At 39.8% G+C, this 72,089-nt stretch overlaps 1 long non-coding RNA gene across 3 annotated transcripts; it reads right to left on the minus strand.

The window, feature by feature from the left end:
* Positions 1-8,324: 8,324 nt before the first annotated feature.
* LOC144282855 (uncharacterized) lies at positions 8,325-32,891 on the minus strand. Of its 3 annotated transcripts, none has more exons than XR_013351265.1 (6): positions 32,691-32,891; positions 23,636-23,886; positions 22,782-22,967; positions 21,500-21,594; positions 10,237-10,430; positions 8,325-8,769 (listed from the first exon to the last, which is right to left on the minus strand). It is a non-coding gene; the product is annotated as an uncharacterized LOC144282855 (long non-coding RNA). The 3 variants fall into 3 exon arrangements; XR_013351266.1 differs by having other exon boundaries at positions 8,326-8,769; positions 23,728-23,881; XR_013351264.1 differs by having other exon boundaries at positions 8,327-8,769; positions 23,728-23,886.
* Between the last annotated feature and the right edge of the window lie 39,198 nt (positions 32,892-72,089).

The raw sequence follows: 72,089 nt of genomic DNA on the forward strand, positions 1-72,089 counted from the left end.
TTTTGTTTTTGCTTTTGTTTTGTTTTGCTTTTTGATTTGTTTCCTTCCCCCACCCCCTTTTTTTCTCCTTTCTTTTTCTTTCTCTTTTTCTTTTTTTTTTTTTGTTTTTTTTTTTTTCTTTTTCTTCCCTTTTTTTTTCTCTTTCTCTTTTCTTTCCTTATTTCTCTCCTCTCTTTTTCTCTTTTTCCCAATACAACTTGCTTTTGGCCACTCTGCACTGAGCAAAATGACTAGAAGGAAAACCTCACCTCAAAAGAAAGAATCAGAAACAGTCCTCTCTCCCACAGAGTTACAAAATCTGGATTACAATTCAATGTCAGAAAGCCAATTCAGAAGCACTATTATACACCTACTGGTGGCTCTAGAAAAAAGTATAAAGGACTCAAGAGACTTCATGACTGCAGAATTTAGAGCTAATCAGGCAGAAATTAAAAATCAATTGAATGAGATGCAATCCAAACTAGAAGTCCTAACGACGAGGGTTAACGAGGTGGAAGAACGAGTGAGTGACCTAGAAGACAAGTTGATAGCAAAGAGGGAAACTGAGGAAAAAAGAGACAAACAATTAAAAGACCATGAAGATAGATTAAGGGAAATAAACGACAGCCTGAGGAAGAAAAACCTACGTTTAATTGGGGTTCCCGAGGGCGCCGAAAGGGACAGAGGGCCAGAATATGTATTTGAACAAATTCTAGCTGAAAACTTTCCTAATCTGGGAAGGGAAACAGGCATTCAGATCCAGGAAATAGAGAGATCCCCCCCTAAAATCAATAAAAACCGTTCAACACCTCGACATTTAATTGTGAAGCTTGCAAATTCCAAAGATAAAGAGAAGATCCTTAAAGCAGCAAGAGACAAGAAATCCCTGACTTTTATGGGGAGGAGTATTAGGGTAACAGCAGACCTCTCCACAGAGACCTGGCAGGCCAGAAAGGGCTGGCAGGATATATTCAGGGTCCTAAATGAGAAGAACATGCAACCAAGAATACTTTATCCAGCAAGGCTCTCATTCAAAATGGAAGGAGAGATAAAGAGCTTCCAAGACAGGCAGCAACTAAAAGAATATGTGACCTCCAAACCAGCTCTGCAAGAAATTTTAAGGGGGACTCTTAAAATTCCCCTTTAAGAAGAAGTTCAGTGGAACAGTCCACAAAAACAAAGACTGAATAGATATCATGATGACACTAAACTCATATCTCTCAATAGTAACTCTGAATGTGAACGGGCTTAATGACCCCATCAAAAGGCGCCGGGTTTCAGACTGGATAAAAAAGCAGGTCCCATCTATTTGCTGTCTACAAGAGACTCATTTTAGACAGAAGGACACCTACAGCCTGAAAATAAAAGGTTGGAGAACCATTTACCATTCGAATGGTCCTCAAAAGAAAGCAGGGGTAGCCATCCTTATATCAGATAAACTAAAATTTACCCCAAAGACTGTAGTGAGAGATGAAGAGGGACACTATATCATACTTAAAGGATCTATTCAACAAGAGGACTTAACAATCCTCAATATATATGCTCCGAATGTGGGAGCTGCCAAATATATAAATCAATTATTAACCAAAGTGAAGAAATACTTAGATAATAATACACTTATACTTGGTGACTTCAATCTAGCTCTTTCTATACTCGATAGGTCTTCTAAGCAAAACATCTCCAAAGAAACGAGAGCTTTAAATGATACACTGGACCAGATGGATTTCACAGATATCTACAGAACTTTACATCCAAACTCAACTGAATACACATTCTTCTCAAGCGCACATGGAACTTTCTCCAGAATAGACCACATATTGGGTCACAAATCGGGTCTGAACCGATACCAAAAGATTGGGATTGTCCCCTGCATATTCTCAGACCATAATGCCTTGAAATTAGAACTAAATCACAACAAGAAGTTTGGAAGGACCTCAAACACATGGAGGTTAAGGACCATCCTGCTAAAAGATAAAAGGGTCAACCAGGAAATTAAGGAAGAATTAAAAAGATTCATGGAAACTAATGAGAATGAAGATACAACCGTTCAAAATCTTTGGGATGCAGCAAAAGCAGTCCTAAGGGGGAAATACATCGCAATACAAGCATCCATTCAAAAACTGGAAAGAACTCAAATACAAAAGCTAACCTTACACATAAAGGAGCTAGAGAAAAAACAGCAAATAGATCCTACACCCAAGAGAAGAAGGGAGCTACTAAAGATTCGAGCAGAACTCAACGAAATCGAGACCAGAAGAACTGTGGAACAGATCAACAGAACCAGGAGTTGGTTCTTTGAAAGAATTAATAAGATAGATAAACCATTAGCCAGCCTTATTAAAAAGAAGAGAGAGAAGACTCAAATTAATAAAATCATGAATGAGAAAGGAGAGATCACTACCAACACCAAGGAAATACAAACGATTTTAAAAACATATTATGAACAGCTATACGCCAATAAATTAGGCAATCTAGAAGAAATGGACGCATTCCTGGAAAGCCACAAACTACCAAAACTGGAACAGGAAGAAATAGAAAACCTGAACAGGCCAATAACCAGGGAGGAAATTGAAGCAGTCATCAAAAACCTCCCAAGACACAAGAGTCCAGGGCCAGATGGCTTCCCAGGAGAATTTTATCAAACGTTTAAAGAAGAAATCATACCTATTCTCCTAAAGCTGTTTGGAAAGATAGAAAGAGATGGAGTACTTCCAAATTCGTTCTATGAAGCCAGCATCACCTTAATTCCAAAGCCAGACAAAGACCCCGCCAAAAAGGAGAATTACAGACCAATATCCCTGATGAACATGGATGCAAAAATTCTCAACAAGATACTGGCCAATAGGATCCAACAGTACATTAAGAAAATTATTCACCATGACCAAGTAGGATTTATCCCTGGGACACAAGGCTGGTTCAACACCCGTAAAACAATCAATGTGATTCATCATATCAGCAAGAGAAAAACCAAGAACCATATGATCCTCTCATTGGATGCAGAGAAAGCATTTGACAAAATACAGCATCCATTCCTGATCAAAACTCTTCAGAGTGTAGGGATAGAGGGAACATTCCTCGACATCTTAAAAGCCATCTATGAAAAGCCCACAGCAAATATCATTCTCAATGGGGAAGCACTGGGAGCCTTTCCCCTAAGATCAGGAACAAGACAGGGATGTCCACTCTCACCACTGCTGTTCAACATAGTACTGGAAGTCCTAGCCTCAGCAATCAGACAACAAAAAGACATTAAAGGCATTCAAATTGGCAAAGAAGAAGTCAAACTCTCCCTCTTCGCCGATGACATGATACTCTACATAGAAAACCCAAAAGTCTCCACCCCAAGATTGCTAGAACTCATACAGCAATTCGGTAGCGTGGCAGGATACAAAATCAATGCCCAGAAGTCAGTGGCATTTCTATACACTAACAATGAGACTGAAGAAAGAGAAATTAAGGAGTCAATCCCATTTACAATTGCACCCAAAAGCATAAGATACCTAGGAATAAACCTCACCAAAGATGTAAAGGATCTATACCCTCAAAACTATAGAACACTTCTGAAAGAAATTGAGGAAGACACAAAGAGATGGAAAAATATTCCATGCTCATGGATTGGCAGAATTAATATTGTGAAAATGTCAATGTTACCCAGGGCAATATACACGTTTAATGCAATCCCTATCAAAATACCATGGACTTTCTTCAGAGAGTTAGAACAAATTATTTTAAGATTTGTGTGGAATCAGAAAAGACCCCGAATAGCCAGGGGAATTTTAAAAAAGAAAACCATATCTGGGGGCATCACAATGCCAGATTTCAGGTTGTACTACAAAGCTGTGGTCATCAAGACAGTGTGGTACTGGCACAAAAACAGACACATAGATCAGTGGAACAGAATAGAGAATCCAGAAGTGGACCCTGAACTTTATGGGCAACTAATATTCGATAAAGGAGGAAAGACTATCCATTGGAAGAAAGACAGTCTCTTCAATAAATGGTGCTGGGAAAATTGGACATCCACATGCAGAAGAATGAAACTAGACCACTCTCTTTCACCATACACAAAGATAAACTCAAAATGGATGAAAGATCTAAATGTGAGACAAGATTCCATCAAAATCCTAGAGGAGAACACAGGCAACACCCTTTTTGAACTCGGCCATAGTAACTTCTTGCAAGATACATCCACGAAGGCAAAAGAAACAAAAGCAAAAATGAACTATTGGGACTTCATCAAGATAAGAAGCTTTTGCACAGCAAAGGATACAGTCAACAAAACTCAAAGACAACCTACAGAATGGGAGAAGATATTTGCAAATGACATATCAGATAAAGGGCTAGTTTCCAAGATCTATAAAGAACTTCTTAAACTCAACACCAAAGAAACAAACAATCCAATCATGAAATGGGCAAAAGACATGAACAGAAATCTCACAGAGGAAGACATAGACATGGCCAACATGCATATGAGAAAATGCTCTGCATCACTTACCATCAGGGAAATACAAATCAAAACTACAATGAGATACCACCTCACACCAGTGAGAATGGGGAAAATTAACAAGGCAGGAAACAACAAATGTTGGAGAGGATGCGGAGAAAAGGGAACCCTCTTACACTGTTGGTGGGAATGTGAACTGGTGCAGCCACTCTGGAAAACTGTGTGGAGGTTCCTCAAAGAGTTAAAAATAGACCTGCCCTACGACCCAGCAATTGCACTGTTGGGGATTTACCCCAAAGATACAAATGCAATGAAACGCCGGGACACCTGCACCCCGATGTTTCTAGCAGCAATGGCCACGATAGCCAAACTGTGGAAGGAGCCTCGGTGTCCAACGAAAGATGAATGGATAAAGAAGATGTGGTTTATGTATACAATGGAATATTACTCCGCTATTAGAAATGACAAATACCCACCATTTGCTTTAACGTGGATGGAACTGGAGGGTATTATGCTGAGTGAAGTAAGTCAGTCGGAGAAGGACAAACATTATATGTTCTCATTCATTTGGGGAATATAAATAATAGTGAAAGGGAAAATAAGGGAAGGGAGAAGAAATGTGTGGGAAATATCAGAAAGGGAGACAGAACGTAAAGACTGCTAACTCTGGGAAACGAACTAGGGGTGGTAGAAGGGGAGGAGGGCGGGGGGTGGGAGTGAATTGGTGACGGGCACTGGGTGTTATTCTGTATGTTAGTAAATTGAACACCAATAAAAAAAAAAAATAAATAAAAAATAAAAAATGTTTTTACCTACCTTAATTCAAAAATACTTTGTGGCTAAAAAATGCTGAACCATCATCTGAACTTTCTGCGAGTCATAATCACTGATCACAGACAACCATAAACGAACACAGTCATAATGAAAAAATTTGAAATGTTGTGAGAATTGCCAAAATGTGACACAGAGGACACAAAGTGAGCAAACACTGTTGGAAAAAAACCGGAGCCAGTAGACTTGTCCACACCCGGTTGCTGTTAAGTCTCTGATTGGTGAAGAACACAGTACCTGCAAAGTGTAATAAAACAAGGTATGCCCGTACAATAATAAAAGTTGTGTAAACGTGATCTCTCTCTCTCTCGAAGTACCTTTTTATACTGTACTCCCCCCTTCTTGTGACTCAACGAGGTGATAAAATGTTGGGGTGATGAGATGAAGTGAGGGAACGACGCAGGCCCTGTGACTAGAGTTAGCCTACAATTGCCCTCCTGAGGATTCGACAGAAGGAGGCTCATCTGCCTCCTGGCCTGAGTGATGGTGGGCAGTTGAGACTGCGGAAATCGAAATCACAGGTAAGTGGGGCCACACTGCAGTCGGGATTGGCATCTGAAGCAGAGAGTCAGTTTTGTGTGACTGAGCCCTTAGCCTGTGGGGTCTGTGCTAACTCCAGTTAGCGTCGGGATTGAACAGATTTGCAGGGCACCAAGCTGGTATCACAGAGAATTGCCCGGTGTGGGAGAAAACCCTACACATCTGGCGTCAGAAGGGACTTCTCGCTCTTCTTCACCATGTTATCTTTTTGTGTCATACTGAAATTTTTTTCCAAATTGGACCAAACATAGAGAGAGAATATCCTCTGTGGAACATTCTCAAGTCACATATTTTGTTATAAATTAGGACATCCTCCTATATGCTTTCCTGCCTAACCATAACACCTGCATTGCCTCATTGGCCCCAAATCTAATCCTACTTTAACAAAGCAATATTTCGATTCCTGGATCTGGTGGTCCTCTACCAAAATACAATAGGGCATCCTCATCTAAATGGCCTCCTTCACTATACAGAGACCAAGTAATTTAATTAGTAACTACACAAACTAATATTTAGAGAATATCCACTAGATGCATTATTATACTTGAGAAAGGACAGTAGTAGAGAAACCACAGTAATCAAAAAGCTTTCACTGTATCACCAGGAAATAGTGTCACTACCAGATAAGGGCCTACCATGAACTTAGGTCTCAGATAAACCTGGATGAAAAGCCAATTTCTACCACTTGCTGGCTGTGTTATCTTCAGCCTCTCAGAATTTCAGTCTTCACACTGAAGATTAATAATACCCATCTCTGAGATAATACAGATAAAGCCTTTTTTCGTACCAAAGACTGGTATAAAAAAAAAAAAAAGATCTGTTGTTTGGTATTATTATTAATGTGCTCTTTCTATGTAATCTCTTAAATATTCTTTCAAAAAATAGTTCATAAAAAGAGATTAGATTAAGTAGTCCTAATGAATTGCTAGAAGTATCTTTACCATAACAACGTTTTCATATTGTATGAGAAGAGTCTGAAGGAAAATACTCTTCAAAGAGATTATTTCCCTTCTTAAAAAACATGAATAATTTGGGATGTCTGGATGGCTCAGTGGTTGAATCTCTGCCTTTGGCCCAGGGCATGTTCCCAGGGTTCTGGGATCCAGTCCTGTACTGGGCTGCTCGCAGGGAGCCTGCTTCTCCCTCTGCCTATGTCTTGGCCTCTCTCTGTGTGTCTCTAATGAATAAATAAAATATTTTTTAAAAAGCCACAAATAATTTAAACTGTTCTCCTACCTTCCACCTTCCCCTACATAAATCTACCCGGGCACAAGTAAGCACCATTATGCCAGAGTGGTTTGAAATAACTTAGGTATCCAGGGCTATCACACATTTCTCAACCCTTGAGACCTATGGTATACTGTATTTCCACAGAATAAAAAAGGAAATGTTGCATGCTGACAAACCTGGTATCATATGCATTGGGCATTTCTAGTACAAGCAATGTCTCTTTAAATAAGTCTTACATTTAAACATTTTCACCAACTAGCATGATGCCAGGACTTTACCAGTTTGCCTCTGAATATCAAGACAAGAGTTTCCAAATCAGATAAGACACAAATTGTATTCCTTCCCCCAACACCCCGCACAACCCATCTCAGTAGGTATTTGTCCAGTAGTTGGTTTCCTCAGGGCAACAGAAAAGGCTTTAAGTAACTGACATTCACCACACCAGTTAGAACAAAACAATGAAGTCTCTCATTTCCTTCCAAGCATCATTCAGAAAGTATAGAAGAGGATTCTAAACTCCACACCAAAAAAAGAAAAAAAGAAAGAAAAAAAAAAGAAAAGAAGAAGAAAAAAATCCACCCAAAACAAAACAAAACAAACACACACACACACACAAAACAAAAAAACAAAAGAGTACTATAACTGAGATCAAAGCTTATATGTTTCAAGAATACTACTGTTAAGTGTTCAGGTTAAAAGAAAAGTGTTCACTCGTTTAGAAAATATTTACTGAGCATCTAGTGAATAAATATCAGACTCTAGTCCCCACTCTGGGAGTGTGCCAGTGAAGGAGACAGACAATAAGTGCTCTCCTTCTATTTAAAATGGCTTCGCCGTTGGAGCACTGGCCTTGTGAATCAGCAGCTGCAAGATCAGACTGGGCCAGGAAGGCAAATAATGGCAGTGGTGAACTTTGGACATGAAGTCTCGATGGTCAGGGTTCAGTTCCTGGCATCCCTTTATTGTAACCTTGGCCAAGTTGCTTAACATCTCTGAGTTTGAGTGTCTTCTGTTGTAAAAATCAGGATAGCGAGCATGCCTGCCTCATAGGACTATTGTGAGGACCAGCTGGTTCGGACTGTTGAAAGTGCCTAGAACCTAGACAACACTAAACAAAACACTATTTCTTCCATGCCCTCGTTCAAGCCCAATTAGCCTCAACGGATAGTGGAAACACATAAAGACAAAACATTTGATGTAGTAACTTTGGGTTGTCTCTGAAATCAAAGTGGGGCTCACCTTAGATCAGGTACTGTTTAGGTTTGAGTCTTCTATGAGCCATGTGGAAGAGTGCAAAAGAAGAGGAGCACACCGCTTCCTTGCATCATTCTTTATTTTAACCACTGACGCTTTAAGAAGCTTAAAGTAGAAATTAGGAAGTCACAAAATTCCGAGATGCCTGAATCTATAAATGCTCACCAAAGAAAGTAAACTTCCATCGTCTTCTACTAGAGACCTACACGAGACCTGAGACACCACTTTCTTCTCACTAACCTTCCTCGGTTTTGAAAATAAAGCTCAAACACTTTGCCTCCGTTCAGCTCAGCAAAGGTAGCAGCTTAAACATAAAAGTGCAAACACTGCAAAGAAAAAAAAAAAAAAAAAACACCACCCGTGGCTGGCTGCCAGCTCTTGGCCAATCAGTCCTCACAAGGAAGGTTGCGTCAGAGGCTTCCAGCCTGCTGGAACCTCTGCAGCTGCCTGCAACGCAAGCTTGGACCACCCAGGCCGCAGTGGACTGGCATCTGGAGAAACACACAAACAATGGAGAACGTTAGAGCCTTGCATTTCCGAGCCAGAGATTCTGTCCTGGGCTGAGCCTGGTCTTTGAGAAGTCCTCGGCAAAGAAGAAATCTAGTATATGCTAAATGGCTCTACTATTAAATCACTGTCTCGGGTCGGCAGCATAACCCCCAGGATGGAAAAATATTTTTTCAGTGGAAAATCACCCGTATTGGTGTTCATGGATCTAGTTTTCAACTGGTGTTGGGCTCTCACCCAGTGTAATTAACGTCTTACCTGTGGGCGGCCGGTGGAATAGCTTTACACCTCTCTCATCATCCCAGCCCCAGTGCTTCCTGAAATGCTTTATACAAACAGATAGGAGGTGATGCTTCTAAAGACAGACTATTTGGTTGAGGGCTCTGTGGCAGCCCCTCCATTCTGCTCTCGGCAAATTTATTTTTCTAATTTAATGTCAGAAGGCAGGCCTACATCACTCAAAGGTTTGCTCAAACGCAAGCCATGCCAACTTGTTATAATTACAGTGAGCTACAATAGCGGACGTGGGGGACGCTAATTAAAGAGTTGGACCTCGAATCCCAGATGGAAAGCCAAGTACGTGGACTTCTATCAGATCTGAATGGAAACTCTGCCCCACTGATGATGGATGTCTCTGGGAAATACGCACCCTCCTCGCACCCAAAGTACAGATACTTGGGAAGGCGTAGGAGAGAAACATCCTGCTAAGATTGAAATTGAAACTAAAACCTGGGGGAAAGCACTGATCCCGATCCAGACACTTGGATTTAATTGGTCCGGATACAGCCCGAGCATCAAGACTGTCTTTATTCACCAGGTGACACTAATGGCAGCCAAAGTTGAGAAACCCTACAAAGATTCCTTAGATAATCCTTACTGCCTTAATGGAAAATCTAACTGGGAAGTCAGTGGATCACGGCACAGTAATTTACTAGATCTATCAGAACAAAACAAAGCAATAATTTACTACATTGCACTATATATGTTGACTTTGCCTCCTGAACTAGACTGGAGGCTTCAGGAGGGTGTTGTATCTCTAGCTCCTGGGAGAGATCTCTAGACATAGTAAATGGAATAGAAGCATTTGCTCAATCGTTGGACAGGTGCTCAGAAAATAGTACATTGTGTGTTTAAACAGAAAGACTAAGACTTTATAGAAATGTGTTTTCTACCATCCTCTAAAGCATTTATTTTCAAGTTTTAGTGTGCATGAGAATCTTATTAAATACGTAGTTTCTATGCCTCCCTCAGAAAGTAATGTCAGACCAAGAAAATTCAGTTCGTTTCAGCAATAATTTCATATGAATTCCTCTAGTGCCTAGGACAACCCAGGAATAAAACAACAAAATGGTACGATCTATGCATCATTATTATCAGAAGTAAAGGTACCAAGGACATAAATGAATTGTGTAGCTCAAGACAACTCAACACACAGAGAAAGCTGCTCTTACCGATTTAAGATAAATAGTAGAGAGTCGGTGGACTGAATAGTCTGGATGCTGTGTGGGATCCTTGGCAGTCAGAGGTAGTGTTTCTGGCTGAGGGCTGCACTTTCTACCCGGTGAAGGGAATCCAGATGAGTTCCCTTCTAGAGTGTATTGCGGAGCTCTAATTGAGGCTGCATTTCTTAGGATCTTAAGAAGTTCTGCAAGAGCCAAGTTACAGGAAAATCAAGAAGTCAAGTAATCTTATGTTATCAGAAGAGATTGGGCAAAATACACTGTGGCATAAAGTTCTAATATTGTTGCAAAACAGAAAGGTTCCTGCTTACAGTTCTCCCTCTAGAGTTAATATGGTCCAGGATTTAAAGTTTTATCTTCTTTAATTCACCGGCTTAGAACTTAATGATGCCTTTATAAGGACTCCATTCCAATGCCAGTCTACCTATATATTTGGTGTTTGACCTTGGATAAATTACTTAGCCTCTCTGAATCTTGGTTTACTCATTTTTATCACAGGGAAACTATTGGTTACCTCACAGAGTTATTGTGAGGATCAAATGTAATGTACCATATACAGTGCTGACACATGTTAGCTGATAATTATTATCATTATTATTATTTGTCTTCCTTGCCTCCCTCTGGTTCTAGGCAAAGTGAAGTTCTTCATGCCCAGTTGTCCAGGTGCAATATCTGTGCTTACCCTATATTGTTTTATTTGATGCTTTGATTTATTTTCTCTCTCCCTCTTTGCACAGAGGACCACCCAGAATCAGCCCAAACGAAAGCTTTAGATTAGCTTCTGTAACAAATAAACCCCCCAATTTTAACAGCTTAACACCTTAAATGCTGATTTCTCAAACAGCAGTCCAAAACTGGTGTTCCTGTTTGGTATGTAGTTCTACTCGATGACTGGTGACTAAGGGACCTGCTCCCTTCATCTGTAGCTCACCATTCCCAAGGCTTCAAAGGATTCTGCACCCAACTGGCAGACAGGGAAATGAAAAAAGAAGAATCTCAACCTGTATCTTAAAAGCCTTTCCCAGAAGTGAGTCCCCTCCCTGCCAGGCCAGTTCCATGGGTGAGAAGTGTCATATGGCCACACCTAGAAGGGAAATAGAAAACAGAGCTGGGGCAGCCCCGGTGGCTCAGCGGTTTAGCGCTGCCTTCAGCCTGGGATGTGATCCTGGAGCCCCGGGATCGACTCCTACATCAGGATCCCTGCATGGAGCTTGCTTCTCCCTCTGCCTCTCTCTCTCTCTCTCTCTGACATGAATAAATAAATAAAATCTTAAAAAACAAAAACAAAAACAAAAACAAAAACAAAACAGAGCTGTTGGCTGAGCAGCTGCCCAGACCAACCACTCCACATCCTGCAAGAACACAAACGTTTGGTGGGTCATCACCCATGTCTACTGAAGAGCTTTTATTTAATTTGCATGAAGGTCGGGCCCTGGAAACCTAAATTGAAAGGAAAGTTAGAGATCTTCTCCTGCAGGTGCAACAAATGCAGACGTGCCTCAAACACCTCAGAATGGTCACCCAGGCAGCACAAGATCATTGTGAGAAACTTTGATTAGAAAAGTTTTCCTTGGGGTTCCCTGGTTGGCTCAGTGGTTCAGCGCCTGCCTTTGGCCCAGGGTGTGATCCTGGAGTCCCCAGATTGAGTCCCACGTCGGGCTCCCAGCATGGAGCCTGCTTCTCCCTCTGCCTGTGTCTCTGCCTCTCTCTCTCTGTCTCTCTCTCTCTATCATGAATAAATAAATAAAATCTTAAAAAGAAAAAAAGAAAAGTTTTTCTTTCTTTTCATGGTCCCCATTGAACCATCTGGTGTAACAGAATAAGCACGTACTTCACCAGACCTCAAATGAAATAAATGTAGCTGACTATTTGGTTCTTTTTCCCCAGTAAATGCCCATAGCTCTTCAAATGTTCTTAATATACCATGGTTTTCAGACTCTTCACCATCATGTCTTCTTCTCTCAATTGAAAGTGCACCATTTGTCATGGTCCCAAAAGTATTTGACCCCTGCCAGATGCATACAATATTCCAGACACATGACTGGATATCCCATTTGGAATCATCTTTTCTAAATTATACTAACCAGAGTCATAGTTCTTCCTTCACCTTTGGTTTCTTCTTTCTCCCACATTTTAATTTCTCTAGTCACAGTTATTTAACTGGTGGCTATCTTTAGCTTCAATTTGTCTGTTCCCATTGTCATTTAAATTCCTGCTGGTCACTTTCTGGCCCATCACCAAATTAGCATTCTTGCATCAAACACACAAGGGCTGCTCAGAAAGTGAATTTACAAGGTGTTTTTATGAAACTGATTTTAAGAGAAGGCAACTAATCCCTACAAGTATTTAAACAGCAGCTGATTGCCACTTTCCCACATAATCCAATAGATTCACACATTTGTTATACCACAGAACCAGCTTTTTTTCTGCCAGCTGAGTAAATTGCAAGGTCCTTGGTTATTAAATCAACTTCATATCACATCAGTGAACACAAACTTTATTCGAGTTCCAGGCTTGTTGCAAATAATGTCTCTAAGAGAAAGAATGAATTTTGCTTGAAACTGGGGTACAGTTACTTTTCCACATCTTTGAGTATTGATTTGTTCTGTGATTTGTCCTCTGTGTGTTTGCAGGTCTTCGGATTACAGGGCTTTGCTCCCTGCTGTTCTACTTCCTCTCCAGGACTGGGCATGTCATTCTGATACACTTTCAATTAAAAATGTTCTTGCCATAAATTTAAACAAGTTGACCATGAAATTCTGCAGCAGAAACCACTTTTTTTTCATTAAAAAAAAAAATGGAAACACATGTTATAAAAGAACAACATTTAATGACATGGAAAAATATTCAAGATATATTGGTAGACGAAAAAAGCAGATTTCTAAAATGCAAACACAATATGAATCCATATTTGAAAAACAGAATATGTGTGTGTGTGTGTGCACATGCACGCCTATGCTTGCATCAGAAAATTCTAGAAGGATATTCACCAAAGTATTAACAGATATTCTTTGGGTGGTGAGTTTTCAAAATAATTTCTTTTTCCTTAGCCCTATTATTGAAATCTTCTATAATGACATTGGAACTTTATTAACGACAAAATTTAAGGTTACTTATTTCTTTAAAGCTTCATAAAGGTAGAAACATAACTCTAAACAATTAAATACCATACCACATGTCCAGAAAAATGATTTTTTTTATATTCAGAATCCACATCTTTGGTGTCTTAAGAAACACTGTTTTGGACTAAAAGTTTGTGTCCTCTGCCCCAACCCTCAATGTGACTGAAGCCCCAACCCTCAATGTGACTATATTTGCAGTAGGGCCTTTACAGAGGTAACTAGGGTTAAATGAGATCTTAAGGGTGGCACCCTGATCTGATAGGATTAGTGTCCTGAAAGAAAGAGACAAGAAAGAGCACTCTCTCCCTCTCTTTTTCCCCTCCCCTTCTCCCTCTCTCTTTCCCCTTCCTCCCTCCATCCTGTGAGGACACAGCAAGAAGGTGGCTGGCTGCAAACCAGGAAGAGAGTCCTCACCAGACACCAAATCTATAGGCACTTGGATCTTGGACTTCTTGGCCTCCAGAACTGTGAGAAAATAAATTTCTATTGTTCAAGCCACTCAGTCTATATGGCATTTTGTTATGATAGCCTGAGCTAATACAAACATCACAGTGCAACCAATTCTTTTTTATCATCATGTATAAGTATTTAACCTCATAGGTAATTTCTTGAGCAATCACAACACTTAGATAATCCTCATCTATTGTTATCAAGATGTTGAAGCAGAAATATTCTTCCACAAACACATGAATTACAAATGTTCCTGAACTACTTTTCTTTCCAGACTTTTTGGTTCTTCTCTATACACAACTTATGACATCCTTGGGGTCCTAGTGGTTCACACATGGTCACTCAAGAATTCAGGAGGCAATGAATTTAGCAAGCATGGACAGAACTGAGGACACACAGATGATGGTGGTGGCAAGAGGGATTTTTTTGTTATGTACCTGATGTCAAGGTAGAAATCAAAAAAGCAGGTAGAAATAAAGAAAGGAATGTGGAAGGGTCTTGCTGAGTACATCTTAATTTATGAACCCAAAGATATTTGCTGTAGGGCCAGAATATAAATTCAAGTTAAATTAAGCCCAGTTGCTCAAAGCAAAAACTCCTCCTACATGATCCCTCACCGACCTGAAAGGTAGACTGGAGCTGTAGCAGAGAGGTTAAAAAATGTGCTTGAAGCTGTGCTTAGAGTCAACAGAGTAGAATTAAAGTTGTGAAATCCTGGAGGTTGTGACCCCAGAGAACAGAGTAGACAGTCCCCTTCCTTAACACCCCCCCCCCACATAAGCATCCCTCTGAAGGTTTGTTGGAGTGAGCGTCACTGGGTGTGCTCCCCAGTCCAAAGACTCCGGATGCATCAGTGGAAACAAAGCTTGCTACAGAGCATACCTCCCTCCCGCTCATTTCAGGAACACATTTCAAAATGCCACTTTATTAGCAGCTAAACAAAAACACCTCTTCGACAGGGATGAGGGAGCGTGGTGTAAACATGTCATCCCCACCTATTGTTCTGCAGAGCTGAAATTCTCCTATGACTGATTATAAAAGGCAGTTATAGAGGAAACTGTTTGAGTCTGCTGGATGAAAAACAAACAGAAAGGCATTCAATGACGAACAGATCTGATGGATTAAAATGCACCGAAGAAAGACATCTCAGGCAATGCCTGAATAGGCCAAGTCGGAATGAGAGGAAATTCGGCCTGCAACTTCCAATCAAGAGAAAACTGGCAAAGCAACAGAATTTGAGGCTCCCTCAGATTTACACTTTATCTGCTAATTAGCATTAACATGCGTGGTAGAGGTATCTCACCAGCTTGTGGCACAATAAAAAACGAAATGTGTTATCACCACAGAATGTGTAATTACTTTAAGCACTGGCTGAAAATTGCAGGGTACTTCATTTCAGAATTTGTATATATTTATTGTTAGAGATAAACTTGTTGAAGTATATCTAATCTAATTTTATGTTATAATTCCTGTTTAAGATAATTTTAGTGTCAGCAAGCCAAGGACTGAAGTAAACACTGCCATAAATTGTAATACATTAAAATACCAGAGCATTACATCCATTCGGCCGTGACTTGATTCGCTTATTGTTTAAAGACAAAAAAAAAAAAAAAAATCTCAGATTACATCAAAATTAGAAATATATCCTGTGGGGTTGCTTCTACCCATGTCAGGTCATGCAGCTGATGGAGTCTGCCAACAGAGACTCCCTACTTCAGCTCCTTGGAAATGTGAATCACTGTTAAAAGAATTGTAGATTTCCGTTTCCCTTAGGTAGAATTTATTATTTTTGTAAAATCTCTTTAAATTGCCCCGTACCTCCCCACAAGGGAAATGCATTAGGACAGATTATTTGGCTTTAAATCATAACTAGGTTAATATTTGTTTTAAGTTTGAGTTAAGACCTAGTTTAAATTCCTCCTTAAATTGTTAAACAAGACAATTTGGGGCTATGGAAAGGAAACTATAGCATGTTTTTCAGTAATACGATATTATGGCAGAGGCTACCAAATCATGCAAAAGCAATTTCTTATTTTCCTACTAAATAGAGGATTATAGCAAAAGTGTTGCCTGCATACAGACTGTTCATTTTTGAGCAGCATTCTGTCGAGGCTGCTATACTTGGAAAGACATGAAGATAACACTGCCTCAGAGAAGGGAATGCTGGATCTAACACTATTTCTGTTCAGTAACTAGCAATCTCTCTGCCTTTTTATGCCCTTGTTTCTCTAGAAGAGAAAAAAAAGGGGGGGAATAGGGGAGGGGAGATGTAGATATATGGATATACAGATATTTGTGGTTGTGTTGTTCACAGCGGCAATGCTTTTATTCATGTAGTTTTGTGTTTATAAGATATAAAAGCCTTTGCAAATTTTCTCTCAGTTTTCTATCTACCATTTCCTTAGGAAAGCACTGAATTCAAGGATCCCATGGGATATATCTTACTATGATTTTTTTCAGAAAGAGCCCAAGGATTTTAATGTGTGCCCATTGGCCTGCCTGCGGTGTGAAAAATGGTGGGAGCTAATGAGGCCTTGAATGACTTGGCCCATCTCATAACACTGATGTATTGGTCCTCCAAGAGCCTTTCTACATGTTGCAATAATTAAAGCATATAGATTGGAAGTCTTGCAACTTTGAAATTCTTTGCCTGGGGAAGCAACTTCACTCAGCACATTCAAAACACAACTGGATTTTCCTTTTCATGGATGCCTTTTAACTTGGGAAATTGATATTTTATATTTAATGATTCCTAGAGATAGCTTTGCACCAAGCTCAGCGTATTAAACATGGGGCCAGTATGTAAACAAAATCTAAGCTGCCCTATAATGTAAGAGGAATGGACAGAATGGAGGAATGCCCTGAGGCCAAGGGAACTGGGGAAGGGCAAGAAGCAGCAATTTACATGGTTTACCTCAAGTGGCCAAAAACACTGAACAGAGGTCTTGTCCCTGCTGCTCTGGCTAAGGACCAGTTAAGTATTTACAAGATGCTGCCTCTGATTCCTTCTATGGCTTTCAAACATTTGGGGGAGGAGGATCCTTTCTTCTCAGACCCCATTCCTTCCCTGTTGAGCCATGCTGTGAGGTTCCCTTGAAGGAGCTATCCTTGTTTCTGAAGTTGTTTCCACTCCAAAGACCTGTGATTCCTCTTCCTCTCTCCCTATGTGTGGAAAGTAGTCTGGAATCTTGCCAAATGAAAGCAACTAAAGACAACTGGAAGTCACGATTGTCCATACCATGTGAAAATGAACTCTCTTCTCCAACCAAGCTTCAACAAGGAGTTAACTTGTGTTGACCTGATGCTGATATGTAATTTTAAGGTCTTTTCTAGGGATGCATTCAGGTGAAAGATGTTTCCAAAGTAAGACTTTCTCTGTGTGCACCGGGACTTAGCACAATTTACAAGAAGCAGCATGAACCATTTGCAGTAGCTTGTGCTTTTTTCATCTGGAATCTTACCTTCTACCTTGTGCCATGGCATGTCCTAGAAGCCTAACACCAAGTCTTTTTTTTTGGCCAACCCAACATTAACCAAAGGGACAAGGCAAAGTCTGCCATCAAACACCTGCTGGGTGTCCTGTGTCTGCCTCTTCTATAGACTGTCTAATGTAAACACCCACATGGCTTTGCTTTCATCTCATTCAAGGCAGTTTCCATATTTGCATTTTGGCCAATAGTATCTTTTATAATATTTTATTAGAATAATTTATAATAATTTGAAAAATTACTTAAAATCCTTTCTGTAGGCTCTTAGAAGGGCTCTGCAAAGTAGCCTGACCTGATCTGCTACACAAGGTCAAAGTTGAAGTTCAGTGAGTTAGCAGTCAGGAAACAGAGGGTACATTCAAATAGGGAATTTAAGGAGGGCTTTTATAAAGGGACAAGATACAAAGATGCAGGAAGAATCAAAATGAAGCCCACTGGAGCTATCAAGCACTAGGAGGTCTTGCCATCCTTGGATGGTCGCATGAACTCATCCAGAGCTGTAAAAAGTACAACACTGATAACTGTGGCCCTTGGTAGAGAACTAAAGACACTGACAAACCAGTAGGGAGGTGGCCAGAAGAATTAACTTCCCGACTACACTCTTCTTCTGCCCTCTTCTCTCCTGCTACTGCCTCCATTACCCAAGCTCAAGTAGAAGACAGAGAGCAGGGGAATCTTGTTGATGCCATTTATACAGGTCAGCAATCCAGAGCATGTAGCAGGGTATAGAAGGTAGAAGCTAATCTAGAGGCGCAAACTAGGACTACCCAGCACGAATGGGTTGCTCGGGTCATTTAACTTATCAGAAGAAATGCTTGATGTAAAACAGGCTTCTCATGAGTTCCTATACTACTATAAAGCCCACCAGTAAAACAAATTTGTTACCACTTCTCACTTCTTATGGATTTTCATAATAGTCCTCAGAGACTAACAAATACTGTTAACTACTGTTGTCACCAACATCTTAATAGAAACACACATTCCTGTTTTACATATGTCCAAACACACTAAGTGGTCTTTTAACTACCTTTTATCAAGAGCTCCTTTTACAGGCTCTTAATTATTTCCTAATTATTTACATTTTCCTTTATGACAGTGCCTTGTTAATCACACATTAAAAGAAAGTTCTCTATCTTGGTGATTTCAGACATAATTAATTCCATCATCCTACGGATTTATTAATGGGACTTATTTGTTCCCCCTTTCTTTTTTATTTCTCTCTTGCTTTGTTCATAAGACACCCTCTCCCCTACACTGATACTTTTCTTATGATTAACTAACTCTCTCATTCTCTCTCTTTCCTTGGCAATCTATGTTAGATCTATCATAGACCATTTTCTTTCTACTCTTAACATCTCTTCAGTGGCTTTACTGAGAAGATATTTCTGCAGTTGAAGCACTGACATATCTCTTCTTCCTATGCAGCATTAGCTATGGCTTTGCTCTAAAAGATCAGGAATATACTATCGATTCTAACTGTAGTTTTAGCCCAGAAGGTTCATGTTGTATATGTTGAGCAGCCCTTGCTCAAACTCACCTGGATCTGCTCTTTGGCCTGTATTTCTACATTTGAGGGGTTGATATTCTTAGTGACTAAAACTAATTCCAACTTCTTCACTGGAAATCCTTTATTCAATAAAAGGGATAATTTAAGTTGCAATAATACACATTTATTCTATAGTACATGATAAAACTATTTTAAATCTACATTAAAAAGAATGTGATCAAGAAGTATTTTAATTTTCTCCAGGATTGGACTTGGTACAAAAACAAAAACAGAAACCATTATGATGACAATCAGTGTGGTAGGAAAGTGGGAAGAGTTTGGCTTTGGAGTCACATAGCCCTGGGCTTGAGACCCTAGTCTATAGCTAGTACTTATCATCTTGGGCAAATTATTTAACCTCCAAACCTCCCCTTCATAACTCTAACCTAATTGTAAGAATACCCCTTTGTGGGAGATCTTTATGTTTATTAAATGGGATAAGGAGAGTAAAATGCCTGGAATATCTAACAGCAATCAGTAACTTTTTCCTCTGGCTCCTTACTCTCCCTCCCTCTTGGGACCCCATGTTGTTTTTAGTGGACTTCTGCTCCAGGCCAAGCCGTCCACTCAATGGTTCCAATTCTTTGCATCGTAGGCAGTTCCAGCCTTCTCTTTTACTATCTCTGTTTGTTCCTATTCCTCTTTTTCCTTCCTATGTCTGTCAGAGCTAAGTGAAAGATCCATAAGACAGTCAACCAATATAAACATGTGAATTAAGGAGTAATAAGATAAAAGTGAGTGATAAATATTGTAGAAAACTAGAGAACGTTTGTTCTGTCTACAAACACTCAAACACAACACACACACACACACACACACACACACAATTTGCCAAGCAAAATACACCAGTATGTTGGATTTGGCTCTCCAGCAGCCATTTTGTATACTGGCCTTCCAAAGGGGTCGATAGCCAGTCACTGTTCCCAAATCTCAGGTGCTGCTGACACCTGAATTTGAGTTTTAACTTTGAGTAGTTTTCTGATAAAATTCCCTTCTGAAAGCATTCACACATGATATATAAGAAATCCAGGCCAATTTGCAGGTATACAGGTATAATAATCAAGGTTTATATGCTTTTTTGTCTCCACAAAAAAAAGCTGTAATTATAGACAAGGATTTTCCCAGTTACATGTAACCATATTTTTTAAAATTGAGGAAGCAAGCTGAATCTCTCAAGAAACAGACACACACCAGGCAGCTATGCAGTATCCATTCCAAGTACCTCTATAGGATGTCAACACTGCCATGACAACATTTCCATAAGGCAGGAATTGCAATAATTATGATGTCTTCTTCACCTTGGATCTGGGTTCATGATCAAGTTTTTCATAAACAGGTGCCTTGCACAGTGCCTGGCAATGGTAATCATTCTATAATTATTTCTAAGTGAATAAAGTCAAAGAATCCTTAGAGAACTCCCTCCAAGGGCAACATCAAGCTCCTGGACAAATGGATGTGGTGTGTGGTTAGTAAAAGGAGGTAGTCTCTTGCTCAGAGACTCAGCGCACTCTGGAATGTTGTGAAATGATATCAGGCTCTAAAGAAGCATCCATAATCACAAACTCAGAGCCAGACTCTTACTTGCGTGCCATGTGGAAAGGAATGTGGGTCTTACACCTGTGGTGTTTGCTTTTTTCAGACAAATATGCAAACTGATAACAAGACCATCTGCTTCTTCATCCTGATATAAAAGATGACTACACGTGCAGAGAACTAATCATTTTGCTCCCTCTCATTGCTTGTCTGATTTCATAAATATCTTTATACAGTTCATTTTAATAACTATTGCCTCAGAATTTTCTGATCCTCAGCTTTGTTTATATATTCTTAACTTCCCAAGAATGAAAAACTATCAAGTTTTTTCAATTACCATATCAACAACAACAAAACTGCCTTCTTAAGAGGAACTGAAATCCAAACTTCTATCTTTCCAGTATTTGCTTTCCAGGAATTATGGGGACTAATATTTGAAAGTTTCAGTTGAAAATAGATGAGCAAGGGTGAATTGAGGATTTCTGACAAAGTAGTAGGAGCCTGAAAGAGGAAATCTTGTTGCCACCTCTGCTTGCTTCACTCCTTCGCTTGGGTTTTTCCTGTTCGGGTTGGCTCCAATCCCAGCTACAGTTCCTGGTACCCTAAGTCAAAAGGCTGCAGCACCAGCACAGCTGACATCCCTGAACCTCTGCTTATCCCCAACCAATCATGGTAGAAGAAATCCCCTTTCCTATTAGTTTTAGTAAGACTGTACTGGAATCTTTCAAAAGGGCATCTTAACAGGAAACCAAAAATAAAGAAAACAAATACAAAAGTATAGACCTCAAAACATTTGCAGAGTCCGTGAGTGTTATCCAAAAGTAAGTCTGCTATACACAGGTACAGCCAATAAGATTCCCTACCACCACCTGTATTTTTTCCCCACCTCCGCTCTATCTCTCAAGGACTTTGAGATGCAGAAAAAAAATAGGGTGCTGGAATCTTGTAAACAACCCCAACCATGCTTACTGTGGCTGGGCTTTGGTCAAGTCAGTTTAAGAGATTGTGTGTTTTCCTTTGTTTTTTTTTTTGTTTTGTTTTGTTTTTTTGTTTGTTTGTTTGTTTTTCACTTAGTTTCCAAGTCAATACTACTTGGAAAATAGATATAACCTTACCTTTGTGAAATAAAGGAGAAAAGAGCTCTTGGTACAGGTAACAGGAGCAGTAGGAACTGTCTAGAGTGGTGGTCTCCAAAATGGATCCATTCACCCTACGGAGTGACGCAGTAAGAAAACATTAGAACTTGTATGTTTATTTTATCTTATCCTTTTTAAATATTTTCTTAGCTTTTCCTTCAGTTACAAAACATATGTAATACGAAGTCCGGTGGAATATGTATATAATGTTTAAATAAATGCCCACGTGTCAGTTTGAAGACCACTGGCCACAAAGATTAATACTGTAATGACAGCTTCCATGGCAACTCAGGATCTGGGGAAAATCAGGTGGAGCTAGAGCAGATCAGAAGTGAAAACCCAGGCAGGAATGAGCCCAAACACCTGACAGGCTGATCGCTTCCTTTTTGGTGTTTCCCATATACCATATTTTTTGCTTTCTGTAGAACCCTGTTAAGGGACCAGGCTCTGCAACCAGACAGACCCCTTCTACGTTCTCTGTAAACTTGGGCAAGTTCCACAACTTTTTACACCTCAATTTTGTTTCTGTAAAATGGGATTTGTGGTACTTACATCATATAAGGTATTCTAAAGACTAAATGAGATCATGTATATAAAATACTCCACATGGTGCTTAACACGTAGTGATCTCTCAATAAACAGTGGCTACTATTACTTCTACTTGTTCCCTACATTAAAGCCCCCTGAGCCCATAGCTCTAAGCAAGGGGAATTCCAAAATTTTAGCTTGAGATTTATAGGGTAGTAATTCCTTACTTCCCAAATAAGAGTAGGGGACTTGCCAGGGACAGTTCTGCTTTCACATGAGTTAACTGTTCAATCCCTACGAGTTAAGTAATATTTTCATTTAACTTATGACAAAACTCAAACACGAGGAAGTTGAGTAGTACCCTACTTAAGGTTGCATAGCTGCTTTGTGGTGGAGCTGGTATCTGGACCCAGGCAATCCAGGTCCAGAGATTTATTTACCGGCAACCAAAGGCTTTCTCAACCTTAGCATTATTGTCATTTGGGCTGATTAATTCACTATTTTTGAGGGGGGCTGTGCTGTGCATTGTAGGATCCTCACCTTCTGCCCATTAGATGCCATTAGCACTCTCTCCTCAGTCAGGACAATCAAAAATCTCTTCAGACACTGCCAAGTGTCCCCTTGAGGGCAAAATCACTCCTAGTTGATAACCATACCCCACACCAACCAAACCTTTTATTATTCTAAAGGTTATTCTGCTGTGAGTTAGGTAATATTTTACTATTTTACTCACGACAAAACACGGGCGCAAAGCTCATTCTTGATCTTGGTTATACAGTAGAATCACTTGGGGAATTTTTAAAAGCCTTGATTCCCTCACTGCCTCCAAGGTTCCTTGCATCAGGATCTCTGGGGCAGTTTCCAAGGGGGAAGGAGAGGACCCAGGCATCTGTGCTTTCAGAGCTCCCCCAGGTAACACCTGTATGCCGCCAATGGTTAGAAACAAAGCTCTAGTCATTCTTTTTAAGAATCAATTCACAAAACTATTTATTTCCTATATAATTAGGAGACTAACTCCCTAATAACTATACCTGTACAGTCCCCTCTTCTTTTGAAATCCCTTCCTCTAAATGCTCCCACTCAAGGTCTCTTTCTCCAGTCACCTAGCTTGAACATGTCTTTTCTCCACCACACACCTCTCCCCTGCATACGCCTCCCTGTTTTTTCATGATAGTCCTTCTGAAATGCTCTTCCCATTTTTTCCTTCCCCGGACTCTACCACCATCACCCTTCCTCTGACTTTAGCTGAAGTCAGCTTTGACATCACCCACTCTGAAAACCAGTTTTGATCTACCCTCTAGCTTTAATCTTCTATACCACCCTAAAAAGCCCTAGAATAGCTTCTATCCACATTACATTGTCATCTTTGATATTTCTCCATCTCCCTTCATCCTTCTTGCTTCTACAATCACAGTTCTCAGATGGATCTCCAAAAGGGCTAGATCCGCTTCCTTTGTCTCTGACCCCCTAGCACTTACCTGTGTCTGATACATTACAAATAGCTTAATGAATGTTTGCTGAATGAGTAAATGAGTTACCCACATCTTTTTTCCACCCTTCACCAATCTGTGTGGATCACCAACTCACTCTTTTGCTAGTTTCTCCTTGCACATTTCATCACTGTCAAACCTCCTTCCTAGTTCTGAGCCATCTGCTCACTGGTGCAAATAGTGGCTGACCTGGTTTCACTTCGTGGGACTCAGGAGCAGAGCCAGGGAGCTGTGGCTGGAACTCATCTCTGGCTTTGAAACCTAAATGAAGCTATCATCGGCAAGCTCCAAGTTGTGGTGAGCCTTGTTCATACTCAGATCATCTTCTGTCTTCACCACAATTCTAGGCTTGCACATTATAATACAAGAGTGTTAGTGAAACTGCCATGTTCTCTCCGCACTCCATAACTGAGGACAATCCAATTTGTTTCCCATAATGGAGATGCACATTACCTACTGGCTTTACTCTGTAGAAAAGTAATTTCCTTCTGCAAGATCCCTATCATTCAGAGGATTTTTAAAGATGCACTAGTCATGTGTGGGAAAACACTCAAGCTAAGTATTTTTCTTCTTATAATCAGCTCTCAGGGCAAAGTGCAGCATGCAAAACATCTGTGCAGAGGAGGAACTCATCCATATGAAGAAACTCCTCCTCATAGGTTCATAGGCCAGGGAAGGAATGGCGTAGGGGAACTAGTCATGTCAGTACAGTGAATAGGCAAGTGCTCATCTCTGAGACTCCCCTCCACTGCCAGTCTGACCATTGCCCCTGACCAGATGACTCTAAAACTGGGCAAGGATTGATCTAAACTCAAGTGGGGCTCTGAGAATGGCTAATTCCTAAATCTTGCTTAGTCAGGAACTCCTCACAAACCTGTTTCTAGAACAGTCCTCCCCATTCTTCAATTCTCACAAATATTGATAAAGTGCCCCTGAATTCATAACCCTTTAATCCTCAAAATAGAGTGATTTCTCCCCATGTGGAGAAAAATTTTACTTCAGATTTATCAAGTATCATGTTGATCATACTCTATGTTATCTGACAGACATGTTCTAAAGAAATCATAATTAAAGTTACCATTTATCACCTAAGGTAGAATTATTCTAGCTAGTGTTTTTGGTATGATTGCTAATTCTAATAATGTTTGTTTCACTGGTCACCCTTTGAACAAAAAGAATCGATGAAGTTGGTGATTTTTAAATAAGGTAACATTTACAAGAAAGAGCAAGATTAAATCATGAGTAAAACCCTTCCAATTTTTTTTTTTTTACCATTTAAATGGAAACTATTCTGTGAAGATTAGATAATTAGATAAATAACAGTTTCAGTAAAATCAACAATGAGTAATATATCAAATGAAAGTTTCTTCACTTTATAGAGAAGTCACAAAAGCTGCTCTATCAGATAACTGCCAGATACTCCCCAACTTTTCCCAAAGTTAATAAACTATAACCTACTGGGTATTTCAAAACTGTAAACTAAGGAACTAAATAAAGTGACTGTTTCTATCTTTTCTGTACTTGTTCTTTGGGCTCTTTTCTTCTCTAAGGCATGATTGTTTCAGTTGTCTTGAATGCATTTCAGTGTTTTTTAACCCAAAGAGATAACTAGCTGCTTTTGTACAGATTTGTTCAAGAATAAACATTAGCTGGCATTAGCTGGTAATACAGCTTTCATAGTATATTATGCATACTACTACTTGCCAGAATAAAGTTTCAGTTATTGCATGTACATTTATAGATATACACATATGTGTGTCTATATACAGACAAGTGGAATTTTATATAGAGAGACTCTGTGTATATGAAAATGAGACCTTTATTTGCTTGTGTAATGTGCCAAAATATTAAAATTAGATAATTCAGCCAAGTTCTTCATGGTTTTGCTTGAAAATACCTTTTAAAATTCATGTAAAGTTGATACACTTTCTTGAGACTTTCAGAAGAATTATGGGTCAGTCTCAGTTTCAAAAATAATCTATTTGATCCTCAAGAATACAAGAAGAAAAAGAGGTGGAGGAGGAAGAGTTGGAGGTGGAGGAAAAGAAAGCGGGTGGGGGGATCCCTGGGTGGCGCAGCGGTTTGGCGCCTGCCTTTGGCCCAGGGCGCGATCCTGGAGACCCGGGATCGAATCCCACGTCGGGCTCCCGGTGCATGGAGCCTGCTTCTCCCTCTGCCTGTGTCTCTGCCTCTCTCTCTCTGACTATCATAAATAAATTAAAAAAAAAAAAAAAAAGAAAAGAAAGCGGGTGGGGAGGGGAGGAAAATGAGCCACAGAAGAAAGAAGTAGAAACTAATCAGTGCCAATTTGTTAAAAGATTTTATTCATTTCAGATAGAGAGGGAGAGGGAGAGAGAGCACACAAGAGGTGGGGGAAGGCACAGAGGATGAGGGAAAAGCAGATTCCCCACTGAGCAAGGAGCCTGCCAATGCAGGGCTGGATCCCAGGACCCCAGGGATCATGACCTGAGCTGAAGGCAGCCACTTAACCAACTAAGCCACCCAGGCGCCCCTAATCAGTGCCAATTTACAGTAGAAGGAAATCACTCCTAAATAATCATGATTCTCCTCTTTGATCAGAGAAGTGGGGACCAGATTTTTCTGTTTCTCTAAAGTTCTCCCAACTTCCTTACACAAATCTTATCTGAAGGAACTAATACCCAGCTGGTAATATAAATCTTGAAAATGAGACTAGATCAATTAAATCCCCAGAAAAGTCATTCATCCCCACACAACATCCCTTGAAAACTTGCCCGGCCCCTGCTGCTCATCTTTCCTCTCCAGACTTTCATCACACACTTTCAGCTGGTTTACTATGTTGCGCATCTTCACAGATGTAAATTGTTTGTGCATATGCTACTCCAACGGGACTAAGAGTATAGGTAAAATCTGAATCAGGTCAGCTTTATAAAAAGACTTAAAAGAGTGCCTGCCTCCTTTGCCAGAGCATTCAGAAATTCATACTGGAAAAAAACTGGAAATACAGCTGACATCTATGTCTTCAGATGGCATAGTTCACTGCCATCAGCCATTGCCATTAGTAGTTGCAGTCCTAGGACACTGAAAGGCACACCGAGGGTTGGTCATCATTTCAACACTGATTAACACATTTTTGGAAGAGTAGAAACTCCCCTATTAGTTAATTGCAACATCCTTCCTCATCCTACTATCTCCATAAATTCAGTTTTACCTACCTAAGTAAATTACACCAGGAAAGAGCCTTGTCGTGAGATCAACCTATAAAAAACTATGCTACAAGAAAGCGCAACGTACGGAGCATATCCATCTGCTCACTCATCCATTCTGTTGATTATTCTTTTATTTGTTCCTTTCTTTGTTTCCTAATTTATTTTTCTAATAATCAGATACACAGAATTGCAGTAATCCTAATCTTCAGTTCACACATGTCATCACCCGTGTTTCATGCAAGGCTCTATTTCATCTCCTTTAATTGTTGGTTTGTTCTAACAATACATGAATTCCCTTGATCCCAACACCCAACTACAGAACTAGAATATTGACAATGACTTCTATCTAAGTATTCCCTCCCTATTTTGTTTCCCTTCTCTCCCATGTGAGGAAATTACCCAGAATTTATTAACCTCTTATTTTTTTTAGTTTTATCACAATTTATGCATTCTAAAGAATATCTTCATTGTTATCTACTCAAAAGCACTTCTATTAATGTTTCCATGTCATAAAATAGCAGTGATTTTGTTTTAAAGAGATACATAGGAGCTTTAGTCGATGTATGCATGGCGCATAGGCATGGTTCAGCAATCTCTGGGTGAAGGCTTCAAGCCTGGGGAGAATAAAACCAGTCTGCATTTTGGCTGGCCCCTTGTCCCGATGCCACAGCTTCACATGCCCAGGAGCATGATGGGAGCCTGCATCTCTCGCAAAAAGCACACTTCCCTTTGTTTTGTCATTGCTAGTCCTCTTAGGTGGATGACTTTTTTTTTAAGTTTATTTATTTAAGTAATCTCTGCACCCAATGTGAGGCTCAAACTCATGACCCTGAGATCAAGAGTTGCATCCTCTTCCAACTGAGCCAGCCAGGCACCCCTCAGGTGGATGACTGTTAATGAGGGCTAAATAAACTTATATATGCCATGCAAATGCTTGGTCTATAGTGTCATACTCAGTCCATATTACTTCCTCCCTGCCCCCTTTTTATATTACTGCTCTAGAAAGGTGCCTCCATGCATACTAGTATTGAATCTTACAATTTAAAAATATAATAACCGATCACCTGCAAAAGCAGAAGTGTTCCAAATGATATAAACAAATGCTTAAAGAAAGAATAATCCACTGTGGAGTGATACCACACCACTCTTCATCCTAGTTCTTTTCTTCTTGGACACTGTCAGCTCAGTCCTGGCCAGGCTCCAGTGGCCATCTGAGGCTCCAGCGGCTTGGGTGTCTGTCTGTCCTCTCTTGTCTCTCTTTCTGTCTATGGTTCTACTTGGATAAATAGTACCTGAGACTTGTAGCAAGAGGCAAGAGCTGACAGCAACTTAAACCATATGAACAGGGACACCTGGGTGGCTCATCAGTTGAGTGTCTGCCTTTGACTCAGGGCATGATCCCAGGGTCCCAGGATCAAGTCCCACATCAGGCTCCTGCATGGAGCCTGCTTCTCCCTCTGCCTATGTCTCTGCCTCTCTCTCTCTCTGTCTCTCATGTATAAATAAATAAAATCTTTTTTAAAAGCCTTATGAACAATATTGTTCTCCTCTGTATTTGAATCTCACTTTACAACTTTTCAGTACATTATTTGAGGTTCACAAAGGTATTTGTGACACATGGATGTGAACAATGTAGGCATTTTATAGGAGACAAAACCAAAGCTCAGGGCGGTGAAGACATTTGACCAAGGTCACATGGTGACAAGAGTAGGTAGGATCTAGACTTTCCAACTCCTGTAGAATTCTTTTTCTTTCTACCCTCTTCTCTACCTGCTCCAGGCCCGTATCAACAAACCGGTGATAGTCATCAACCTACAGCCCTCTCATGGAGGTTTGGAACTGTGCCTTCCTCATTCAGCTATTGTTCTTACAACATTTACAAGAGAAATGCTATGGGGCAAAACAATCTTTGAAAAACTGTCTCAGTTCATTTGCAATTTCACTCCTGGCTCCTTTACATCACGTTATGTAAAGACATCTTAAAGACATGCTGCTAAGTTTATTCTTAAATGTCTTTATAAGCATTTTCTTTAAAATAGAACACTTCTTTACATCATCCATAATTATGTCAGCCTTCCCATTGTCACCTTTGAAAGACCCTCCTCAAAGTAATGTAACAAACAATCCTGAGAGACAGTTTAAAGCCATCTATTCCTCTAGAACCAAAGGAAATCGAATTTATTCTATTAATCCAGCCTGTGGGGGTTAATGGAGTCCCCTCATTCATCTTATCACAACTGGAAAGACTCATGATGGGTCCCCCCAGCACAGACAACAAAACCACTCTCTCAACTTCACCTCAGCCCTGATCCAGCTCCCTACCACTGTCGTTTCTTGGTTCATAGAGTCTTTCACCAAGAACAGTACTCTTTAATTATTCTCCACAACTCATAACTAATCACTGGCATTGTACAAAGGAATGAAATATAAAGATTCATTTGAAAACACGGATAATATGAACCATTATATTTCTGTACCTTGAACATCATCAACATTCTGGATTGATTTCACTTGGGTTTCCATTTTTAATACTAGCATTGCATGTACCGGAGGCATAAAAATCTGCCGTTAAATGCAGCATTAATCTGCACTTGCTAAGTGCCCAACCCACTCACAGCTGACTCAATCTAGGGCATTACCTGACATTCAGCTCCGTGTCCTTCTGGCCTCCACTGGCTATGGAAGCCCCCACAGGGCACCTGCACTTGCCTAGCATCTGCGAAACTACCCTGATTCCCCAGGGCTCTCCAGGCTCATGTGGGCCTGAGTAAACCAGGCAGGCGGGTGTGCCAAGCAGCCGGTTTTTATTCCGGCATTTGCCAGAAGGGAAATTGCTAAAATGTTTTAGGGCCCCCTCAGGAGAATAAAAATGTCACACTGCCTTTAGCTTTTATCCCTCAGCTAAAATCAATGTTTTCTAAAGGAGAGAAGCTTTTAATACTCTTATAAGAATATTGCTTCAGATCCAGCTTATATTAATTAAGCACATACTTTTGGCAAGACTCTTAAATAACTTCATTCCCATAGCAATCAGCTATTAATCGTCTTCACCTCACATTGGTGGAAACTGAACCTGAGGGACTGACTGGTCCCTGAAGGTCACACAGCCTAAGGGACAGAAGCAGAATTTGCACTTGGCTCCTGCAATTCTCTACTCGATGTCCCATTCTATGTCACAGCATCTCACCATAAATCTGATCAGACATCTATAGAGGTTAGGCTAAAATGAAACATGCTATGGCTGAGCCCTATATGGAACTGTCGTGACTCACTTACTCATTCTTTCAACAAATATTAATTGAGAAACTACTGTGCACCAGGACTTCTTTTAGGTGCCAAAGATCCAGCTGGGATTAAAAGAAACAAAATTCCCTGCCCTCGAAGAGTTTATATCTACTGTCAGTTACAGTCAACAAACAAGATGCGAAAAGTCAAGTGTAGAGATGTTAGTGTGCATTAAGTACTAAGGAGAAAACATAAAACATGAATTAGGGAAGAGGGATGAAATGCCACAAGTTGGAAGGGGGGCAAATTTTCAGCAGCATGGACAGAGAAGGCCTCGCTGAGACGGAAACTTAAAATATTTCTTTGGTATTTCAGTTGCGTTTGATTATTTCATTGATATTTGCCTTTCTGGATTGTTGTAAGGAATCACATCATTTCATTTCTGGGAGATACACCGTCAGAATCAACTTGATAATATTGATCAACTGTCCTATTATTTGCATATTAATTTTGCCCTAGCTGGTGACTTATGACACATCTAATGACCAAAAACTTGGGTTCTTGGGTTGTGGTTTGGATAGTTCTTGGCCATTGCAGAGAATGCAGAGTGGACAAACATGAATTTGTGTCTCACCCTTTCTACAGTCATGTTCTGATGGCTCTGCTACCAGCTTGTAACTTTCAGCATGTTACACAACTTTTTGGTCCATTAAGCTAGAGACATTATGGCCACTCACCACGTAGGACTGCTTTGGGGGTTACATGAGAGCAATCCTGATGAGTCTCTACTCAGATAGGAGTCTGCTATGTCACTTATACATGTAATGTACATGTACAAGTGTTAATTAATGTAAGAGACATTACTCTTGATGACATATTCCTTAAAAATAAAGAAGTAACGCTACCCATACAATCCTATTGCTTTAAAAGAACACTGATGTGAGTATGGATCTCATGTGGCAAATATCCAGCACTATGGAAATGTTTTTAATTTAAGGTGTGAACATAAAATAAAAAGGCAGAGTTTCTTTAAAAAGAGTTTTGAAGGCAATTTCATAATCATCTTAAAGCCTAACTGACCTCAGATCAGCATGTTGAAAAATACTATGCATTGGGACACAGGTATAACCGTGGAGGTGATTATTTTTCGTTAGTTAAAAAAAAAAAAAAAAAAAAGGAGCAAACCCATCAACAGTAAGGGCTGCATATGGCCATCATCTGCATATTCCTGGTCACCAGAGCAGTGCTCACCAGACAAGTATGAGGAGACCCAGGAAGTGTCTGATGACAGCCGGTATCTGAGCATGGCAAGCCAAAGCTTAGCTGTAGGTCTGTGGTTTCAAGTTCTGTTCCAGATTGCCCCAGGGTTTCACAGGGAAGCCTGGGGACTCTAACTGGCCCAGGCGCTGAGAGCAGTCCTCCAGAATCCTGCCTGTGCTCTGACTACCTCTGCACCTCCACTTTTGTTGATTTTTATATGCCGGAACCCAGGTCAGAATTTATTATTTTTTTAAAGTCCTACTGCTTAAAAAAAAAAAGTTTGAAATCTCTGAAAACCATTTTTTTATAACTAGCACATGGTTTCCATACTCCCATACTTTCAGTATCCAGCTCAATACCTGCTCCATGATACTTACTCCATGACTATTTGCTAGGTAGCTGGATTACACCGGAAAACTGGGGTAAGCGCACAAACATAGCTAATGAGGAAATCAGCTCCATCCAAACTGAACCGGTACAAGCCGCTCTGGATTTAAATATTGTACCAGAATAGATAAGATAGCTAAGGATAAGGATTTAGTAGATTTCATTTATTTTTTTAAATGACCAAGTCCACTCAGAATTTTAAGATGAGAGGCAATGTTACAGCAGATGAACAATTAGTTAAGAGAGGAAAGTAAGACTCTGAAGTCTGTCAAATTTGGCCTGAAATTCCTTATTAGCTGTGTAACATTGGACGACAACTGACTTAATCTTGCTAAGCCTCAGTCCAGTTGTAAAATGAAGACAGTAACAGTATTTATGGTGTCATGGGGTATTGTGTAGATAAAATAAGATATTCTATAGAAAGTTCCTATACAATTTGAGGCACATAGAGAGCATTCAGTAAATGTTAGCTGCATATACACACACTTTATGTGTACATATATAAATACACACATGCTATATATACATATATACTATGTATGTACTCAGTAAGTGGACATATGTGTACATATATGTTTAATATAATTTTTAAACTGAAGTATAAAAAAATCAAATATATACACTATACACACACACTAAATGAATATGTGTATACATATATGTTTTTTTTTTACATATATGTTTATTAAAATGTTTAAACTAAGATATAAAAAATCATATAATCCTGTGATTCTAACATGTGTTTATTAGCAGCAGAATTCCTTATTCCAATACATGGGAAAATCCCAAAGTATGGGTTCTCTGGCTAAATCTAAAGGTTAGAAAGCCCATTTTCCCTCACCCACACACATGTGCATGTGCCCACACCTGCAAGCATGCATGCACACACATATGCATGCACACACTATGCTAGCCCAACAAGCACCCTATGTCTTAATTTCTCTTACAATCACCCAGCAAGACTCTAAAACTCTTTGGAAAAGATTTATAAAGTCTAATTTTCTCACATGCCAACAGCATAAACAGGTCCAGAATAAAGAAGGTATTTGTCTGATGTGTATGGAATATCCAAAAAGAATAGCCAGTACTTACTGAGCACTAACTATACAGCAGGTACCATGCTGAGCAGTTTACCTATATTACCTTAATCTTCTCAATAGCCTCCTGAATTAAGCATTGTTATCATTACCATTATACACACATGTACAGATTAAATAAATTGGCCAAAGTCTTAATGCCAGTAAGTGCAAGTGGATTTTAACCAGGTTTGTATGATTTCAAAGCTTTAGCTCTATTACCCTTCTGATTTGTAACCCAGGCAACATGATTCCCCATTCCATCAACTGAAGTCCTGCTCTCATATTGTTCCAGAGGCCCTAATTGATGTCCTTCTTTTCCTTTCAGAATATGAAACTCCATCTCTGATTCATAAAAGACTCAAGGCACATTTTCCAGAGGTCTGACGTCCCTGCCAGGGAATTTAAGCTATGTCTACACAACAGTACTTTTGGAGTCAACTTGATCAGCCTGTGTTAAGCATGATGTTTAAAAATTTGATTTGGGAGAAAATGAAGCAACAAGAGGATTGCCCGAAGTTTTCACTTTTCTCCTGGCCATTTTGGTTTCATTTCAGAAGAGCTCCCTCTCGAAGAATCAACAGCATATCCTCCTGCACCCCCGACTTGCAGAGAGCACTTCTGTGATCAAATTCGCAGTAAACAGCCCTGGCAGTCTTGAAGATGGAGTCATCTGGTAGATTTCTGTGCGTGCTCCCTTCCTGTGAGCCCCAATAAAATAGGCATTTGCTACCATACTTAAAATTCATTACTGATCATGGGAGCCAGCACAGGCATAAGTGATTTGAAAGCAAGAGTACCACCGCGATATTGGGTTTTCCTGAATGAATGAGTAACACTGCTGGCAATGTGTTTCCTTGACCCTTTGTATTTCATAACTCTCGCAGGCAGCTATGACAACTAAACATTTCGGTCATTCATGTATTAGGAACTGGTAAGCACTTCCTCTGTGCCAGGCACTGAGCAAGAAACTGAATATTAATTTTTTAAATAAAAATATCTTTCTTACTTGAGTGCCTTCCAGGGTCCAGGTACTATGCTAAGTGCTTTTCAGACATCGTTTCATTTAAGTCTCAAAACAGGGAGCTTGAAACTGTTATTACCCCTGGCTTACAGATGAGGAAACAGAGTCTTACCAAGTTAAGTAATTTGCTCCAAGTCCCATAACCATGTAGTAATGGAAGCTGGGACACGTTGAGTCAGAATGGGTTTTCTGGAGTTTACTGAGTGACCTCACTGACAGAGACATACACAAGGTTTGTTTTTGTTTGGTTTTGGGGGTTTTCTTTGTTTGGGTTTTTTGTGGGGTTTTGTGTGGTTATTTTTGAGATATGGATAGATATTTTGTCCTCCAAGAAGCTTTCGGCTTAATTGTGTAGAGCAGTGGTTCCCAAATGGGGAGATCTTGCCTCCAAAGGAACATTCAGCAATGCCTAAAACCAATTTTTATTTGCACAATTGGGGTAGGAGGAAATGCTACTTGGATCTGATAGGTTGAATCCAAAGACGCTAGTAAACATCCTGCAATACAGAGGGTGTCCCTCCACAACAAAGATTTACCTGCTGCAAGATGTCAATAGTGCTAATGTTAAGAAACATGGACATAGATAAGACAACCCATAGAAAATTAAAATCAAAATCAATAATGTACAATTATGCTAAGGCACTGAAAGGAAGAAAAAGGTTGGAGATTGTGGAGAATGGTTCAAAGAGAAAAGCTTTGGAGTGCAAGGTCTAGAATACAAGCTTTCCATTGGACAAACCAGTACTTAATCCCAAATCTGCCCTTAACAAATCATATAAGAGGCAGAATTGCAATGTCCTCATCTTAAAATGGAAATAAAAATACTGACTTTACAGGAATATTATAACAATTGAAATGAAGCATAAGTTGTCCCTGCTGCCCTAAAAGAAGTGATAACCATCCTGAAAGGTTTTACTTTTTGAAGTTACAGGTATCGAAGTGCCTAAAATAGTTGGACTGGGGTTACTATAATGTGGTTATTTCAACTATTTCAATAACATAACAAGTCACTACTTAGTCTCTCAAGCTGGTTATTGCATAAGCCATTACATTCTTGGACAAACCCAGAATAAGAGTCAAGATTCTGGCTTTCTCACCAATGCCTTTGGCTTCTTCATGTTTTTGGTAAATAATTGCTATAGACTGGATGCTTGTGGGCCCCTCCCCCAGATTCATTTCTTAAAACCTAATTCTCAATGGTATAGCATTTGGAGGTGGGTAAGTGATTAGGCCATGAGGGTGGAGCCCTTATTAATGGAATTGGTGCCCTTATAAGAGACCCCAGAGAACTCCCTCAACCCCTCTCACTGCATGAGAATAGATGAGGGAACAGCCCTCTGTGAGCCAGGAAGCAGGTCTTCACCAGACACTGAATGTGCCAGTCCCCTGCTCTTTGACTCTCCAGCTTCCAGATATTCCAGCTATTGATAAGTCACCCAACCATTTAGACTTGGACACTAACTTCTCTATTTAAACTACTACACAATTCCTAAGTTGTACAATCCCATGAAGCCCCAGTGATTTAAAAAGTGGGCAACATCCTGACAGTTGTAATGGGCACACTGAAAGCCTACACTTTCTCCTTCTCCTTCCTACCTTTTCCCTTCCTCCCATTGCCACACAACATGTCTTTATGCGACCAAGGGGTCAAACTTCCCAACAACCTCCCACAAGGAGATCTGAATCTTTAAAGGATCCACCAGAGTGGCCCTAAAGACAACCAGGATGAGCACAGAACTCTCTGGACAGAGTCAAGCCCAGGTCAGCCTGAGACCAAAGAGCAGAGATGGGATTGGGTTCCGGGGCTGAGGATGAGGTTTACGGTGCCTGAAGATCTGGCAAGAGCCAACATGGTGAGAATGCTAGGCCACACCAGGACCCAACAGGTCAAGAGCTGACTTTTTCTCTGAGAACCTTGAAATCATCCCACTTTCCTGAGGAAAGGAAACTGGAACATGTGGGAATTGCTCCTGAATAACTTTGGAAAGAGTTCTCCTACGCGAGTCTGAGCATGTTGTTCTGCTAATCAAGAGATAGTGGCTAGCCCTTGATGAAGCAGTGGATGGGTTTCCATTGCTCTCAACTACCCACACACATGGCTCAGCAGGGCTTTGTTTCACCATAGTCTTGCACCAACTCATCTATCATTGATGTAGAACCTGTTCACTCCAGGCTTCACACACAAGGCCCTGCTCCTCTGCCAACTTGGCTTGGAGCACATTTGGTCTCTTTGCATGAAACACCTTCTGAGACTTACCATTTCTATGTGCTACAACATTTCTGTCATACCAAAAGTAGATTTTGCCTCTCTTTCCATTCCTACATTACATGTGCTTCTGATGTAGCCTTGCTCTCTCATTCTCTACAGTGTAAAGAACAGTAAAAATTAGACAAGCAAGTTTCCCTCTAGGAATGAATGAGCTTGACCACATTGCAGCATTTTTCTCTGTGAAGTATACAAAAATGGAACTACCTCAGAGGTTTGCTCTGAAGATTAAATAAAGAGGTAAAATGATATTTTTCAAGTTCCTCACTTAATGTCTGGCACTATGAAGGCATTCAATAAATGGTGATTGTAGTTGCTATTATGATGGTTATTACTGTAGTTGTTCAGTTTCCTTATCTGTAAAACTGCACGTTTGATCATTCAATCAACACCAAACTACACTCCAGGGATACAATGGTGAACAAGACAGATGAGGCTCTTGCTGTCTTGGAAACTCTCCCAACAGTAGAGAAACACAATAATCAGGTAAATGAGCAACATAATTTTAAAGAGAGGGAAGTGCTATGAAGAAAAACATGGCAGTGAATTGTAGAATGACTGGTTGGGAATTGGAAACTACTATAAATTCTATAATCAGAGGCAGTTTCACTACAACAAAAAAAGAAAAAGAAAAGAAAAAAAGAAAGAAAGAGAAGAAAGAAAGAAAAAGAAAGAAAGAAAGAAAGAAAGAAAGAAAGAAAGAAAGAAAGAAAGAAAGAAAGAAAGAAAAATAAGCATTTGTGCTGAAAACTGGACAGCAAGAAGGATTCAGCCTAAGAAGGAGTTCTTCCAAAGAACCCTTGGAAGCAGAGGGTTCAAGCCTGAGAGAACAGCAAATGCAAATATCCTGCAGTAGGAACAAACTTGTAGTGTTAAAGACAGGAAGGAATATCAGTGTGACTACAGGAAAAGTGAGCAAGAGAAACAGTGACTGAGATCAAGTTAGAGGAGCAGAAAAGAAGACCAGTGGAGTAGGCTACTGAATTTGGGTTTTATTCCAAATGTGGTGGAAAGCTTTTGGGAGTGTTGAAGCAGGAAAGTGATGAGCTTTGAATCACAATTTTAAAAGATAATTTAAGCTTTAGACTTAACCAGAAGAAGGCAAAAGTGAAAGCAAAGAAACACAATTAGAAAGCTAATAATTCAGTAACCAAGAGTGAGATGATGATGGCTTCAACCACAAACAATTCTTTCCTTCTCTAGGTTTCTGCAAAGAATAAATGAGAGAACATAAATGCACCTGGGACAATTCCTTGCACAGAGGAGATGCTAACTAAAAATATTTTCGTTCTCTTCTTTCAACTATTTTCTGTAGCAGAGACTATTTCCACAAAGACCTCTAAGAAACAGACATAATGCATGTAACTGGGAATGCCAGAGATTTGAATTCTCATCAACTGAATGTTGATACAGCAACATTATAATAAGGCCGAGCAAATGCCAATTTAAGCCTGGTACATATTGCCTTGTGTTGCCATTTTGTTAGAAGTCCAAAAACTATTATGCTGGAACACTGTAAACTCGTTTTTTAAAAAAAGTAGCACAGGGACCATAATGTGTTTTGAATTCACAATCTAGGATCACCATTCTCCTCCGGTCCAAAGAGAAGATTAAAAAAATTTCCAATTTAAAACTATACCAGATTTGTCTTGCAATTAATGCTGAAGGCACAATCCGGCTGTCTTGAATTAAAGCTGCATGCTTTGCTGCTATCAGCTAATGGATACTAGAAAGGGTTTGTTGTAAAATAAGTGCAAAGAATACATATTAATTGTCATTCAGATGAGGGATAAGAAGTGTAAGTGATGCTGGTGAAGCCCTGGATTAGGGCATTGACAATGAATCAGAAAATAGAAGGTATCGTCACATAATACTTAAGTATCGAAGTTCTAAAGAATAACTTCTGGGAGTGGGTCTGTCCTTCCCTCTGTGTTCTCATGTGTGCATGACCTTGGGGGAATCTCTTCATTTCCCTAAACGCCAATCTCTTCATCTGTGGAATATGAAAAATAATAATACCTCTCTCATCAGGCTACAGTAAAAAGTACATAGGATCATCTATTAAACTGTTTAGCATGATGTTTGCATAAGGTTTAAAGAAATATCAGTTATCTTTACTACCCTCCAGTACCCTGGGGCGCAGGTGAAGGAATTGGAATTATTTATTCTGGAATTGAGAAGGCTGAGTGTGTAATTTAGATTTTTACGATGAAAATTGCCACAATGTATTGAATCCTCAGGGGCTAGAGGCCATGCCAAGGGTTTATGTTTTTAAAAAAGCAAAAAACACAGCCCCCGACATTCAGAAGCTAGCCTAGCACTCCCAGCTAGGCCTTGTTAGTCTCCTGTTAGGCATAAACCATCTCACAAAATACTGACCTCAGACAAGTTTGCTCTGAGACCATGATAAAACGACACAAAGCAAAGTCACTTTATAACCCTGTCCAAGCACAGACACAAGCAAAGCCACTGTGCCGCGCTAAAATCCCCACACCTCCTCCCTCCCCACATGAATGACTGCTACGCGTTTACCAGTTACAGCTTTATACTCTCTATAGATAAGTTTTCTTGAGATACACAACCATAGAACTGCCTCTGCTTTCTGACAGTATCTAATCTAGAGCAAACCTTTCCCCAAGTCACCCACCCAAAGTCCAAATTCTCTAGCAGGTTCTTTCTAATGCCCTCTTATGAGACATTCCTACAGTTGCTATATGTTCTCCTCTACTGCAACGAATAATAAATTCAACCTGTTTAACTACGGGTGTTTTCCCAGGATCTTCAGCTGAAGGGCATTAATCCTTAAACAACCCTCTAAGGCCTGTATCTCTATTCAACAGCAAAGGAAACTGAGGTTCAAAACAATTAGATGGCATGCCCAAGATCCTCCACATAACAAATGAAAAAAAAATAGGCTTGAAATCAGGTTTGTCCACACTGCAAAGCCCAGGTTCATAAATGCCCCAATTTCATCCTGGTCTTAAAGAGTGATCACACTTTGGTTATAGTCCAATGTATGACTAAGCAAGAGACAATTGTCAAGAAGTGACAGGGTGGATTCCATGGGGACTTCTTAATAGGGAAAAAGTATCAGAAGTATTGGAAAGGGGAGATAATTTTCCCACCAATGGAAGAGTATCCTTTTTAATTCAAATATATTAAGATGATACAAAGAACGTAAAGGCAGAGACATTCTAACTTTAGATAAATGTTGAGCAACTAAGCAGGACAGGTTGGGGGAGAGAGAGGACACCATCGCACCCTACAACTTTGTTCTGTTATTGATTCAGAAATAGCAGTCTATAACTGAGTGATACTTACATTAGAAACAAAGATATGGAAGCCGTTAGGAATAATATTATCCTCTAAATGATTGGAAATATTTCATATAAACAAGAAATAATTATTTTTACATTTCAAATTTATCTTAGTAATTGGATAATGCAAGATTTAGTTTAATTATTTTCAGGCAGAAAGGGAAAAACCGGCAAGTGAACATTTAATGGGGAGAATATATAGCTTGCACAATTTAAAAATAAAATCTAACAGTTTGCATGCTTAGCACCTTTCATGCAAGAATTTCAGAGTGTTTTGTAAAATGAATTACACTGCCTTCCCTTCCCCCACCATCCCTGAAGAAGCTTTATTTTATAACTGCAAGGGAAGGCTCATGAAAGCATGACAAATCTTGCATGCCCAGAGATGTAGGGGTATGCTATGAGTTGAAAGGAGGACTTGGGTTGATCTTTGGAACAGGAGCCCACTCACATATGTTATCCAATCTCTAGGGAAGTAGAGTCTCTCCTTCTGGACCTGCCTTCCCCTCTCACCCTATGCCCACCTCAGTCACTTTAACCTTTTGTCCTCCTCCCGTGGAACCCCATATCTGCTTTCCCGCAATTCAAGTCAGTCTTTCAGTTCTATCTGGTTTCCTTTGAATAATCCCCTGCGACATGATGGGGAAGGAGAAGTTTCACAGGAGAGGCCAGCTTTGACAATCAGGTCTTTGGAGAGGGCATCTGCAAGATAATAAGTCTTCCAAGGGGCCCTGTAGGCTTTGTCTTAGCAGTCAAAGAAGACTTCATTTAGAAGATTATGTTCAAACAATCTGAAAGAAGTGAGGAAGCAAGTGAAGGAAAGTAATATTCCTAGGCAGATGGAATACAAGAATAAAGGTCTTGAGCCAGAAGGATATCTAGAGCATTGAGGTGTAGTTGAAGAAGAGAGAGAGATTTTTTCTGAAGGGCAGAAAAATAGCAGTCAGAGGTCAATGTGTAACAGGAGCAGACAGGTTGTGTAGGGTCTTGTGAGCACTATAAGGACCTTGGCTTTCCTTCTGCAACAGAGGCAGAGACACTGGAAGCTTTTAGAACAGGAGTAACATCAACTTAAAATTTAAAGGGATCTGAACGATGTCTTCAAGCATAGACTAATGGGAGGCCAAAGTGGCAGTGGAGAGTTCACTTAGAAGTTTATTCCAACAATCTTTGTAAAAGATGGTCATGGCCTGGCCCATAACTTTCAGAGAGGAAGCTGGAAAAGGTATCAGGAGTCTCAATATATTTTGCAGAAAGAGCCAATGATATTTGCTGACAAAATGGGTGTGGGGCATGAGATAGTTGAAGAGAACTCCCAGCATCTTGGCCTGAGCAACTGGGAGGATAGAAATGTCATTAACCAAGATGAGAGAAACTGGACATGCAGCACTTTGGTGAGGAAGGATCAGAAGTACACTTGTAGGGATGTTCCCTTTGAGATGCCTGTTAGACATCCAAGGAAAGATGCCCAAGAGGCATGTGGATAGACAAATTTGGAGTCTGTAAACGGGTTCAAGTTGCAAATATAAATTTAAGCACTGCATGTCCAGAGACGTAGGGGTATCTCAATATGTCAACATACTGGCAATATGTAGAGTCATGAAACTAGGTGAGAACACCAAGAGAATGGGTGCAGGTGACAGAGATAAGAGAACCAAGAGCTAAGCCCATTAGATGTTGGGAAGATGCAGAGGAATCTGCAAAGGAAACAGGAGGAGGTGAAAGTAATGACAAGAAAAGACCCAGAATATGAAGATCCTGGAAGCCAAGTGGAAAAAAAAAATTTCAAGAAGAAAGTGATCGCTCTAACGTTTCTGATGGGTCAAGCGTAGCCACTGAAAGTTGGCCAATGAATTTAGTGATGTGAGGTCATTGGCATCCTTGAGGAAAACAGTTTCTTTGACAGTATATTTATATGCTGGAGAGAATAACCCAAGAGAGCAGAGAAATGATTGATATGAGAAATAGCATTGCTGAAGCATGTCCTTGAGCAGTATGAGAGGAAACAGAATTCAGCATACACATGGAGCAGCTGTCCTTAGATGGGAGAATGGGCATTTTCTCTGTACAGTAACAGGAGCAAAGGGAGAAATGTCGCTACAGGTGCGGGGAGGCAGGTAAATGTGCTGGTGATCTGTGCGAAGTTACCTTCTGTTTCTATGTTTTCAGTAAAAAGGAATCAAAGCCATCTCTGGTGATACAGACAAGCTAGAGGTTTGAAAAGAAAAGGAAAGATAGAATACAGCTGTCCAGAAAAGCAGGATGAATAAATGAAGAAATGTAGCATGAATTCTGGAAAGTATTAGATACTCACATAAGGTTCATGGCCATTATGTCTGCATGTGTGTTTTCCAGCCACATCAATGCACAGACAGGTACACGCATAGAATAGGCAGAGAGTTCTGTTTAACCAAGATTAGGGTTTTGCCCCATCAGTACATGGAAGTAAGAAGGGCAAGAGAATTGAGAGTATGTGGAAGATAATGATTATAACGACTGGGTGCGGTATTTGAGTTGGGAAGGGAGGTGTGTGATTAAAAGGAAGGGTGAAGAATAAGGTGATAGGATGGATGGGTTTTAGGATGAGTCAGGAATAGAAGGGAGGAGGAGAGAAAAAGTAGTAGGATAAATAGGTTGCAGGTCCAAGAGAGTTCGGAGTGATGGTGTCAGGCTGTTAGAGGAGGAAAACTGGAAAGATTAGAAGTAGGAATCAGATGGTGGGATGCTTGAAACTGAAATTATGGGTGTGTTACATGATGTCTAGACTCCAGACCATAACCCTGGGAGGGAGTGACTGAGGGAGTGGGTCAGGGGAATTGTGCTGGAATGAGATCCCTGGAGGAAAGGAGTTCAGGGAGCTGAGGGGCCAGGATACAGGAAGTACCATCTGGATATTAAAACAAGGGAAGATTAAGAAAAGAGAGAATAACAGTGAGGCAGAGTGAAAGTCTTCAACAAGTGGACAGGGATGATCCAGGGCATCTACAGAAGACTACAACAAAGATAGCGGTGGGTGGGATTGTCTGATGACAAGAGAGCAAAAGGTGCAGGATTTTAGGGAAGAGGAAGGGAGAATGAATGGCCTAGAAATGGAAGTGGTGACCTAGGAAGACACCAGCTGTGTCTCTAGCCCCAGGCACAGGAGGTGTGGGAGGAGTAGAGCTCCCACCAGAGGGGGCTGCAGGGAGAGCAGGGTGCTCAGGGAAGTCCAGGTGTAGGGTAGTCCGGTGCACACATGCACACATACCTGTACATACACCTCTTGCACACACACAAATACACACATACAAGGAAACACAGAGATGGGTGTACGCTTACATGGGCGGATGTTATGGTGTGTGAAATATAGCTTCCTCTTAAAGGAAGCATATTGGGATCTTTAACAGCAGGGAAATCAGATCCATTTTAAGAGAGGTCCAAAAAAAGTCTCTTTAAGAAAGTATCTGATGGGGATGTCACAATATGAAAAAATATATTTTTAGCAATAATGATATTACCCTTCCCTCCTTTGAATTCACAGTGCTCTCTTTGAATTTCCTTCATGGCTTCTCCATCACATGGCTCTGAGTATCTGTCCTAAATTGTCTACAAGACTGGAAGGCCCCTAAGAGCCTGGAGAATGTTCCCTTCGGTTTGATACCCTCTATATGATGTAGCACCATGTCTAACACACTGGAGACCCAAATAATATTTCTTTAAATGTGTTGAATTAATTTAAATATTTATTACTTCAAAGTATCAAAGAAACACCTACTATATTCATATAAAGAGTAAATCAAACAGTATTTTATTAATTTTCATTAACCAATAATCATCTTAGAGTCAGAGACTGAGAAAGAAATGGTAAAATAAATATCAAAAATGTGTCCAATATGCAACTTTTAGAATTACATGGTGAAAAAAACTAGTATATAATTGCCAGGAAAGCTATTTAAAGCAGAAATATGAGATTAAAAACGCCAAAGGTGTAAACAACTTTAATCTGCTGATTTATTACTCGTGTCTCTTAGAGCCAAGTTTTATTTTAAGATTAGATCTCGGATTTTTTCACTGTGTTGCCGCAAATGAAACCAGAATTTTCTAAACTCGGACGCTATTCATTTTTCATCTTGTAGATGTCATTTCATCTCTTCTCAAACCAAGTTCATTTCTATAACTTAAGCAATGTGAATATTATAATGTGAATATATAGAATCTTTTAGGGACTTTAAGTCTAAAAGGCACTGGAACAATGCTTACCCGTGTCTGCATTCCATCAACAGACCATGTTAGGGAACAGACTGGCTATAGAAATAAATAAAAGTTACCTTTTTATTATTAGACCAGTAAACATGGCTTTAACTAACAGAGATGATTCAGGGCCACTTGCTGAGGAAAATCATCCTTTCAATCATATGTGGAGGTGTGAAAGTGTATTATGGATCCCATATTTCACACCGGACCCAATTACCTTCAACTCTTTCCTCTCTTACAAGCCACGTTCTTCTTGGGTTTCTATACATATCTAATTCTGACTGTTAACTTAATCCTCTAGCTATATAAGGGAGCAGCCACAATAAAAAAAAAAAAATGAGGTCCAATCAGTTATTTAAGAAATGATTCACTACCAAAGGTAGTGGCTTCTGAATACATCTATGTTCTCAAACTTTCCAGCAAGGCTTTGCTTCGTCTATTCCTAAGAAACAGTTCTCCAATTACACCACCATGAAATGTGACCTTTCTCTCCAGCTGGCACTGAGGGTTAGCCATAATCATTAAAAACGTACAGGTGTGCTGACAATTCAAGCCAACTCAACAGTGGCATGGTATGAGACTGAGTGGATGAGAAGGGGAAATTTACAGGAAGGCTTGCACAAAATTGAATCCTTAATATGATCTTAATAACGTGAGCTCCTTAAGCCAAATATTTGGTCTCCACACCTCCCCCATGAAATATGACTGAATGAGAGCTTATATAAAACTGCAGTTTAGGGATATTGTAAGTTTTTAAATGTATGAAGTACAAGTATTTGCGGCATGTATGGCTTGTCCAATTTGACTCTATCTTGTCTCTTTCAGAATTTTGTCCCCAAAAGGATGGGGCTGGGTCACTGGCCAGTGACCGTTAACCACTGGAGAAGCTTTGAATTGTCCTGGTGACCAAAAGGGCCAGAACAAGGACCAGTGATGAGAAGCAGAATGTGGATTCCTTTGCCTCCTATGGAAGGACTACATTAGAGGTGCTAAAAGAAGAATAGGCTTTCTTGGGAAGCTTTCCATCACAGGAGGTGCTCCGGAGACAATGAGTTGTAGGGCATCTTGGGTGGCTTAGATTAGATGACCTGAAAGATTTATCCAAGCTCCAAGATTTTATTCCAGACCCCTAGGCAAGGCACTATACTGGGGTTGGTATGGTTCCTGTTGTCTGAAAATGCTATTCTTCTTCTCACCTCTGAGCCTTTGTACCTCCCATTCCCTCTGCCTGGGCACCCTTCTACCCTTCCAAGCTCAAATATGAGTCTCTGAGTCACTTCCTTCTTCCTTTACTTACTCCTAGGAAGGCTTTGCTGTCCCAACAAATTTGGGTCAGTGTATTTTTCTTTTAGGGTACTCGATACCTCCCCTCTCATCACACTTGTTCTACCCAACTGTATTTCTTTAAGGGTAGGGAACATGTCTTTGTCATAATTGCAGGTCTCTTACCACACAAGACCTGCAGCAGAGCCAGTTTTCAATGAATGTATGTGAAATGACTAAATTACATTGCTATTAAAAAGCATGCTGTGTCCTCCAGAAATCCATTGCACCTAGAAATAATTGAACCAGAGATACTTTACCTTGCTTAGTTAAACTATTTTATGGGTCTCAAATCTTTTTCCTACCCAAGGAGTGATCTTAAGAGAACTTATGATACTTATATGCTATCATATCACAAACGGTCTTCAGGCTACAGCAGTTAATTAATACGTTAATTAATACAGCAGTTAATTAATAGTTTAAAAGCTACTAAAAAAAGTGAATAAATCCACTTACAGCAAAACTGTAAGGCCACCATTCTCATTTTGGGTGGGGCAAACTGAGTTCTAATTAAGAATTCTGATGAAGCCAGTCCCAGGGAGAATCTTGCCTAGGCCAGTCCCCACAAGTAAATCTACGAATGTTCCAATCCAGTGAGAGAACACTGAATGACTGTGATGTACAAGACATCTTGCTCAGCTACTTCCTACAACTGCCTACCAGGGCTAATGGGCATAAATCAGAAACTGTGATGAGTGTTTGGACATCAATCGAAGACGCCTAATTAAAAGAAGATAGTTCAAACCACTTTTCCACATGATGTGAAACCTATCCATTAACCTTAATAATTTAAGAGGGAAAAAACAAACTGAATATTGAATAGTTTAAGTGACTAAGTAACAGTCAAATCTATAATTTCATCATTTCCCATCTACTGTCGTTTTTTGAACTACGACTTCTGTAACAACTGCTGTGTGCAACTGCTTTAATCCTTTGAAACCCAGGGACACCTGGGTGGCTCAGCGGTTGAGCATCTGCCTTCAGCCCAGAGCATGATCCTGGGGTCCTGGGATCAAGTTCCGCATTGGGCTCCCTGCATGGAGCCTGCTTCTCTCTCTGCCTATGTCTCTGTCTCTGTCTCTGTCTCTGTCTCTCTCTCTCTCTCTGTCTCTCAAGAATAAATAAAATTTAAAAAAAAATCCTTTGAAACCCAGTAAGTATAGGTTATCGATCAGAAGAATCAGACAACCCATGCCAGTTATTCCCCACATCATGACCGAAAATGAGACATGTCTACAGTTAACAATCCTATGGCCAGTCTCCAGCCATCACCCCATTTTCTGATAAATCTGTCTTCCTACTCAACCACAGTATTCCCTACACTTACTCTCTACCTCTTCAATACACGTCATAAAAAAGATCCTACCCTCATTCTTACTTGACTGTTGCTTACCTTGACCAATGTTTCTCAAACCTTAACGTGTTTAGGAATCATCAGGAGATTTTATGAAATGTAGATTCTAATTTGGTGGTTCTGAGATGTGCTTTCAGAGATTACTGATGCTGCTAGTCTATGAACAATGGTCTAGAATAGCAAGGACAGATGCCAAAGACTCAGCATAGGATCTATCAATCTGAGCAGCTTTAGCCAGTCTGCAAATTACTAAAATTTTTATATGTATGGAATTTTCCAGGGAGAGGATCTAGAATTCCCAAGAGATTCTCAAAGGTCCCTGCACAAAAGTTAGGAACAACTGGCCAAAGCTACCACTGTTCAACTCCTAGCTATCTCATGTCTCCTTTTGTTCTCCAACTGTCTCTAGGTGCTCTTGAAGTATTCATCTGGCAATCCCACCAGTAACTGGTTTTTCTATGCCCAAATAGATTTACATTACTCAAGGTACCTATTACGCTGGTCACGTTGATTTTAAGGAACAACAACAACAACAACAACAAAAGCAGATTCAAGATTAATGACCCAGAGACAAAGGGGGTTAAAGCAGCATAATGTTGAGCAAAGAAAAACATTTGGGGAAGCAGAAAGACCTCAATTTCAATCCTAGCTCAATAACTACCTGATTCTATGACCTTACACAAATTAGTTAGTTTCTCTAAGCTTTGATGCTCTCCCCTGTAATAAGATGTACTTGTAGGCCTTTTGTGAAGATAAAATAATAAGGACAAACTTCCTGGCACATAGTCCTCATACAATTAATTAGTTACCTGCCCCCCCAACTTTATTATAGATGAAGAATAAAGATAAATTAAGAACTAAATTATTAATAAACAATTTAAAACTAAGATCTAATAAGTTAATATCCGATATCTAGACTTGGATTCTGAATGGTAAGACAAAATATCTATTTCTAAAATGCATTTAGGTAGTTTTTCTCTAGGGCCTAAAATAACTAGAACTAAAAATTTGGGAGGAATTTTTAAGGGAAAATAAGGAATTCTTATGCCACATTTCAACCTTTTTTGGTTTAAGGAAATTGTGTTAGAAAATGCCTGCTAACTAAGAATTCACAGCAAATATGTATCCAATTTTAATACAACACTATAAAACTGTTCTGGAAAGTTAAAACTACTTATTAACAGAGTCTGGGTGGGAAAAAGTATTCTCTAGGGGTGACATGATTTCCCATGCGAAGACTCGGGCTTAGGGACTCTTGATCATAAGCCATATTACATAATAAAAATGCCATTGGTTCCTTATCAAACAGTTTCTCGGTCCTCACTAGCACATTTTCACTGAACCTCAGCACAGCTAACCACTGTAGAAATGATGTTAAACATCCCCCATTTCATGCTCAGTGTGATATTACACCTTTACCAGTTTGTCCCAGAAACAAGCATTTAAAATATTTCATGGCCCCAACACAGGATTTTAAGGGCATACTTATTATTCTATCACATTCGGTTTTTTAAAACTACTGAAGAATTTGAAAGAAATGCTATCTCTTTGGACCAATTTGTCAAATAATGAGAGTTCAAAGCTCTAGTTATCTCTTATTCTAAAATACTCTGTTATCCCTCAAGGATAAATTGTTCCATTTCTGATAAGGTCCTTGTCCAATCCAAATTATAAGCAGAGGAAGTCTTGGGGGAGAAATGTGTTTACTTATTTTTCCACGTAACATCTTCAAAGAAACTTTAAGGAAGAAAGAACTCCTAAGGATATCTTCCAAAAGTAAAAAATTCAGTAAGACATTTTCCTTATCCTCCTAAAACAATCTTTATCTCCAAGGAAATTGAACCAATACTCAAGATCCTACCTCTCAATTTTTTCCAAAAGAGTTGTCCTTATTCATCTAATATAAATATCATCTGTGGAGTCATTCTTTATACCCCCAAGATTCACATTAAAGCTAGTTTAAAAATAATTTGCCATTTACATATGTTTTCACTAGATTGAAAGTCAAAAGCTCTTCAACCCTTGCCATTCCGGCAACAAAAGACAGAACCACATTATCTTAGGGGTTTTATTCAGCAAGATAGAGTGCTGGGCTTCTGAAAGAGATACGTTTCTCGTGGTGAAGGGTTAAAAGAGGACACCAAACCACCCTCTGGAAGTCATTAAGTTACAAAGCCCCAAGAAGATAAAAGTTTCCATTTTCTAAAATGTAAATCAAAAACATATTCATTAGTATTGCAAAACAAACATGCAAATCTTCACCACTTGAAAAGCTCGGCTAAATATGTACAAGGGCTAAACCCAAAAATACATCTGGTCCTCGGTTACAGAACTTGCTTTTTTGGTTTTATCTAAAGAGTTTGTCTGTCTTCCATGGTTGGCTTCTTGGATTATTGCAATTCATAATAAGCCTTTTAGCTAAGGATGAAATAAACAAAGATAAAGTCTATGTCCTAGTTTTAAATGGTCCAGATGGGATGATTTTTCCATATGTTTAGCACACCCACTGTTTATTAATCATTGCTAGCAGAGCTTAGAGGATTACTGGGTTTAGTGCCTGGGCCAGGGCTGAAATTTACAGTTTGTATAATCTCTGCACACCTTTTTAATAGTCCATCCTTTCTGGATTGTTCCTTGTGCCTAATTCAGGTTGGGTGTGTGTCCAAATCTGTGTGTGTGTGTGTGTGTGTGTGTGTCACAGTGTGTGTGACATATAATAGGGCAGAGAATCTCAGCCAACTGATCAAGAGGAGGATTTTGTGCCCAAATTTGGATACAATATCAGTCTCAAGGAATGTGTTACATCATAACAATGACAATGTGGGTAAAACTGGCAATACTTGACTCACCACTCTTTATAGTGATTTACTTAGTGTCTGGCAATCTGTTTTTCATATGATGTTTGTTTCTCATAAACAGTTTCAACATGGGAGAGTATGGTGTCAAGATAACAGTCATATCATTCGTCATTGCAGAACATCTATGGGGTTTGCCAAAAAAAAATCAGATTCTTTAATCTTGGGCTTCTTACAAGTACTTGCATTCTGGTGATTATTTCTTCTCAACGTGCTGTATTGTGTCTTGAAACCTGACCATCACTATCTTGGTTATGTTGTCATTTCAATTTATCGTAAATGAAATGAAGTCTCCAGAAGGGTCAGCCACAGGGACAGTGGAGGATAAAATTACACGAGGGGAGGTGATCTTCAGACACGGTGCAGCGGCTAAAAGGGGAGAACCCCAAACAGTGAGTCAGTGTAGCAACAAAGGCACCAGGATCATTTCCGGTAGTTTTTTAAAAATGGATATGGTCTTAGATAAAGTATATTACTTCTATTTTCATAAGTGTACCAAGCTTTAAGCATATTTTTAGTTGCAAAAATGCTTAAAACAACAATTTGGGAGGAAAAAAGGAGAAACCTCTGTCTTTTTATATCATGATCATAAAGCTACCCTGTCAATCTGAGGGAATTCTGACAGAAGGCTTCCATATTTGGAACACCCCCTAAAACTTGGAAGGAGAAAAAAGAGGGGGAGATACTCTTTAAATTTTCTTTTAATAGAATTGGTTAAGACAGTTAATGTAGAAAATGTTCTATTAATCATGTATGCTTTTTATAGTATTTTTACATGGATTTTGAGATGTGGTTTTATATCTTCAACAAATGGAAGAATGGAAGGCCTCCATAAAGTATAAGAATAGACAGCTGTGGGCACAGCAAACTGAATATTCAGTCATTCAAAAAGGCTTTGAAATCCCTCTGCTGGAGTCTTGTGTACAATAATTACACTCCGAGCAAATATCTTTTATGCTATCTTATGCTGTGGGTACATAACATTTGCCCTATAAAAGAAAGGATCTATGCTCAGGAACCAGCATTTTTTCAAATAAATTACCTAAAGGAGTAGCATTTAACTTATGTCCATGAATGGAAATGATCTAACTTGCTCTTGGAATGTCAATTCTATGACCCAGACAATGGCCAGATATTCTGGGAAATCTACACAAAAGAATCTCCTTCTGAGTCTACTTCGTAGTTTGTGTGGCCAGGAAAGCTGCTCCGTCTAAAGCGTTGTTGGCAGGCAAGTTGGTACCTCACCCTCTGCTACAGCGATAAACCCAAGCCCATTTTCCTACTCAAAGAAAAAAAAAAAAAAGGTAAGATGACTAACGAAGGGAGGAAAATATTGTTCCTTTTAGGCAGCTGGTGCGTGTAGAGCAAATCTGGCCCACTACCTTAACAGACTTTTGGCCTCCTTGCCCCTCAACATCGCCATATTGATTTCTTACTCTTGATCTCTCTTTTTTCTTCTCTTCGCCTCTCCCTCCCTAAACACAGTCTTATTTCAGGTCCTTCTGCTGAACGAGCCCTCTTCTACTGCCAAAGTCCATATTGCTGTCTGCCTTCTCTGGGCCACTAAGACTCACTCTGACCACCTATACTGTTTGTATAGATACATTATGAAATGCTGCCTCATACCACTAGTAAGAGTTTCATGTCTCTTTCCTTCTTTACCTCACTAGATACTCCTGGACGACCAGGGGTTTTTTTCTAAAATGTACCAATAACTACTTCATTGAGCATATGCTATATGCCAGGCACAGTGTTCCCTTAGTTATGTCACTAACTCTAGAATATAAATTCCATGAAAACACATTTGCTTTGCCCACACAGTGCTGGTAAGATGAACAGCTACGACAATTCTCTGAGCTCCAGTGCCTACATCAACATGTAATGCCTGATTTTGAGAATAATTCAAATGCAATACAGAAAGCCTGAAATCCATAGACATTTTAGAGGGTCACAGTCAACAGCCAGAAAAATTATTCCGACAGAATGAAAATATTCTCTCACCTCAAAACTACCTCAACGGTTTCATTGGTTTACTTTGTGTTACTTAAATGAACTTTGGTGACACTTCATTATTTCACCATGATTTTCTACGGCTATGCTCGTGAGTTTTAGTCATTTATTAGAACTTCCTGAGAGCACTCGCTAGAACTCAAAGTTTCTGAGTGGTCATTTTTGTCTTTTGAAAATACCTGACTAGATTATATCATTTAGTAATAGCTATTTTCATTTTTCCGCACATTTAGTAGTTCAGTTAAATCGAACAAGAAAAGAAGGTTCCCAAAACCATTGCCACTGCTTTGCACCTCACTTCTAGATTCTATTCCTTTCGTCTTGAAAGCACCTTTATACCCCTGTAGCAAGGTAAGAGTAGCCCATCGGTAACAGTCAAGCTGCTCCCTGACAGGCAAAATGAAAGGAAAGCTGAAGCTCAAAGCCTCTTTGAATTAAAATGGAAGTTCAGAGGTCTGGATGATGCAGACTGTATATCTACACTGGTAAGATTAGCCACATAAACCCCACCCAGCACTGTGCTTAACATTTTTTAGAAGAGTGAAGGCCATGGATGCCAACTGAAATGAGAAATTATAAAGCCAACCTTGGCCCAGTAGGAAGATATATTTTATCCTACCACATTTTTACATTTGCATACATGGCACCCTTCAAAGCCAGGAGTTTATATTTTCCCACCAAGGCTCAGCATGTGTGAAAATTGCTTTCCAAGAAACAAGGACTGGCTAAGATGCAAATGCAAATGTGAATTTGCGGGCAAGCAAATGCAGTTTAACCTGGACTGCGATCTTCCCTCCATACCTTGAATGAGTTTGGAAATAACCCAAGCCTCATCCAGACAAGAACCTTGAACCTCAAAATTAAAAAAAAAAAAAAAAAGAAGAAGAAGAAAACAAAGAAAAGAGTCACTGGAAAAGCCAGTGCATTTCTCAATAAACACTATATAACTTGAAGAAGAAAAAAAAAAAGAAAAAGGGAGGTGGGGGGGATTCAGCAAGAGATAAGCATGCTCAAGGCTGGGAATTATTTGCTATTTCATTCTATCTATGAAAAGGATTATATCTGTGGCCACAAATAAATTCCAAAGTCTCTGGTTCCATGAAAGTTTTTTTTTCTCTTGGAGAAGGAACAATACTAGAATTCTACTCTACTGATTTACAACTCTAAAAGGATTCTCATTGCAAGGGTTTGGACAGAGGGTCTTGTGCTTAAAAGGGTGATCAGATTTACCTGTTGCTCTCTTTCTCCACCACCACAAAGAAGGTTTTCCGTAGGTCATCAAACACATATATGCAGGTTCAGGTCTTAGAAGTTGCAAACTTACAGTACATATCAGAACCAGAAGGAAGTAGTTGACGTGGGCTGGCGGCATGAAGAAAGTTGGTCAAGCCTGAGATTCCTGCTCTATTATTGGACTTCATCTTGCCAGGACCTTGACCCACATTAGGTCACCCCTGAGCAACTTAAGATGATTTATGCTCAGTGGCACCGGCTCTTTCATTTTGTGTTTTTGGAAACAAAAGAAAAAAGATGTCCAAGAGAGATTACTTGGAGATTTGAAATTTTATTTAATGCATGATTATTTGCCTACATATGGCCTAGGCCTGTTTGGCATAAACTGCCAAGTATCTTAAACAGTTCCCAGGAAACTCCCAGCTCCAGCTCCATTGCCATGACTTTTCTGTACCATTTTAATTGTTCCAATAAGATGCTGCTAGTGAACAGCCAAGCACTGATAAACCAGTAATTTGCCAATCTGGATGTTAAGACCAAACAAGATATTCCCTATTCAAAGAAAAATGACTTTCCAGTGGTCATTTTGTTTTTAACGCTTTTGCAAATAACATTTTATTTGGATCAGCTTCAATTGCCAAACATGAAAAATGACAAAAGTAGGCAACAGAGAGTGGCATTGTGCCCCAGCACAGGGTCCTAAGAAGTAAACAAACTTTTCTGTGGTGTGGTAGAGTGCCAATTCACAAAGGAGAAGCCAAAATCCTAAATGATGCCTGAGCTCATAAAACTGTTCTTTCCCTTATCAAGATGAGGTTTTGGGCTCTCAGATTTCAAGGGTTTGCTTTGATTTTTATTTTTCTTAGACCAGCACATGTAGCTCTCACATGTTTTGCCTTGGGCATTAATTAATATGGGTAACCAACACCTCACATAGGAAAAAGCAAAATCAATTAACAAATAGGAGCTATTAACTACTCATTACATACCAGGTTCTAGTCTAGATGCTCAAAGGACACAAGAGAAGAGGCTATGTGGCTACATCTTGAGTTTCTATAGAGCTAACTAAAGAGCAGGCACGAGAAATAATAACAATACAATATACTTTTAGTACCAAAATAGAGTCAGACCAACCAGTATTTTAGGACTTGGAGAAGGGCCTGGGTCAGTTAAGAAAGACCCAAGAAAACAGTTGAGATTTGAGTTGAACCCAAGAAAGAAGAAAAGTCAGGCTAGGGAATAAAGAGGATAGATCTTCACGGCAACAGGTAAAAGAAAATTCTTGCTGAATCTGACACTGTAATAATTTGAGTTTATATATATTTTTCTTTTCTTAAACCAATTTGGAAATTACTTATATATGTATGCCCCTACAAAAGTAAGTAGCCTTCAGGCAAATCAACAATAAGTTTGAGACTGACCATGTAAACAATTTCACAGATACTAATGGGCACTGTAAGAACACAGGAAAAAAATACAAATTCATAATGAATAATCAGTGATATAAAGAAGTATAGTACATGTGCTGTACATTTGGTCTGCAAGCTATATTTTTTTCAGAACCATGTTTAGGGTAAAATGCAGCATTCTTCATACCTGTGAACAAAGCTTCCGATGAGTTCTTTGAATATTGAGCCTGTGTCATCCAGTTGTGCATATCTAGTGCCTAGTAAGTTTTCTAGGTTTATAATAAGTGCTCAGTTAGTATTTGTTAAGCTAAACTGGTCTAAATCACATTTCAAGCTGATCAAAAATGTATATACATTTATGAGCTATAATTTCTTCAATATTAATTGGTATTCAGTAAACTATGCCTAGAATAACCTCAGAAAGTACTTCCTTAAAATGTTACACTTTTAATCTGTCTTTACCTGTCATTATAAACAAGACTTTTTGATTCAACCCATCTATGCCATCTCTGGATAAAGGGGTCAGGATTTGCATAATTCCCCTTATCCTGGTCCCTAATGTGTTTCTTAGGTTTTTGTGTAAAAAAAAACCATGAAGACCATTAGCATAGACCATGAAGGAGGGTAAATCTGACCTCAGCACGATGATGTTAATTTAAAAAAAAAAAATCTTAGGGGATGGGATAATTGGGTGATGGGCATTAAGGAGAGCATGTGATGTAATGAGCACTCAGTTATATGCAACTGATAAATTATTGAACGCTACATCTGAAACTAATGATGTACTATATGTTGGCTAATTGAATTTTTTAGAAAAAAATCTTAGGTCATGAATTAGTGGTGTGTTGTGATGGTGGCACTAGAGTAGAGAGAATATACATGCAAATGAGTTCCAGTCTATCTCTCAAAGCAATAACAATTCACAATAGAAATTATATGATGTTCTGAGGAATAATTGAGCCAGTCAGAAATTAAAAGAACTATGTGTACACAACATAATGAGCAGATTTATTAGGGGAAAAGGCAGATTTATTAGGGGAAAACACACAGCTGAAGAGGGAACTATTGAGCCAGCAAAGAAACTATGGAAAAAGTTGCCCAACACAGTTTCAAGGCTTCACATTGACTTCTGGACAGCCTTCTTGATGCCCCAAAGATATAAGCTATTGCAAGTCTGCTTTTGGCTTCTCGAGTCTTTTTTTTTTCTTCAAAGAACGTACAGATCCCAATTTTAATAAAGATCCTATACATGCTGCCAGTTGAAATGTGGGTCCTGTCAATGATAAGGGAGTCAAAAGAAAAGCAGAAACTCATCTTAGGTCATCACTAGCCCTGTGCTCATGTGACCACTTTGAATTTTCATCTGGGTCATTAATGAACACACTCATGATTCATGACCATTATGTTTTACTTTCCTGGCACATATATAAGCCTGGCATTATTCAATTTCCTATCCTCCAAATCTTTATTGGACAACAGCCATGTGTGGTACCAGAGCAGTAGCTCCATCCCTAGGTCCCTTGGATACAATCATGAATAAGCTTTTGTAACTCCCCTCAAGATGCTCATTATGACAGATATAACCAAATCAAAAGTGATCTTCATGGCTGTGAACTTATAACTGAAGATAGAAGATATTAGTTTAACACACAGATGGATGCAGAAACAACACAGCAAATGATGGCAACGTGAGTGGCTTAATGTCAAGAGAACGTTAGCCTCTGGGACCAACCAAGGAGTGTGATTATCTTGTGAGAACAGTGGACACAGAGAACCTAGAGGGGAATGAAAACTTGGGCACAGGGGCATTGAGACAGACTTACTCCCTCCGGGTCCCGTTGATCCTTCAATGACTTTCCCACAGGTGTTATTCTGCTGCCACTGGAAGAATCACTTGGGAGACAGCCAGTAGTAATGTTCCTCTTTGTCTTTGCAAACCACACCCAAACCCACAGTGAGAGAACTCCCAGGCAGAGGTGCCAACCTCAGACACAAAGGATAATACAGCAGATGCAGAAACAAGACTCAGGAGAAAGAGGAAAAGGCTGGTCAGACAGACAGGGCCAAGACACGCTTTAACAGAGCTAGTAATCCTTAATCCTGAGCTTCATGGAGTGACTGTCATCAAAGATTAAACCATCCCCGAGTTGCCTTGAGAGCTTGGAGGAACACTTAAGCAACTGACTCTTTCACACGTTGAACCTCATGTAAACTAAAAACATATTTATATGGTTTTACAGTTTTCCAAAATCACCAGATCTTCCAAATACATATTTGGCCCTCAAATAAATTTGAAGCTCATCCCCAAAAAAAAGGCAGGGAGCTTCTTCAACTCTCCCATTGTCCCTCTTATCCCTTGCTGGATAGAACATAAGCTCTTACCTTAGCCAATGGACCTATAATTCTCCTTCAAACATCCATGGGGATTAAGCATCTGGTTCTTTCAAATCTTCAAGTTATTCCTTTTATTTGGCACTGTTGCTTTTAAGGCTGGTGTTTTCGAGCCAGTGCTGTTGTTCATGATCAGTTCTGGTGCATGCTTGGCTGTCATGAAAGAAGGCACTCATATTCTCAAGAGCACCTCCACTTGGCCTCCCAGCTATTTCTCTCCTATATGTCCTTGTAGGAAAAGATGGCAGTTGCCTTCCTAAACCTCTAACATCACTTTCCTCTCTATTATCATCTATCTGTCTATCTATCTATCTATCTGTCTATCTATCTATCTATCTATCCATCTACCTTATTTCCTCTATATTACTCTCTCCTCCACCTCTACATGTCCCCAACCTCCCCAATCTTTTAAGGGCCCTCCTTATTGCCCTAAGTTTCTCAGAGCTGGCAAAGAGAGATTGCTTTCAGTTTAAGGCTGGTTCACTTGTTAACTCTATCAAGATACTGATTCAATACTTCAATTACTTTATGTAAGTGGCCCTGTTAAGTACTGTGACATAAAAAGAAAAATTGATCATCTAGAGCCTCCTGCTTTTATTTATTTATTTATTTTTTTTTAAAGATCCTATTTATTTATTCATGAGAGACACACAGAGAGAGAGAGAGAGACACAGGCAGAGAGAGAAGCAGGCTCCTTGCAGGGAGCCTGACGTGGGACTCGATCCTGGGTCTCCAGGATCTCGCCCTGAGCCAAAGGCAGCCCTAAACCGCTGAGCCACCCAGACTGCCTCCTCCTACTTTTAAACAGTGAGCTATCTAGCAGGAATATCTAAAAGTAAGTAAAAAATGAGTTGCTACCATAATTGGCAAGTTGCTATGTGATTTGACAAGTATTTCCTCATTTATTATTTTGTTTAATCTTTAGGCAAATGTTATAAGATAAGAAGGTTATCATCCTCTCCATTTTATCAGAATATAACCCTGAAGTTCAGTGCAGTCCAGTGACTTTTCCTGAGGACAGTCATCAGTACGGGAGCAAAAATCCAACTTGAATCCAGGAATTCCAACCCCAAACCCGTTTGCTCTTTCCCAAGTGAGGTGATGTAAAAAAAAAAAAAAAAAAAAAGAGTACAAAGAAGGTGCTGTTGGAATTCAGAGGAGGAAACACCATGAAAAACCAGGATGTTCTCAAAACCACATCACAGATGAGTTTCTCCCCCAGGCATCTGGCTGCAGTGTCTCCAGTAACTCGTTTATCAAACAGTTGCTACAAGTTCAGCCAACAGGGTCCTTCCCTGGAGCTGCTTCTCTGCCACACAGAAGAGGCCTTTGTGGTCTCCCCATTGTTCTCAACTGCTCTGGAACATCAAGTTTATCTTTATAATTGCAAAGATGTTAAGGTTGCCAGATCCCTGTATTGAACAACAAGAGGACGGTGAATTATCAGATTTTTAGTAGGAGACTTAAGACAAAGAAGAGACCCAAAGTCCTTAGGATGATTTAGCCTTCTCTAAACCAGGACATTGCAACATCAGAACTCTAGTAACTTCAGTAATTTTTTACATTCAACAAATATCATTAAGTTTCTACTTCGTGCAAGCCACTGTGTTAAGTGCTGGGGTTATAAAATTGAAGTAGCGAATGGTGTAAGGCATGTGCATCAAGTATATGGGCCTACTTCTGAATTATACGTTACACATCTGAGACATTTTGCTTTTTTGGACAGTGGAAAAAGCCATTGACAAGCCATTTCAATTTAATATAACCCTGTCTATAAGAGACTGCTGCCAGACTGAGTCTTGTTGTCCAGTCAATAGTCTTTTATAATCAAATTCCTCAAATAAAATTTTATCTTCCAATATTTCCTGATGATGTACTTTGGGAACTCCTGTTTAGATAGACGTCAAACCCTTTAGGTCTTCCTTGGGAAGTAGCGACAGCTATGTCCGGTCTGTCCCTATCCCTGCCCCCAAGCAGGTTTCTTTCTGACCTTCTTAGAGGTTTGGCAACCACTTACTTAAAACTAAACCCAGGGATGCCTGAGTGGCTCAGTGGTTGAGCATCTGCCTTTGTCTTGGGTCATGGTCCCAGGGTCCTGGGATCAAGGGCTGCATTGGGCTCCCCGCAGGGACCTCGCTTCTCCCTCTGCCTATGTCTCTGCCTCTCTCTGTGTGTCTCTTATAAATGAATGAAGAAAATCTTTAAAAGTATTTTAAAAATAAATAAATAAATAAACCCAAACTGACCATAATTGCTGATAGTAAAGTTGAAAAGCCAGTATTTCTGGCTCTTCCTCCCTCTGCGAGGAAAGTAGTGGGCACTGGGACGGCCTCCCAGTGGAGGAGGAGTGGAATAGCGAACTCCTCTTTCAGCCTAGCATTTTCCATCACGCAGGTAAAAACTTTCCTGGTCTTCAAGTCACGGCAATTGGGCTATGAAGAAAGTGGATTCATTATTCAGAGGAGCCAACTTTTCTGGGATCTTCTCCTTTTCTTCATCTTCTGCATCGTCTCCCTCCCCCATCCCTTCTCCTCCTCTTGCTCCTTCTCTTCCTCCTTCTCTTCTCCTCTTTCTCCTCCTCTTTGGCATTTCAGTTTCTGCATTGCTCAAGATGCAAAAGGAATTAAAGCTAAACAAACAAACAAAGATATATTCTCAGAGTTCCTCTGTAAGATCGAACATTTCTCAGGAATGTGCATCACTTTCGCTGAGTTTACACAAAGGCACTCAGGTCTCTGAGTCAGACCTGCTCTGTTCTAAAATGGGAAGAGGCATTTTCAAACCAAGATCATCTGAATGGCATGAAAGGAAATTGGGGAGATCTTCCCTGAAGCAGCTCTTGAATTCAGAGAGGAAAAACTAAATAAAATAACAATGTGATTTTGGATAAATTATTTGACCTATATGCGTATTCATTTCTTTCAAGTTCCAAATAATATTTAGATATATCTAAAACTTATCATGATGATAACTATTATGGAAACTACTCATTCTGATAAATGCCAAGAAGGCAAACATGGTAGAAACATTTTCATGAAAATTCAATTCTCATGGCAGGAAAAAAAATTTTTTTAAGGCAGTAAAACTTTACCCAAGAAAGCCAAGGAGACATTCAAATCACAAATAATTGAACCCTGGGAGAACACCAAAAGATTGTTTCCAAAGGTGTGTCTCTCAGAATTAGAATCTTCTGACATACTCTTCCAAAAAGTGCTCCGTGGTTTCATAAGATTGAGATACTCAACAAACAATAACTGCTCTTGGAAATTCCAAAAGAACACTCCCATAACAAAGATTAGGAAAGGTCCCATCTTAACCTGCATAGGTGCATCGAACTCTCCCTTCTAAAAATGTATTTGGGGGGTGTCTGGATGGCTCAGTCCAGTTCAGATCATGATGCCAGGGCCCTAGGATCAGGCCCCAAGTCGGGCTCCCTGCTCAGTGGGGAGTCTGCTTCTCCCTCACCCTTCCCCTGCTCCTAGATTCTCATGCTGGCATGTGCACTGTCTCACATGAATAAATAAAATCTTTGGAAAAAATAAAAATAAATTTAAAAAATAAAATGTATTTGACACAGGTACTGGGCTTTTAAAAGGCATTTTTAACATTTATACATTTATTTATTAACATTTCACTGGTGGGTAATATCAATGAAAGGAGTGGGGCAGAATCCACTTTGAAATAAGAATGGCTTCCCTAAACTGAACTGAGCCCCTCAGCATGTACCTGGCTTACGGGGACAGCAGTGTCATTATTATGTGTCTGTCTAGAGTCTACCAGACTGAAGTAATGGCTAATGCATTTTTCCTTCCATAATTGGCATTCTAAGCCTTGGCACCTGGTCCTTAATCTGAATCACAAGACCCCACCTTGCTCTAATAAAGTAGTCTTACTGAAGCCACTTCTCTCTTCACGCATATTCAGCCCCCAGTTTTTTTTAATATCCTTCCACGCCTTTAGCTCCACCTCAGAGACTGGTTGACCACTTCTTCAATCATATTTTATAGAAATCAGTTTTTGTCTAGAACACCTTAGCCCCATTTCAGGTAGGGAGGCAGTCAATAAAAATATAACTCCCTGGAAAGTGAGCAGCCATATGAAGGTGCTGTGGTTTGAAAGACAGCTAATAGTACCTGCAGCTGGCTGGAAAGGAATTAGAATGGGAAATTGGACTGAAAAACAAACTGGAGGTGCCTCCCTCCTGCCCTGGAAAGGAGCCGGATAAAATCCCAGGAAGGGGGCCAATGCAGTCTGATAGGCTTGGTGAAAACTGCTATGGGCCTGAGGTGAGCATTAGACACCCCTCTGGGTGGGTAACCTGTCTAGGCTCTGCTCTGTTCCCACAACCGCACACTGCCACCTTGCCCAGTTTACCACCAGGAGAGAAACAGTGCACTTTGTATTTCCATGGCACGTTATAGTTTTAAAGCACTTCCTTCCCTTGTGGTTTCTCATTGTATCTTAGCCCTGCAACTTTTAAGAAGTCATTTTCCTCACTGAGCATTAGTTTTTCTCATCTACAGGGTGAGAACGGTGGGGCAGGTGATCACTAGCATTTCTTCTAGCTTTGTATTCCCTTGCTCATTCCATGCAAGGATTTGCTGAGCATTCGGTAAGTGCCAGGCAGGGTGCTGGGCCTGGACTGGTGGCCCTGAGCGTCAGTAAGGGAGGCAGTTGATGGAGAAGGTGAATTAACCAACAAACACAATAGCACCAGATCCAAATAGCACCAGATCCAAATCACTTTAAACAAGACAAAGAGGAAATAAGAAAGATATCTGCAGCTGCCCAGCACTTCCAATACTCACAGGTAGTAAACAGATTGGGAATCTAAAACTTGCCGAGATATGAAGTGAGGGGTCTTCAGCCCTGCAACTAGCTCAGGCTCCAGGATCCCAAGCTGTCACTTCCCCTTCCATGCAGGGAGACAAGCCATTGCTTGTAGCCCAGCAAGGAGCATGTACAGTTTCGAAAACTGCACAGCTGCAAGCACTGTGATTTGGAGGGGAGAAAAAAGAGCAGAGGGAAAGGAAAGGAAAAAAAAAAAAACAAGAAAAAGTAAAGAAAGAAAATTGCCAAACCTCCCATTCCCTAAAAAAAAAAAAAAAAAAAAGAAAGAAAGAACAAAAGAAAGAAAGAAAGAAAGAAAAGAAAAGAAAAGAAAAGAAAAGAAAAGAAAAAGAAACACCCAAAAAACAAAAAACAAAACAAAAAAACCCTCCTCCATCTACAATTCAGTTTGGCCTGACAGCCAGATTGAAAATCTAGGGCAGAACACAGGGGACCTCCTACCAAGAACTATAGCTGATTATTCCATTCTACATTTTAAAAAAGAAAGGGGGGTGGTACTTCTCGGAAGTGCAAATGAGGATTGAGTTGCGGTAGAGCACAACAGGCCACCATCTCTGAGCACCGGGGATTTTGTTCTCTGTGTGGAGATGCAGTCTGACAAGACAAGTTCACTGCAGTTCACATCACCGTGGAACACGCGGGCCCAGGAGGCTCACATCTGGGACTCCCTGCACACAAGCTTTATCACCGTTACAGCTGCGGGTAATTATTAGTAATAATAATAGATAATATTTACATAGTCTGTTTCAACTAAAGATCCCAAGGCAGATGACAATACCTACACATTTAGGTATGCACAGCCCCCCCCAACAACCTGCTGAGGGATGGCTTTGCCACCGCTGCACCGCAGATGAAATGCAGCAAATTATCACCAGGCGCTCCCACTCAGCAGCCGCTCAGGACTGAAAGCTACAGGCGTGAAATTTAAATATTAATTTTAAAGTTTTTTTTTTTTTTTAAAGCATGCATTCAGTCCTTAAGGGAAAGCACGGAGGATGGTGGATGCATGTCATTATACATACCACAGAATGAATGAGCAACACCAAGAGTGAGCTCTCAGGTAAGCTATGGACTTTGGGACATGAGGATACCTCCATGTAGCTTCATCCATTGTAACAAACGTACCACTCTGATGTGATCTACTGATAGTGGGGGAGACTGCATGTGGGACATGGGGTGTACAAGAACTCTCTATGTTCAGCGCGAGTTTGCTGTGAACCTAAAAATGCTCTAACAAAGTCTATTGAAAAAGAAGAAAGAAAGAAAGAAAGAAAGAAAGAAAGAAAGAAAGAAAGAAAGAAGGAAGGAAGGAAGGAAGGAGAAAAAGAAAGAAGAAAAGAAAGAAAGAAAGAAAGAAAGAAAGAAAGAAAGAAAGAAAGAAAAGAAAAGAGGTATAGAACCTCTTCATATACAGATGCAGTAAAACGCCGGGACACCTGCACCCCGATGTTTCTAGCAGCAATGTCCACAAGAGCCAAACTGTGGAAGGAGCCTCGGTGTCCATCGACAGATGAATGGATAAAGAAGCTGTGGTCTATGTATACAATGGAATATTCCTCAGCCATTAGAAACGACAAATACCCACCATCTGCTTCGACATGGATGGAACTGGAGGGTATTATGCTGAGTGAAATAAGTCAATCAGAGAAGGACAAACATTATATGGTCTCAATCATTTGGGGAATATAAAAAATAGTGAAAGGGAATAAAGGGAAAGGAGTGAAAATATCAGTGAGGGTGACAAAACATGAGAGACACCTAACTCTGGGAAACGAACAAGAGGTAGTAGAAGGGGAGGTGGGCAGGAGGTTGGGGTGACTGGGTGACGGACACTGAGGGGGGCACTTGGCGGGATGAGCACTGGGTATTATGCTATATGTTGGCAAATTGAACTCCAATAAAAAAAAATTTTTTAATATTCTAAAATGTATTGTGTTAATGGTTGCACAACTCCAAAAGCTATTAAATTATACACTTTAAATGAGAGAAGAAAAAAAAAAACTTCTTCATGACAAGCTGGAGCTGGTTCGATATAAATCAGATGCATTCTGCTTGAATCCCAAAATCAGTTCAGACGTTTTTTCCTGAGGATTTCTGGATTCCTTCAAAGGCAGATTCTGAGATTCAAGTGTGGGTAGCCTGCTTGGGAAGTAAGCCTTGGAATCACCAGTCTGGAGCTGGAAACTGTTGCAGGGAGGGAAGAAGCATAAAGACTGCTTTGTATGGCCAGTTTGCACCTGGAGCTAAATCCCTCCAGGGACACTGGGAGACAGTAGGAATTCCCCACACTGAGTTATCCTGAGGAGCAAGGAAGCTGTAGCTTTTATCCACCTAATCTTCATCCTTCATTGGTTGAGGCTGCTTGGGGAAATTAACTCCATAGAACTTCCAGTTTGCCCCACAGACCCTAAGAGCACTTCACAGCCAGGAAAAGAGTCCTCGAGCAGAGAGCCGTGGGTGGCCCAGTGAGCAGCGTCTCTGTGCACAGGTGAATGCCAAGGGGGTGTGGGCAGGACATCCTCTACTTTTCCAGCCCCATATAGAATTATCTACTCCCCAACTCCAGCGAATGAATTGGGCAGAGGGATTAAATGTCTTTAACAGACCAGAATATTCAGGCTCCTTCTGACTTTTAGAGAAGGAAAAAGAAACATTTAAAATCCTAGATGACAAAATGTGGTTTCTAATACCCATAATTACATACTGCCATGCCTATCCAAAAGAGGTGGTAAATCATTTGTTTTAGTAATTAACAGAGACCTCTGGTAAATAATGAATCTCATTCTGTGACTAGAGAAGGGCTTTGGCAGCGCTGCACATGGAAATTCTGGCCATGGAAATATTTGGATGTGTTTAAAGCATTTCAGATTTCTAGAAGATATGTGAGCCGCCATGGTGGCACATAATGAGATTGGTCTCACGATGTCCCCTTAAAACAACCGTTTCCTTCAAGGGGGTAAGCAGTAATGTAAAACATGTTGTTTTGTGCTGTGAAGTTTTAAAGAACTGCGTTAACCACAATAATACTAAGGCTTTTCCCTTCATTAATATTCTAGTTAAATATATGCCATGCCCCACCTTATGATGTCTTGGGACAACTTTTTAAAACATTTTTACATGGTCTGCTCCAATGATTGTGTGTTGGGCACGAAAAAATAAAGGTTTTTGTTACTTAGAAACACAATAAATGAGATTTTTAAAGATTCTTCTATTTATAATATATATTTGAAGAATCAACATCCTACTCATGAAGAAGTGATTTGATACTAAAGATAAGGCCCCAAGTTGAAAGAGAGAGAGTAAAAGGTGATATAAACTGGACAATAAGCTCTTCCATTCAAAAACAACCTTTTCCATCTCTTCATCTCCCACTTCCCCAACCACCTGACTCCAAACCCACCAAATTGACACATGCATAAGAAATAGTGACAGACCAAGGAGACATGAAATATAAATACAGTTTAAGAAACGGTGGCCAATGTTAAGTAGCCTAGAGCAAAAGAAACTCTTGGGTATTAACATGGAATTTGACTCTTCTTAATGCAATTAGACATATCTGGATTGCTAAATTACAGTTTGTACAAATGCAGAAGAAACCCCCAGTAAAGATACGCATTTCAATAGGTTTAGCTATTTTGTGTCCTCTTTTCACCATTCCGAAAGAATCATTTCCAGCCTTGGAAAACTGCTCCCACTTAAAGATTTAAATTTACATTAAGGGGTTGCTTTTTGGTTTTGGTTTTCCTACTGTGGAGGCCAAGGATCCAAAAGAAAATAAACAACCTCATCAGAGCCTGTCTTACAAATTGAAGCTTAAAAGGAGACAATAAACATCATACCTACATTATGTTTCTGTTTGAAGCCATAGGAGACATCACTCCTTGCTTTTTTACCTTCCTCAACAGTGTTAAGCAGGGTGCCCACCACGGTGGGGAAGCAGTATATGTAGTCTTTTTGTCCTGAGCTGTGAATTCCTCCATTTTAGAACTGTGGTCTTAGAGCAAATATTTTAGTTGTTCATTTATTTATACATGCAATGATTGCTTAGTGGGCACTCATTATAGACCAAGCATGGCTCATAGCACGAAGAAGACAAAGTCTCTACCTTAATGGAGTTCACACACTGGTGGCTCAGGTCTTACAGGAACACCTCCTCTAGACACCTGGGTAACTTTGGTTCTCCTTTCATACTGAAGTAAAGAGGTATCTTGGACACTCTCAAACTCCTTGCCACCTGCCTCCAGGCCATTCTTCCCTGACTCTGCTATTTCTGCTCCTTCCAGTCATACCCCATTTCCTCCTGGATTTTGCCATTTGCTTACTTTGGATCCCAACATTGACTATCACAGACCAGGGGAATCTCTGCTCTTGGGGAAACCCTCTTAGGAATGGGCAGTCTGCACAGAAGCCTCAAATCTTCCCCACAGCCTCTCTTCATTGGATTTAAAGGAGATTTTGAAGATATACCTGGGTTCAAATGCAAGCTCAGCTGCTTTTCTAGCTGGATATGCTTTGGGGAAAGTCATTGAACTTCATTATGCTTTCTTTCTTCTTCTTCTTCAAAAAGAATAATAATACCGGGCACCTGGATGGCTCAGTCGGTTGAGCATCTGACTCTTGATTTTGGCTCAGGTCATGATCTCAGGGTCATGGGATCCAGCCCCATGTCAGGTTCCATGCTCAGCATGGAGCTTGCTTCTCTCTCTCTGTCCCTCCTCACCCCCCACTCCAAAACCCCTTCATGCTCTCTCTCTAAAATAAATACATAAATCTTTTTTAAAAAGAGTAATAATATCAGCCTCATAGGTATGTTGTGAAAATTAAAGAAGATAACATTTAACACAGTTCTAGTCCCTCAGAATTCCCTCTATGTAGTGTTATGATTAACATGTAAAGTATAGAAAGAGATCAATTCACGTGTATTGACTGGTCCCTCAACCTGGGTAAGTAATTTTCATAATACTATAGAAGACATTTTTGGTCAATAGATATGTAGCTTTCACCATGGCTACTGGCCATGGAGGTACTCACTCACTTATTATTTGACAAATATTCACTGGTTTAAGTTTTTGTGACTGAGCTAGACTTTAAAATTTACATGTATAAAGCATGTGTTCTGTGCTAGGCATCGTGTAAATACATTACATCCATCATGTCACTTAAATCACATAAATCATGATTATGCTTGTTTTGCAGAGGAGCATGCTGAGACTAAGATGAGGAAATTCACCCAAAGACAGTTCTATGGCTAGAAATGGCACAGCCAGAATTTTAGCCCAGAGCTGCTTGACTTCCTAGCAAAAAGGTCAAGCTAACCACAGTGAAATTGCAAATTCACATTCCTTAGCTCATGATCTGAGCAAGCTCAACCCAAAAGAATGGATATGAAGAGAAGTTTCAATAGTAGCCTAAATCCATAGGCCTCAATTCGAAGGAAATTGAGCTGAATTGGAAGAAATGAGGCTCTAACCAGGAGAAAGTTTTACTTAAAATTGAAAGGCAATAGTTTTAGATTTTTTTTCAGACCACATTTCTTTAGGATTTTTATTTATGATACAGGTAAGGGTGGAAGAGCTGGTAGATATGACCTGCCATTACCAATGAGGCCTAGTTGTTCTTCTACAAACTCCAAGCATATATGAGAGAATTTTGCAGTAGTTGCTGAAGGCAACTTTTGTCTTCTCTGTAGGCTAGCTAGTAGATGTGAATCAAGTGACTTAGACTCAAGTACTTTGGGAAGAGAATAGAATCATGAAGAACCACAAAGCCATTTCATATTATCAAAGGTCACATCTGTTTCCCACTAAGAAGCAGGCCAGACAAGTAACAAAAGGTAGAGTTGTTCTCTTCGATGATGATATCTTGTCTAGCCTCCAGAAAGCTCCCCTCTACCCTGATTCTATGGAGTCTCTTGGACTTGGACTCTTACACTTTGTCCTATCCAGTCCCTTTTTTTCTGGATTCACCCCCACTATTTGGCAGTGCCCTAAGTATTAGACTCTAATCTTCTGCTAAAGTCTTTCTCAGATTTCACCCTTCCTCTACAGCAACTTCCTGGCACCAACTCCCTCCTAACGATCTCTATTTTTTGAACCTTATTTTGTTACTGGCCCTTGCATGACTTTGACATGGCTGGCTTCCCGTTGTGTGTGTGTGTGTGTGTGCGCGCGCGTGTGTGTTTTAAATTTTTATTTACTTGTTAGAGAGAGAGAGAGAGCCTGCATGGGGGAGCAGTGGGCAGAGGAAGAGGGAGGGGCAGAGGGAGAGAAAGAGGCGGAGTCCCCACTGAGCCAGGAGCTCAATGCAGGGCTCCATCCCAGGATCCTGAAATCACAACTTGAGCTGAAGGCAGATGCTTAACCAACTCAGCCACCCAGGCAACCCCACATTGTGTTTTTTTTTTTTTTTTTTTTTTTTTAACCCACATTGTGTTTAAAACACCATCTGTGACCTCGGTTCCAGGCTCAAGCTGGGTCATCTCTTTAGCTGAAGTTAAAAAAATATGAGATGTGTTTGAAATAACTGAGACGTACTAATTAAAGAAAAGAAGATCCAAGGAGCCCATACCAAATGTCTTTAGATACTCAAAAGGTTTCTAAATGGAAGAAATTCTAAATTTATTCTGTGTTCTGTGGCTCCAGACAGGAAATTAGAACAACCAGGAAGACTGATTTTTGCTCAGTATTAAGAATTTTCTAACAATTATTGTGTCTAACAATGGAATAAGCTACTCTTATAAGTAATGTTTCCCTGTAACTGGAGATACTCAAGCAAAGTTTAATAACCACTTCCTGGGAATGTTGTAGAAGATTCACAAATCAAGTAAGAGCTAGCCTAAGTATAGCTAAGGCCCTATCAACCTTTGTAATATCATAATTTGAGATAGTGAAATTATTTTTCTCAACAAATGAATAAAAAGTATAACTCTCAATAAAACCCCATAGTGGTGCAACATTTCTTGTTACCCCTTCATTCTTTTTCTTTCTATGAAGTGGGTTCAGAATGTTGTTAGCCCCACACGTTTCTAAGACAGATGCTATTGTGAAATAGGTAGAAATTCACACTGCTCCCCCAAACACAATGCTTGCAGTGTCACATTCAAGAAAGAAAGGGAGCAAGGGAATCCTACGGGGTCCCTCTGTTAAGAATCTCAGGAGAAAGCTCTGAATGTCAAAAACTGAATTCTAGCTATTGTGGAAGAACACAGTTTGTTTGTTGCCTGTTTCTCATCTCCAATGGAAAATGTTTTGGATTTCAAGTTACAATCGTTTAAAATGTCAAAGCTTCCTTCTCAGCACATAACCTGAGGCTATATTCAGAAACCAAATGAAATTCCATGGAAACCACTTACACCGTTCAGTGGATTGTGAAGCCTCTCTTAACTGCTCCTTGCTCAGGAAATTAGAACATGAGTAGAGACACTTCTCTTAGATCAGTCACTGAACTTTACTGCCTCTACTCCAACTGAAACATAAAAAGGGGGCCCCACAGCACTCCAACACCTCTGCCTTAAGATGCTTTAAATGATTCTTCAAGCTGTAAATTGGGATATTTCATGGCAAAGGTTTTTATGACTATAAAGTGTCTCCTTAAAGAATGACCCCACTTACATTCGATGGAATATTACACAGCCATTAGACATCCTGTTCATAAAGAGTTTATAATAGCACGGAACAATATTGATGTTACTTTTGTCAAGTAGAAAGAAAGCAACTACACACAGTTTACTAATGAACAAAAGCCACTTATTAGAGACTGTAGTCTTCTGGTCAGGACACCATAGAAAGTCCCATCCTGCACTCCCTGTGCTCTGAATTTACAAAATCATTGATAAATTAAAAGAAAGGAAAACCAAAAGACATAGCTGGTTCAACTCAATAAGATGACAAATACATTGATAGACTACTGATGGGAAAGAATAATGAAATTCTAGATAGGCCTGAAACCTCAGGACTAGTAGGCTCTGGGTTCAATCATGACTACAACAGGTAGGTGTTTGTCTCATTCAAGATACAGGGAGATGGGACATAAGCCAGGCTCATAGCTTGAAGTCAGGGGCTAGAGCGGCTTTTCTCAGCTTCTTCACTCCAAAGGAAGCACAAAAACAAAAAGAGCTCAGCCCAACCTTGGCAGCAAGTTCCTCTCAATAGATGTGAGTCCAAGAAGGCAAGTGGAACCAGCCACCAACTCAAGCTACCCTCTGTCTCTATAATGGATCCACAATATCCCAATACCACCCTGTATAGGTTTCTAGAGCTGTCATAAAAAGGTATCACAAACTGCAAACAAACAAGCAAACAAAAATAGAAACAGATTCATAAATATAAAGAACAAGTTGGTGGTTGCCAGAGGGAAAGGGGATGGGAGGAATGGGCAAATAAGTGTACAGGATTAAGAAGTACAGACTTCTAGTTATAAAATAAATAGGGACACCTGGGTGGCTCAATCGGTTAAGCATTTGCTTTCAGCTCAGGTCATGATTCCAGAGTTCTGGACTGAGCCCCACACGGGGCTCTTTGCTCAGTGGGGAGTCTGCTTCTCCCTCTCCCTCCGCCATTCCCACTGCTTGTGCTCTCTGGCTCTCTCTATCTCTCTGTCAAATAAATAAATGAAATCTTTTTTAAAATAATAATTAAATTAAGTGAAAAAGTTACCAGGATGTAAAGTATAGCACAAGGAACACAGTCAGTAATGTTGTAATAACTTAATATAGTGACTATACTTATGATGAGCATTGCAAAACACGTAGATTTGTGGAATCACTATGCTGTACACCTGCAACTAATGTAAATTTGGATGCCAACTACAATAATATTTTTTTTTCAGACTCACAAACCTGTTGGCTTAAAACAACAGAAATTTATTATCTTGCAGTTCTGGAGGCTAGATATCCCAACTCAAGATGTCAACAGGATCATGCTCCCTCTGAAATCCCTAGGGAAGAGTATTTCTTTGCCTTGTCCAGCTTACAGTGTCTGCAGGTGTTCCTTGGCTTCTGCCAGCATAACTCCAATTTCTATCTCCTTCTTCATATAATTGTCTTCTCTTGTGAGTGTGTCTCTCTGCCCAAATTGCCCTCTCCTTACTCAAATAAAGATATTAGCCACTAGAATAAGGCTCACTCTAACCCAAGATGATCTCATATCCCCTTGATTACATCTGTAAAAACCCTATTTCCAAACAAGGTCACATTCATAGGTATGAGGTTAGGATTTCAACATACTTCTTGGGGGACACAGTTCTACCCACAATACACCCTGAGGCAGGCATCCCTACAATTGCCTTTACCGGACTTTGCTTTGACTTGGGGACCCAGAGAGTTGGATAAAGGAAACTGCAAAATCACTAGGGAAAAACAAACAAAATGAAAGCCCCCTCTACTCAAAATGAGTATAGAAATAAAAATTGCAAATGCAATTTGGGGAAACAAGCCAAAAAAGACAGCCAAAAAAAATAAACAACTTGAACACAACTTTACCATATATGAAATTTATTTTATAAAAATATCAGATGAAGGCTTTTAAATTAACTACATTAAAGACAATAAATGAAGCTGCCACATCCATTAAAAAGTACAAGGAATTAACAAGCAAGCAGAAATCAAACAAAAACAAGAGGCTATGAAAAATGATCAATTAAGCCTGAAAAATACATTATGGTCATTGAAATAAAAATGCCATGACAGGATAAATTCTAGACTGTTCGCAGCTGAGGATAGAATTCATTATTTCTAAAATAATCCTGAGGAAATCACCCTAAATATGACATAGAAAGATAAAATCACTTTAAAAAATGACAGCTAAGAAATATGGAAAAAAGAATGAGAGTGAGATGAGATATTCACCAAGTAGGAATCTACAAAGTACAGAATGAAGGAACTGACATAGAAGCAATATTCAAAATGATATTTGCTGGGCATTTCGAAGTGAAAGATGTGAGTTCTCAGAGCCATAATGCCTTCCAATCAATAAAAATAAGCCCATGTTAGCAGGACATGGAAGATAAGGAAATAATCTCAAAAAGGGCCCGAGAGAAGACACAGATTACACACCAATTACCAAGAAGTAGCCTCCAAGTTATGGCCATAGATAGCAAAAGACAATGTAATGGTGCTGCAAAGTGCCAAGGGAAAATAAGTATCAATCCAGAATTTTATACCCAGTTAATCCCTCGTTCTAATGTGAGGGCAAAATAAATATTTTTCTAACCATAAAAGAACAAGAATTTATACTCCCACACACACAGACACTCTCTAAAACAATCACTAAAGAATGCACTTTAAGAAAGAGAAAGATGATCCCACAGGAAGAACATGAAATGAAAATTTAAAAAGAAAAAAAAGAAGACCAACAGTGAATATACACAAAGATGTGCTAATATCTACAAATGAAATTAACTATTGCCTGTAACAATAAATATTACTGACTATAAACAATAACAATCATTGGTTTAAATTATAAAGGAGTGAAACTCCAACTCCTAGCAACTATAGCAGGAAGGTGGGATTTTTGTGAGTAGTTACACTTTGCTAGGATGCTGAGAAGACAGCAGAAATACAAGAAACTTAGAATCATTAAGTATACATGGAAAAAAGACATAAAATAAAATGTTAGCAATGGCTATCTCTGAAAATATAAAGTCTTTTTTCTTTTCTTCTCGTGCACTTCCGTATTAAATTTTATAAAACAAATATATTGTCCTTTTATGAAGAGAAAATTTAGCCCCCTCTATAAAATCATTTCACATCACCTCTCTTGTCCTCCCTTTGTCCTAAATGGAAGCCCATTTCTTAAAGGTAGAAAATGACAGTGTTGGCAATACTAGCTTTGGATAGTCAAATGGTATCCAGAACTTTCTCAAGATAATCTGACCATTTTGCATTGTTGTGGTGGACTCTTGTCTTGGTTAGCTCAGGCTGCCAAAGCAAAATACCATAGATGGGTGGCTTAAACAAGAGAAATTTATTTTTCACAGTCTGGAGCCTGGGCAGTCCAAAATCAAGGAGCCAGATTATATGGTTTCTAGAAAGACCTATCTTTCTGGTTTGCAGATTGCCTCTTTTTCCTTATATCCTCACATAGCCTTTCCTTGGTGCATGTGTATGGGCAGAGAGAGAACTCTTTCTTCTTTAAGGATACCAATCCTATCA

Source organism: Canis aureus, chromosome 14 (assembly GCF_053574225.1).
Source record: "Canis aureus isolate CA01 chromosome 14, VMU_Caureus_v.1.0, whole genome shotgun sequence".
Lineage (NCBI taxonomy): Eukaryota > Metazoa > Chordata > Mammalia > Carnivora > Canidae > Canis > Canis aureus.